The sequence below is a fragment of the Perognathus longimembris genome, chromosome 8 (assembly GCF_023159225.1).
Source record: "Perognathus longimembris pacificus isolate PPM17 chromosome 8, ASM2315922v1, whole genome shotgun sequence".
NCBI classification, from domain to species: Eukaryota; Metazoa; Chordata; class Mammalia; order Rodentia; family Heteromyidae; genus Perognathus; species Perognathus longimembris.
The window spans coordinates 40,838,378-40,910,466 of NC_063168.1; positions in this window are offsets into that span (position 1 = coordinate 40,838,378).

The window sequence follows — 72,089 nt, forward strand, 5'->3', positions numbered from 1 at the left end:
TAGCTAAGGAGCAGAAACTGGATTCTTTTAAGAGGCTGACTTAAAACCAGAACAGTAAAAGAAGATAATGCCTGGGTAAAGTTCTCCCCTCAACTTGTTAGTGTGTTAGACTTTACCAACAAACTAGCATGGAGAAATCAGCAATTAGGACAGAGGCACATGGTCAGGCTGTTTTGGGTAGTCTATATTAGTGAGTGTAGTGTGTGCCCCTTTACACACTTGGAATTATTTGTGTGCTCATTGTGTCCACCTTTTACTGTGTTCATTAATGTATTCTCAGTGAATCATTGTTTGTTCACCCATCTGTCCTACAAGCATTTATTTGAGCTGCTGGCAGGGCCAGGTGTTGAGGAGACAATACATAATGTAACAATTACAGTCTGCCTGACAGACTAGTGTGTGACTGACATTACTCATCTAATCAAACTAATAAACATACAACACTTATCACAATTGTGATAAGTGTCATGTTGAGAAAGTACATGATGTTAGGATCACAGTCTTGAGGGTTAGGAGAGATTAACTTAGCACGGTGGGCTATGGGACAACACCGAAGAATGAATAGGAATTAGCCAGGTGTCAAAGGAAAGCACTGTAAAATGGGCTGCAGGGGTAACATGATGTATTTAAGGAACTGAGACCCTAAAGCTAAGGAGTGGAGCAATAGAGACTTGGGAGTTGAGGTGCCAGCCTCGACAGAATCATATAGATGCATGAAGGAATTTGCTTTTGTTCTAAGAGCATTTGGCAAGTCAAAGGAATGTTTTTGATAAGAGGTTACATACCAGATTTGTATGTTGAAAACATTATTCTGCTCATATTGTGGGAAAGTTACTGAAGTGAGTACTTATAGATGTGGGTATGTGCACCTGAATATTTTGGGAATCTCCACTGGAGATGATGGTGTCTTGGAGTCGGTGGTAGCAGTGGAGGCAGAGACAAATAAGGAGCTATTTAGAAAGTAAACTTTCTGGACCTATGATACATTGTATATGTATTAGGAGATAGACAAAGTCTCCTAGATTATGTGTAATCATAAGTAATCTTCATAGGCTGTGTTGCAGTCCATGTAGAGAATATTGGATCCAATTTTAGAGAATTATGCAATTAGTGTAGGTCCAATGGTTGAAACTAAGACGAAGGTTCTGGACTGAGATATGATTCAGAATGATTGACAGTGATTGCTTGGGCATATATTGTACATCTTAGTCAATGAAGACAAAAGAAAATGAGAGCTAAGCCAAGCCTTGAGGTGGCCCAGGCAGAGGAGGCTGTGCCTGCAGAGGAGCTTGAGAGACTAGCCAGAGAAGAAAGGATTGGTCACATGGGGCATGGAAAACAAAGGAAGAGATTTCTAGAGAACAAATGCCACATTGGTGACTGCCATGAAAGCATCAACTCTGATGAGGAAGAAAATGAAAAGTGGATTTAGAAACAAGAAGGTGATCATTGACTTGTCCCTTTCCATATTTGTCTTGTTAGGCGGATGGAGGACGTTGGCTGAGTGGAATGCTTTTGGTGAAGTCAGTAGGAGGGACTCCTTCAGAAATGTAGGTTAGAGGCAAATGGGCTGAAGGGATTCAGCACCTGTGTGTAGTCACAGGCCTGATGGTCACGATAAGAGACCAGGGACCCATCCCTTATACACTAGTGTGGAAACAAGCTCCTCCCTGCAGGTGATATGTTACAGATAGATGCAGACATGCACTCAGATGGACATTTTAATATTCCCTAGGAGTAGTTCTTTCTACCTTTTGTGTATTTCATTTTTGAATATTGAGCATTCAAAATACAGTTTTTTATTAGTATACTTAATAGACTCTTAAAATATTAAAAAATCACAAACATTTTATTCTGTTTATGGATGGAAACAAAGGAATTATAAAAATTTATATTGTTCTTAAAAAGTCTTTTACTTTATATTCATCTCACAGAGAACCTGGGGGAAGAAATAGAAGTGCCCATTTTTACCCCCAGAAGGCTGTAGTTGATTAGCTTTGGTAGATATTGAATGACTTCAAAATTCCTGTTGCTAAGGTCGAACTTCTTGACTGTAATTTATTTTGTTTATCCTCTTGGGCAATGAGAGTAAGCATTTGTATCAAACTTATGTTATCTCCCACTTTATCGAACCACTCTGCAAAAACTGAGGCATGATTTACAGTAATGTTTCATAACCGCCAGTACTAATAAAATGGTTAAAGGTTTTGCAGGTTTTTCAAAGATGAGACTCTAAATTGTTGGGGAAGAAAGGATGTTGAGAATTGCATTTACAAAGCAGCTGTGTTAAGCTTGGTTCTCAAGTCAACAGAGTTGCTATTGTCTTCTATTTCTGCCAGTTGATAAAGATGATTATGTAAAAAATGTTGAATCCTCTGTACTTCCTTAAGATCATTTTAATCTTGTGCAGCCATTGGTTGCTGTGAAGAATACCATGTCTTTTAAAAGACGACTCTCATTCTCTAGCGCAATACTTCTCACATTCCTAGGACCCAAAGCAGTAATGCCACCTGGGAACTTACTGGGATCCAAATTCTGTGACTCCACTCAAACCTACAGAATTAGAAACTGTATTTTATCAATCCCTGTGATTGGCTCCTGAGAACTCAAACTCTTACAGGGAGAAGCAAAATCACAGTGTTTACCAGCTCTGCAAGAGCATGCTAGGCTTTTTCTTTGCCTTTGTACAGCTATCTGGCCTGTCCCTTAAATCTGGCCTTTTGGGAACCCATGCACAGATCTCAAGAAGAGTAATATTGATGGCTTACTCTCTGCTGCAAGTAGCCAAAGAGCACAGAAATTACCTTTTCTCTCTAAGATTCCATTGAAAGAATACTTTGCCACAGCTAGGTACTGTGTTAAGTACTTTGTTTTCTCCCTTACAAACGATTTGAACAACTTATGAGTAGGTATTTTAATCTCCATAACACACGAGGACACTGAAGCTTAGAAAAGTACAAATAATTAAGGCCCCTCTACTTTTTTTTTTTTTTAACCCCACTGGTTTGGTTTGTTCTTGTCTTCATGTCAGGCATGCTCTTAAAACGTCTGACTTCCTTTGCTCAACAATTCACATTTAAGCAAGGTGTCAATAGTAAAAAAAAAAAAAATAGTACTTTAAAACACTATTGAAACCTTTTTCCATGTGCATGGGCTATTTTTGGTGGTCTTCCATGTAGGTTAGTTGATGAGCACACCATTTCACTGGGGAATACCTAATACCAGTGTCTGTGCCTTTTTTTCCTCTTGATTACTGTCACTAGGGAGGCATCTTTCAATTTCCTGCATGCATTTAGCATTTTGGGTTCAAGGGAACAGGAAAGGTTTGGAGATTTAGGTGTTGGTCCTCTTTTTTTCCTGTCTGTAGGTTTTCCCTTAGGTTCCTGTCTTTCTAGTGTAGTACTTCCCAAGGTTTGTTTGGTTCCTCTAACACCAAATGCTAAGGCTGGCAACTCATACTGCTGTTTGACACCCCTGTTTCCAGAAAGCATATAGATTTCAGTTTTTTGTGGTCTTCTAGACCAATTACCTTTTCTCAGCTTGTTTTCCTAAAACCTGTCCTTTTAATGGAGAGTTATGATGAATATATATATATATATATACATATATGTGTATATATATGTATATATATTTGTCCTGGGGACTGGCTCCAGGGCTCCCTGCATGCACCCAAATCCTATGCTCAAGTAATAGTCATAGAAAATGACACGGTATCAAATGTCACCTCCACACAGCTTCTAATATACTTCAAATCATCTGTAGATTACTTAGATCTAGTACAATGTCAGTGATATGTAAATAGCTGGCATACTACACTATTGAGGGAATATTGGCAAGGAAAATGTCTACATATGTATTTTCTCAATAATTTTCATCCTTGAGTATGGAAACTGAGTATAAAGATGACTGAGACTGTACACGTCTTTTGTGCAAATAAATATATTCAGTCATGTTTTAACTTGACCTCAGTATAAGCTCTATCATAGCCTAGTTGCCTCTCAAAGCAGCAAAGATCATCAGTTCAAAACTTATTAGAAATGAAAAGGCATTAAACTTCATACCAGGTCTCCCGCATCAGAAAATCTGGGGCTGGGACCCTGCCATGTGGTATTAATGGCCTTCTAAGGGGTTCCGAAGCACATTAAAACCTGAAAATGATTGGTTTAGGCACAAAGCTTAAGTGACAAGATGTCTGCTTAACAAGGGTTAGGCCCCGAGTTCAAAACCCAGTATTGCAAAATCCCAAAACCAAACCAATAAAACCTGAGACTGCCATCACAGAAGAAAGTGACAAATTTCTAAAAATCAAGATATCTGCCTAAATCATCAATTACATGTTCTGATGGTCTGCTATTTCTTTTTCTTCTGCATTTCAGGAAAAAAAGCTCAGTGTTTCAGAGTTCTAGTTCCTATGAGTTTATTTCTAAGACATCTGGGAATGGAAAGGGCATTTTAATTTGAGATCTAATATTTAACTTCACACATTTACTATTTATTTTGTGATGTCTGCATATTTTTGGGCAAACATTTCAGTATTTCTTAAAAGACTGCCTATATTTTTAGAATCACTTTTATTTTCCTTTATACCCTATTTAACTCTGTTGCCCTCAGAGGCACCTTAACTTGAATTTAAATACATTTCAATTATTTCTGTGTCAACTTTTTTGAATACTTTTCATTTTTCAGTTATGTCCTCAATACATTATACAAGTCTAATTAAAATTCCTGCTTACTCTTGTTTCCTCTCAACTCATTTTTCTAAATGTCAGTGTTTTCAGATTTTCTTACCTTATTTTTAACTAATAACAAGAATAAATATTGAGAGTATTTTTTCCCTTTTCCAACTTAGAATACATGTCATTATTTTTAGAATAATGGAAATGGGGTGGCATAGAGAACATCTCTTTTGATACATAGTATTTATCTTTCTTCATCTTCAGGTGTCAAAAACAACCAACAAATGCAAATGAATCAGGGTCACTGAAATCCACAACTTCTAACAGCCAGACTCTTAATCACATGGCATTTAGGGGATTTGTCAGTGCCCCCTCATGTCATATCTGACTTAAGACACAAGTAAAATTACTTGCAATGGGCTACCAGCTATTAATTTGTATAACCCTCTGTAACTTTCAAATATAGTTTCCTTCACCAGTGCTATGTAGGGAGAGTCAGTTGTTTTTGTTTGTTTACAGATGAGAAAACAAGCTAATTAGGCAACTGGGAGAAGGTAATTGTGTTAGCTTGCTAGACTGCCAGAACAAAATACCACAGACTGTGTGCCTTAAACAGCAGTTTGTTTTTCTCATAGTCCTGGAGCTAGAAGGTCAAGACCGAGGTGTTAGCTAGTCTGATTTCTTCTGAGACCTTTCTACTTGGTGTGCTGAGGGTAGCCTTCTTTCTGTGTCTTATAATCATTCTATACCAAATGTACAACTTGGGGGGTTGGATTGGAGAGGAGGGAAGGTAGGAGAAAAATGAGGGAGGAGTAACAAGTTTGGCAAGAAATGTACTCACTATCTTACTGTAACCCCTTACTGTAAACTGTAACCCCTCTGTACCTCACCTTGACAATAAAATTAAATTTTAAAAAGTCTCTGTTCAAACCTTGGTCTCAGTGTTTTTCTAAGAATCTCAGTTGGATTGGTTGCAATCTACCCTAATGGCCACACTGTAATTGAATGTCTCCAAAAGCTCTCTTTTTTTTTTTTTTTTTTTTGGCCAGTCCTGGGACTTGGACTCAGGGCTTGAGCACTGTCCCTGGCTTCTTCTTGCTCAAGGCTAGCACTCTGCCACTTGAGCCACAGCGCCACTTCTGGCCATTTTCTGTATATGTGGTGCTGGGGAATCGAACCTAGGGCCTCATGTATACGAGGGCAAGCACTCTTGCCACTAGGCCATATCCCCAGCCCCTAAAAGCTCTCTCTTTACAGTAAGTCTGCTATATTGAGGGCTGGGCTGGCTGTACCATATGAATTTATTTTACGAGTGGGGGGATACAATTCAGCAGAAAACAGTAAATTCAGATAACAGTAGATTCAAGGGAGAGCTTGAAGCCTCCTTTTATTTCCTATACTTAAGTGCATGAATGGTCCCAGAAGCTTTTATACTTAGGGTTTCTATGAATAAGGGAAAGCCTAAACAAAGAAAGTACTTCACTGTTGAATCATTGGTCTGACCATTAAAGGAGCAATGAGAGATGAATCTAGTGTATGTGTGGAAACTGGTGGGTCTTGTGGAGGAAAACTTCCAAGAAGGTTTTCAATAGGCTAATAGGGCTGGAATCACTGACGGAGATATTTGGTCCTATGAGGCCCAAAGATAGGGAGAAGGTGCTCAACAGATGCTGACGTTGACTACTGTGTGAAACCCAGAGTCCTGTGGGAGCTGTGACTGGTTGCAGGAGATTTGAGTGGTGTGCTTGGAATATGAACCCTGGTTATATGGTTGTTTAATCCTAAATTGAAGACCTGGGATTCTGAGTGTCTGGCCTTCCTGCTGTAAGCTGGCCAAAAGACAGGAGGAGTCTCCATAGGCACGGCATTTTGTACTGAAACTGCTTATCTTGGTGCTTTCTGGTTTCTTGGTGTCTATTTCTTGAAATATGCTCTTTTACTTATTTCCTCATAGTTCCCTTAAGATAGCCTTGGGCCAGTATGAACCTATGAAAGTGGAGTTTGGGGGAGACATCTTCAGTTTTAACATATCTCTCATGCCTTGCCCCATGGTGGTATTATTAATTATTTAATAAAAATATTCTGAGATATTACTGCATGGGCATCTCTTTATCCGTCACCCTGGAATCTGTTGGCTGGAACTGGCAGATCACATAGTTGTCAGCCTGGATGTGGGCTTCACTTGCTTACAACACTTTAGTTTTAGAGAGCTGGAAATACAATATAACTATCATTCATGATACTCCATGGACAGACATATGAAATATAATTATCAAGATTGTTAGGTATTGCCAAACTGAAGCTACTAATCTGAGTCATCTAATTTTTACATTTTAAATCTACTGTGAATCCCAAGCCTGTTAGAATAACCAAAAAATGGAGATGAAGAAGCATTGTATGCATTTCATTCATTTTAGAAATCACAAATTGTTAGAGTAAATGGCTACATAAACACAAGTGAGTCAAACAATGAAATCGGAGAAGCAAACAGCAAAACAAAACCAGAATAGACTAAAGCTTTAGTATTTCTTAGTCCACTCAAAGATGCAAGATTTAAGAGGAAAGGGGCCAAATAGTAAGGGATACATACTTTTTCCTTTCCTTTCTAAGACAAAACAAATATTGACAGGTTTTTATCATCTAGAAATATCCAATTACTCTGAATTAACATAAGATATTCAGTCTTATATTATCTAGACCAGTGCTATTCAGAAAACTACAAGGCGATTTACAGGAACAATTTAAACTTTTCTACTAGCCTGATTTATTAAAAAAACAGGCAAAATTAATATCAGCTACATTATTTATTTATTCCCATATATTCCAACATTATCATTTGTAACATGCAGTAAGTATGAAAACATTGAGTTATATTGCATTCTTTTTTTTCTGTAGAAAGTCTTTGAAGCTGATACACATTTTATATGTACAGCATATCACAGGTTGAGCTTGCACTCTCCATGTATAATGAAATGAATACCCAGAGGTGGCTATTGGCTACTTGTAGTGGACCACTCAGATTTAGAAGAGTGAAGTAGTTTATATTACTCACAAAACAGAATGATGTATTTTTTGTATTTTTCTCTGATTTGAAAACATACTTTGACTTCCCCCCCCCCCCCCAAATCTCTTTGCAGTTTGCCTTTAGGACCATCAGTGTTTCAGTATTTTATCTTGAGGACTTTTAGAGATCTGATCTAAAACTATTTGCTAACTAAAATAGTATTATTCCTTTATGGAAGATGAGAATCATAAGTATTTGAACACTTGTTTATTTTCCTTTCTGTTTGACATTAGAGACAGTAAAAAATGAGTTTTAATTTCACACTTGCCTTATAGTTTTTCTCTGTGAAACAGAAAAAAGAATTGGTATCCTTTGAAGAACAGGAGAAGTAGAGCTAGAGTAACTGTTTCATGTTGGATACATTTAGATAATTACAACACTTGCTGTTGTATTTTGGGTGTGAATAACATCCTCTATTTCTGTCCAGATAGAAGTGGGTAGGTGATTTCCTTGCTCTCAAAACTGGCTATTAGCTGAGAAATCTGCTGGCAGTGGCGGAGGATTTGAAGAGGAACAAGGCACATTGAACTGAATGATTGACTAGTCAAGATCAAATAGGGCCTTGACCAATGCCACATGACTAGAAGATGTTTATTGATTATTAAATAATTATATGCTTAACAATAAAGGCTGCTCAAGTGCTTAGCAAGTATTAACTCATTTTCTGTGACAGGCTTATGGCATTGGTGCTATTGTCCCCAGTTCATAGATGAGAGTAAAGTACAGAAAGGGTTAAGAAACTGGGCTGTGACATCACAGGTTGTGTCTGGTAAAGCCGTGAAGCAAACCTGGGCAGGTGGCTAAACATGTCTGCTCTTTGCCTCTACTCCTGTCACTTGCTCTAACCAACTACTTCTGAGGGTCTCTCTCTGGGTCTCTGCAAAGATATACGCATCTCATTTTCCTGAAATCTCCTGAGTCACTTGGGAAAGAGGATAGGATTATATTTCTATGTTTCCCTCAATAGGAGATTAAAGTAATAATATTAAATTTTCAGTAAAGAAAATTTATTGGGAAATGGAGATAAGGAGGATCATAGTTTAATGTTAACTCAGGCACCAAGTTAGTAAGATCTATCTCAATCAATCAGCTGAGTGTGGTGGTATATGCCTTTTGTCCCAATTATATGAGGCTGAGGGTTGGAAGAACATGATTTGAGTGGGAAGCCCTTTCTGAAAATAACTGGAGCAAAAAAAAAAAAAAAAAAAAAAAAAAAAAAAAAAAAAAAAAAAGGACGAGGCATGACTGAGGTGGGAGCACACCTCCTAGCAAGTGTGAAACCCCGAATTCAGATCCAGTACCACATAAAAATTTTGTATTTTCTTTACATATATGACTTACAAATAGGAACTCGTTCCTGCTGTACAAATACAATTTACTACTACCAGTGACTAACCTCTGGGCTGTTTTCTTTATGCAATGGCTTCAGTTTGGGGGAATTGTGAAGAATTCAGAATTCAAATAGTATTGTGATAGCAAAACGTAGCAATGAATGAAGAGGCAAAGCCATCTGGGCTTTGGGCAGAGATGCAGCTCGTCTTCATCACCACAGTTGTTGTCCAGGACTGAGTGGCACCTGTCTTTTGCTGCTCCTGTCAAAGGCTAAAGAGATAAGCCAGGCAGGGTCTTAAGGGGAGATTGTTTCTTCGAATATATTTTTGTGAGAGCTAAGATTATCTGCAGGTCACTAGGAGTGTAAACATTGAAAAAGGGCTAGATCCAAAGAATGAGGATAAAAGGATTAGAAACTTCTACAATGAGGTAAAAAGAGGTGGGATCAATTAAAGGTATTTCCCTTTTGTGGGAACATACAGAAACCCATGCCAAATCAACTTGAGTATTATTTGTCCCTGAGGACATTGAGCTTCACACTTGTCCAATGCCGTTGTTGTCTCACCATACAACATCTCACATAAAGACTCACACAAGGAAATACTCGTCGCTGTTTTCATATCTGCTGATCTACAAGAGGGCTTGGCAAACTGTCTCTGAGAAAGGTCAGGAAACAATTATTTGTGGACTACAAATGGTCTTTGTTGATACATACCTTTTGCTTTTCTTTATTATTTTAGTTCTCTGATTTTACAGAGTCAAGTCACAGACTGGGTTTGGCCTGTGGGCTGTACTTTGTTTGTTGTTCTAAAGATTTATATTGATGCATATTAATAATGACTGTGATCTTAGAAAGGCAACAGATTCCTGTTTATGTATCTATGGCATCTCCTAGCTTCAAGTTTTATTAGTATGCCATTTTTTGGGTAATTTTAGAAAGTAGGAGCATTTAACTAAATGCCATACAGTGTAAATAACAGATGTCTATCACCATATCTTCATGTATTTAATATAGATGTGCACATATGTGTGTGCGTGTATATAGACATGAGGGATATATACAAACCAATTTCCTAACTGAATACCTCATCCATTCTACAGATTCTATACTGTAACAGACCAAAGTATGGAATAAAAAATGTAATGAGTATTACTGGGTCTTGGGGCAGAGGCTGTTGCTTAGCTTTTGTGCTCAAGGCTAGTGCTCTACCACTTGTGCCACTGCTCCACTTCTAGCTTTTTGGTGATTAATTGGAGATAAAGAGTCTCATGGATTGTCCTGCCTGGGTTAGCTTTGAACCATGGTCTTTAGATCTCTGCTACCTGAGTAGCAATGATTACAGGCATGAGATACTGTTACTCAGTATAGTTTATAAAAGGTTTATATCTCAAATTGTAAAGAATTTACAATTGACCAGTGGCTCTCACTTGTTATACAGTTCTGTGAAGCTGAGGAGGATTGTGGTTCTAGGTCAATCCAGGCAAAAAGTCTTCAAGACTCCATTGCAATGGAAGAAATTTGATTTTATAGCATGGTCTACCTGTGAGCTCTGGGGAAAAAATACAACCCCTATCTCAAAATATACAGACCTGTAAAGGTCAGGAGGCTCAGCAGGAGATTGACTTCCTAGCAAGTGCTGGATCCTGAGTTCAAGCCCCAGTACTGCAAGGGTTAGGGTTGGAGGAATGGGGAGAAATTTACAATTGCAAATAATTGGAAACAATAATCTCTAAGACAAAGGAAGATAGGCACCTGTGGTTAGGAAGGGATCTGTCTAATATTTCCTGAGGCAGAGGGAAAGCAAGGCCACCTGTTACTGTCACAGAAGGTTCTGAGTCTTCTCTCCTCAGCCACATCCTAATGGGGTGTCTTTCCCCACAGCTGCACAACTGTAAATGAATTTTTAAAAAAATGACCTTTATTATAAAGGTGATTCATGGGGGATTACAGTTATATAAATCATGTAATGAGTACATTTCTTTTTTTTCACAGTACAGACTATTTTATTTTTTTATTTTTCATTGTGATTATCAAGGTGATATACCAAGGGTTTACAGTTACACAGTCAGGTAATGTGTACATTTATCTTTTGGTAATATCACTTCCTCACTCTCCCCTAGCCCCCCGCTCCCATCCTGACCCACAAGTTGTATGGTGTTCATTTTCAACAGTGTCTAGTGAGTACCACTACTACATTTGTTCACCCGTTGTCTCTCCATTTCTGTGCACTTCCTTACCTCCTCCTAAGACAGACACACAATACCAAAAAAAAAAAAAAGCAACAAGAAAAAAAACACCTGGCTTCCATTTCCTAGAGTTCATCTTCATAAACATTTTGTGTGGTCAGAGGGACATAGGTATTGTGACTTTGTGTTCCTCCACTAAGAGTATCCTTTGATCAATGAGTACATTCCTTTTTGAGCAATGTCACCTCTTGTGAATGGATTTTTAAAAATTAGTAATGTACAGAGGAATTTCATTATGCTATCTCTATAGATGCATACAATGTACTTTGATCAAATTCTCCCCTGGTATAATCCCTAGCACCCCTACTTCCTTATCCCTTTTTCAAAACAGTATGTGGTAGGTTTCATTATGCTTTTTTCTTCTTTTTTTCACTTCTTTATTGTCAAAGTGATGTACAGAGGCATTACAGTTTCATACATAAGGCAGTGAGTATATTTCTTATCTAACTTGTTACCTCTTCCCTCATTTTCCCACTGCCTCCCCCTGCCTCATTTCCCTCTCCCCCCATGAGTTGTACAGTGGTTTATACCATATAGTTTTGTAAATATTGCTGTCGCATTGGTTCATTATGGTTTTTTTTTTTTGAGAGGGGGGTGTGCTGGTCCTGGGGCTTGAACTCAGGGCCTGGGCATTGTCCCAGAGCTTTTGTATTGCTCTACCATTTGAGTCACAACTCTACTTCTGGCTTATCTTGGTGTTTAATTGGAGATAAGAGTCTCATGGACTTTCCTACCCTGGCTGACTTGCAACCATGATCTTCAGACCTCAGTTGCCTGAATAGCACCAGGTGTGAGCCACCAGCACTCAACTTTGTATGCCACCTTTATAAACATGAAATATACTTCAATCATGTTCAACCTGCAATAACTCTCCTTTCTCTCTACCCCTTCATAGTCTTTCTTTTATGCTTATGTCCTATTAGTATTATTCTTTTTTATTATTTGCTGGTCCTGGGGCTTGAACTCAGGGCATGGGCACTGTACCTGAGCCTCTTTGTGCTCAAGGCTAGCACTCAACCACTTGAGCTATAGCACCACTTCCAGCTTTTTTGAGTTTTTTGGAGATAAGAATCTCCTGAGGACTTTTCTACCCAGGATGGCTTTGAACTGTGACCTTCAGATCTCAGCCTCCTGAGTTGCTAGGAATACAGGTATGAGCTGCCAGCACCTGGTTTATTATTATTTTTGAACTACTGGTCTTCATATAAGCAAAGCCATGTGAAATTTGGCTTTATGAGCTTAGGTCATCTTGTTTAACATGTGATCTTCAGTTCTGTAAATTTACTGTAAATTTCATTCTTTGTGGCTAAATAACCACCCATTGTGTTTATATACCATGCTTTATCCTTCAGAGATTGTTTAGTACCTAGCCTTATTCCATAGATTTGCATCTGTGAATAGTATTGAAATAAATATGGGTGTGGAGAAATCTCTCATATGTTGATTCATATTTCTTTGGTCTGAATAGTCAATGGCCAACAGACATCTTTCTGGTGGCAAATTTTTGCAATGTAATAAGCCATGGCATAAAGCACTTTCTCAAACTTGGTATCAATCTTCTTTATGGGAAGTGTATACTTCATACAATGCTTAGGGACCAAAAGTTAAGAAATGACATCTTTCAAGAAATGGACAAACCTACCATGCTCCTAGATTGGGAGGATTAACATTGTGAAAATGGCAATATCACCAAAAGCTATCTACAAATTCAATGCAAAACCCATCAATATCCCAACACCATTCTTCAAAGAAGTAGAGGAAGCAATCCAGAAATTCATTTGGAACAATAAAAGACCCCAGATAGCAAAAACAATCCTAAGTAGAAAGAACAGTGCAGGGCTTGGAATATGGCCTAGTGGCAAGAGTGCTTGCCTCGTATACATGAAGCCCTGGGTTCGATTCCCCAGCACCACATATATAGAAAGCAGCCAGAAGTGGTGCTGTGGCTCAAGTGGCAGAGTGCTAGCCTTGAGCAAAAAGAAGCCAGGGACAGTGCTCAGGCCCTGAGTTCAAGGCCCAGGACTGGCAAAAAAAAAAAAGAAAAGAAAAGAAAGAAAGAACAGTGCAGGAGGAATATCAATACCGAATTTTAAGCTGTATTACAAAGCTATTGTAATAAAAACAGCTTGGTACTGGCATAAGAACAGGCCTGAGGACCAATGGAACAGAACTGAAGACCCAGAAATGAACCTGCAGACCTACAGTTACCTAATCTTTGACAAAGAAGCTAAAAATATAGGTTGGAACAAAGGCAGCCTCTTCAACAAATGGTGTTGGCAGCACTGTGTCAACACCTGTGACAAACTAAAACTAGATCCCTATTTATCACTCTGCGCCAAAATCAATTCCAAATGGATCAAAGATCTGTAAATAAAATCAGATAACCTGAAAACACTGCAAGAAGGAATAGGAGACACTCTTGGACTCCTTGGCACTGGAAAAAACGTCAAGAAATGTCCAGAAACACAACAAATCAAAGAAAGGCTGGACAAGTGGGACTGTATCAAACTGCAGAGCTTCTTCCGGGCAAAGGATATAGCTTGCAAGATAAACAGAAAGCCCACAGATTGGGAGAAGATCTTTACCAGCCATGCAATGGACAGAAGCCTGATATCTAAAATATACACAGAACTCAAAAAGTTAAATTCCTCCAAAACAAAAAATCAAAGAACCAACAGCCCCCTCAACAAATGGGCTAAAGACCTAAAAAGAGATTTCTCTGAAGAGGAAATGAGAATGGCCAAGAGACACATGAAAAAGTGTTCAACATCACTGGCCATAAAAGAAATGCAAACCAAAACAACATTGAGATTCCACATCACCCCAATAAGAATGTCCATTATCAGGAAAACTAATAATAACAAATGCTGGAGGGAATGTGGCCAAAAGGGAACCCTACTACATTGCTGGTGGGAATGCAAACTTGTTCAGCCCCTCTGAAAAGCAGTGTGGTGGTTCCTCAGAAGGCTAAACATAGAGCTCCTCTGTGACCCAGCAGCCCCACTTTTGGGCATCTACCCAAAAGATTACAAGCAAGGCCACATTAAGGCCACCAGCACAATTATGTTCATTGCAGTACAATTTGTCATTGCTAAAACATGGAACCAATGCAGATGCCCCTTAGTAGACAAGTGGATCAGGAAAATGTGGTACATATACACAATGGAATTCTATGCCTCTATTGGAAGGAATGATAACGCCTCATTCATAAGGAAATGTAAAGACTTGGAAATAATCATACTAAGTGAAGTGACCCAGACCCAAAGAAACATAAACCCTATTGTGTCCCTCATAGGGAGTAACTAGTACATGACTAGGCTGGTTATAGCAAAAGATCAAAATAGCCCAATAGCTACACCCATATGATTACATAAGATGATGCTAAGTGAAATGAACTCCATGTTACGGAAACTAGTGTTATATCACTGTTGTAATTATTTGCAACATGCCATGTGAAACCATACCTTTTGGGTTTTTTTTTCCTGTATGTTTGATTGATTGTTTTATTTCTCTTGTGTTCCTTTCCTGTAGTTGTACCCCTGCTATCACTGTATCTTATCTACGTACCTTGGATACTGTTTATACGGGTATTAGAACTAGGGAAGGGAAAGGGAATATCAAATTTGAGAGACAAAGGATAAAAAGACAAACCATTCCAAAAGCAATAATTACAAAACTATTTGTTGTAAACCAACTGTACAACTCATGGGGGAGAGGGGAAGGGGAAAGGGGGAGGTGGGGAAAAATGAGGGAGGAGGTAACAAGTTGAACAAAAAATGTACTCACTGCCTTACATATGAATCTGTGACCCTTCTGTACTACACTTTGACAATAAAGAAAAAGAACTGACATCTTTTTATGGGATATCAGACTGCAAGTTTGATAGGCTATATTTTTCATTTTAGTGATTACTCTGTGGGTATCAATTGAAACTTTGTAAATAAATGGGTACCATCGTTTCCCCTACACCTCTAGGTCAGTAACACAAACTAAATATATCTCCTTAGAAGTGACTTTGCAACAAATTTTTATTATATATGAGCATAAAATATATGTCTTATTTGTTCTTTTATTCAATGGTTATAGGAACCTGTCAGGAAGCTAGTGGAATTTATTCAGTTGCTAGATTTTTGAGATGCTTTAAAAAATTCCATATAGATAGATATCTTTAGATCCCTTTGAGGAATTATGACCAGAATCATTAATTCTGTTTAGATCAAAATGCAGTAAAGAAACCTCTGCCCAGTTAGGATCTTGCTGTGTTATTTCTCTGCTTATCAAGTCAGGTTTTATCATGAATGTTCCGGAGCACCTTTATAAGGGACATGGTAAGTTGTTTGTTCTGTTCATCACTAGTGAGAAGTAACTTGACATTTCCATTGTTAATATCTCCCTTGCAGGATATATTGCCACTTCAGTCATTATGTTTTGAATCAAATCAACAAATAACAAGAACTTGCTTGGTGAAACCCACCCACACACTTCTTGCTTGCAAATGATGTGGGCTGGTGAGGAGCCAAGATACAGATACAAGCACAGTAAAATGATAAATGGCATAAGTAAAATTTCAAAATACCAACACAGATTTCATCTTGAGGTATGTGAGTAATCACAAAACGAACTCTGCAGACATTAATTACTGCAGGCAGTGAGAGGGTGGGAAGAATATATATAGAAAAACAGACCTCCAGTTTCTCCCTGCCACTCTTTTGTCATTCTTTTGACCTTTGTTGCTCAGAGGCTGATGCATTCTTAACAGTTCTTCCATGCCCATGCCTCTTTACCTTCTCTCTTTCCTATCCATATCAATGCTAAAGCTGGAGCTGCCCTTTCCTGTGAGGTGTGCAGAAATTGGGGGCAGGGACAGTACATATCTACCTAAATCAGTGACATGGACAGACTTGATTGGGACTTTAGACTTGCTGCTCACTGTCTGGTGTGCATTGACAGAACCCTGATTTTTGGAGGTTCCCAGAGAAGCCTTAGACATGCTTCAAAACCAGACTCTAAAACTCTTCTTTTGGGATTTTCCTGAATCTTAATGGGTCTCTCAACTTCATCAAGGACCAGCTGCTTAAAGGGGCTGTAGACAGAGCTCGAATATGCAAGTCCATCTACACCGTATGTATGGCAAGCCTTTGGCTAGGCAGCATATAGCTGAGGAAGGAAAGAAAAAGGCAGTGATCTATGGAGTGAAGCCTGCTTTCTCCTGTCTTGCTATTTCTAAATATGAACCTGCCTTCCAGTACTTTTGAAGTTATATTTATTGAGACTGCAGGCAAGAACAGAGTTAACTAATATATCTTGCTTTCTAGGATGTACATATTCAAATATATGGTATATAGATTCTTATATCCTTAACCAAGTTCTACCAATGTTAAGATAGTTGGTCCTGAATTCTTTTTTTAAATTTAAAAATTTAAAATTGTTATTGTTAAGGTGATGTACAGAGGGGTTACAGTTACATAAGTCAGGTAATGAGAATGTTTCTTTTTGAACAGTGTTTCCCTTTCTTCACTTTCTACCAGTTTCTCCCCCACCCCCCACAAGTTGTATGGTTCATTTTCAATCTAGTGTCTAGTATCACTGCTGCATTTGTTCACCCTTTGACCCACGCTTTCTGTGGCCCCACTTACTCTCCCAAAGATAGGTAAATTAACAAGTAAGACAAAAGGTAAAGAAAGCAAACACATCAGGCTGGGAATATGGCCTAGTGGCAAGAGTGCTTGCCTCGTAATCATGAAGCCCTAGGTTCGATTCCTCAGCACCACATATATAGAAAAAGTAAGCCAGAAGTGGCGCTGTGGCTCAAATTGGCAGAGTGCTACCCTTGAGCAAAAAGAAGCCAGGGACAGTGCTCAGGCCCTGAGTCCAAGCCCTGTACTAGCAAAAAAAAAAAAAAAAAAAAAAAAGAAAGCAAACACATCAACAAAGGAAAAAACTCTTATTTCCATTTCTTGGAGTTCATTTTGATAAGTATCATTTTATATGACCATATGTATATAGCTATTGTGCCTTTGTGATTTGCTCCTAAGAATATCCTCCTTCGGTCTCACTATGTGAATGTTTATAGAGTTCTGTATAATTTATCATGTCCAAGTGTATTTTTTTTGTCTTTTACTATCCAATGTGCCTACCTGTAGATTTACAGGCACATTCTAGTTACCACAAATAAGGGAAACCATGCAACCTATGTTAAAGTACTGAGTTCTTAATGTTGGTTTTTCTTCCTGTGTTTGGGTTTCTTTCTGCTGGGATGGGTATTCTCTAGAGGCAAGGTCTGGATCATATTTAACCTATGACTCAATGTCTTATGCAGTGCTTGGCATAAGTGACTTAGTAAATGCTGAATGGTTAATAATTGAATAGGTGCATTCATTGGAGCTGTCAAGAAAAATACTATGTGGGTCATATTGGCCCACATGGTGGTTTCTTGGGCAAAGGGAGAGGATAGTGTCTTTTGATTCGGCAATATTCTTTACTACTGCCACATAAATGATTGGAATTAGGAAAAAAAAATCAAGAGGGTATCACACAGCTATAGAATCGATTCCTCAGACCAAAGTAAACCAAGTAATCTTCATAGTCTGTACAAAATGGGTGTTATTGACTACATGTTTGTACTGCCCTAAAAGCCATATGTTGAAGTCCTAATCCCCAGCATGTCTACATTTTGAGATAGGTTCTCTAAGGAAAGTATTATGGTTAAGTGACAGCATAATGGTAGGGTTCTAATCGGGTAAGATTGGTGGCCTTAGATACTATAGTTTAATCTCCCCAGACCTGCATATATGAGCTCCATCTTAGCCCCTTGAAGTCCCTTTTCTGCCTGTTCCTCTCTGTCCCCACATTTCCTTCTGTATCATGCTTTTTTCATTCTCTGTGTATCCAAACACCATGTGAGGATGTAGTGGCCATTTGACACCAGGAGAAAGTCCTCAGAAACTCACTGTTCCTGGAAGTCCCTCATTTCTGTGATTTAAGCCATTGATACTTTGTTATGGCAGCCCAAGCTGACCAATACAGTGGGAAAGAGAACCGGATGTCCTAGATTTAATTAGATGTAATGAAAACAGCTGTCAAATCAATCTGAAACTGTGGCTTACTACAATTAAGTGTTCAATACAAAATAATTAAATTAGCAGATCCCAGGTGTTGGCTTTATAGACAGTATAAATTATGCATTGAGGCAGGAAGCTCTGTCCATACAAAGATTTTATTTTGGTGATTCTTGTTTTATGTGTGACATTTGGTTCTGTTTTAATTGTAATGCTTCATGTCAGATGTAGCATGGAGTACTAGAAAATTGAACAATTGCATGTGAATGTTGAATATTTAAATAGCTTTATGTTTTGATTTTCTCTTGTCTTTGAAATGCTTCTTTTACTAACAAAGGCCACATCCCATAGGTATTCTCTGATCTTTCTGGCTCAATATCAGGGAAAGCAGGAAAACAAAAGCTTTATAAACATAAGATGTATTATTAATGCTTGCGCCTGTGAAATGTTGATAATAAATAAGAGCTGATGGCATCCATTGTAGTTCCTCAGTCAGTTTTGATGGTTGAAGAAGAACATAGATTTCCCAGCAGAGGAAAAACAGGTTGTCTTGATTTCTTCTTGCCAATGCAGGCTTGTGGCTTCATTGTTTCTTGCTAGTGGTGACATATTGCATTTATTTGGACTGCCGTTCAATTGTCATTTCAAAGGGACATCTGGTATTTGGACTGTTCTTGAGTGGCCATTGATTTTTTTCCCCTTGAACATTTGATCTGAGTCTCAATAAAGTTAAGAGTTAGCCAACCAAACAATATTTTTAAAGAATATTCGTTGTGTGCTAGACCCTGAGTCAAGGTGGAAGGAAGTTGTGAAACAGTATGAAGTCTGTCCTGATCTACAGAGAACCTAATAGTCCAACTGAGAAATTAGGACACATGAAAAGAATCACAGTGAGCCACCATAGCTGTGTGTGCTAAGTACCCGTTGTACTATGTCAAAGAGGAAATGATTTTGGGATGGAGTTGCTTCTAGCTGAGGAGATAAAAGGATGTCCAGGACATATATCCAGCACCATTCCAATGTTTCTTTGAGCTGTATTTTTTTTTTAAATGTGCTGACCCTGGATTATAAATATGAAAAGTAGTTTATTTCCCAACTATAGACTAATATTGATGCGGATCAATGGAACTAAAGCTTTATAAAAATCATACTTAACCTTTCTCTGTGTTGCATACTTTGGACTATTCCATTTATTAAAAAATACTCATTAAGAGTCATGCTAATTGTGAACTCAGTGGGCTTTTAAATGGGTTAACAACCTGTACTAGTTTGTGTTCTCCAGAGAAACAAAACCAATAGGAGTGTGTATATGTATGCACGAATGCATAAATATGTGTATACACATATGCACATGTATCCTATATATAGTATACATATGTTATATACACACATATTGGAAGAAGATTAATGTCCTAGCTTGCTAATAGGCAGAGAATTTTTTTTTTCTCACTTGGTGTTTTATTCTGCTCAGACCTGCAGTGGATTGCATGAATCCCATCCATATGGGGCAGGACCATTTGCCTCATTCACTCTTTTGCCAATCTGAAACATCCTCATGGTTCTTCTTGCCAATGCAGGGTTGCATACACCCAGAAATAATGTTTTCCCATGTAGCTGGTAACATCTGGCCCAGTCAAGATAGCATATAAATGAACCGTCACGTATACACACAACGTGAAAAACTCTTACCTGGCTGAAAATTCTGCCAGTCCTTTCTGTTCTCCTCTCCATAGCCTCCTACATCCAGCAGTTCATGAAATCATCATTACCTCTACAGAGGAATATCCATGGGTAACACTTGACATCTGTGTAGTACAGTAGTCTTTCTATGGCAAATTGAAGACTTTTTCCATTTCTCTCCCCAGCAGGCCATGATGGTTGGTGCCTGTGTGTAGTATATAAGAAAAGGGTGGGGCCCTTTGCTAAGTGTCCTTCTATCCATAGTTTCTGGAATTTGCATCAGGTTGCACTGTGATTCACAGGGAAGTAGAAGGATATATGTAGAGAGGGGTTTGGGATACAGAATTTTAATATTTCCATACCCTTGAGGGACCACTTCTTTATCTCATAGAAGATTAAAGTGAATATTCTAAGAGACACTTGAATTTTAATATATCTTCAGGAACCTTTTATTTTTTCTGGATCATTTATGTGATGGTATCTTCTCTTTAGGCTAATACCAGGTAATTTGCTAGGAGAATGCTTCCTTAAATGTTATCATTTGTTCATTCACTTACACATTCACAGAGGATCTCCTACATTCCAGGCCTTCTGCTTTGTTCTGGGATTTTATTCTGGGATTTTATGTCTTGATGCTTAAAATCTTCAGAGTATTTGGTAGAAGATGAAAATATACAAGCATTCCAGAGAAGTGGTCTGAGGAGTTTATAAAGGAGGGAGGGCCCTCACAGATGCAGCCCCAGCTTCCTGTGCAAACGAGGACAGTGCTTTGTAGGTGAAATGCCATAATACCAGGCAAACAGGTTGAACTTTCCATTAGGAGAGGACAGGACAGGTAAAATACCAGAAATACAGAAGTATCTTGCCCAATTCAAGGAGGTGCAAGAAGCTTAGGGAAAGAGAAGAGGGATGAGGATGGAGAAATGTACAGAGTAAGATGGTTAAGGAATTTTCATGCTTTGCTGAGGCATTTGGGATTTATCCATGGCGAATATGGAGTCAATGTATTTTATTAGAAAGAGATACAGAGACATAGAACCAATAACAACATAGGTACATAGAGACTTTGCTCATATGATTATGATGGCTGGGGAGACTCATGATCTGCCACCTGCAAGCTGGAGCCCCAGGAAAGGTGATATTATGGCTACAGTCCAAGCCTGAAGACTAAAGACCAAGAATTGGAAGGGAACGTTAGTGTCTGAAGGCAAGGGTTGATGGGCATCCAGCTCAAGCTTGGATATCATGTGAGAGAGTTCATTATTGCTTTGCCTTTTTTTTCTTTCTAGTACTGGGAATTGAATCCAGGGCCTTGTGAAAGGTAAAGCAAGTAATGTACCACCTGAACTATGCCCTGAGTCTTGCCTTTTTGTTCTATTTGAGCATTCAGTGACTTGGATGGTGCCCACCCTGATGGATGAAGGCAATTTTCTTTCCTCAGTGTATTGATCCAATCACCTTTACAGATGCATTCAGAAATAATGCCTTACCACATCCCTTAGCCCAGTTTGTTTACATACAAAAGGATCCACCACTTGTGTTTAGATCCTTAGTAGAAAGTGATATGATTAGAATGTACATGTTGTGAGGTACATTTACACAATGGAACTTTACTTATCCATTAGAAAGAATAAGATTATGTCATTTGCAGGAAAATGGGTGGACTTAGAACAAATCATGTTAATGGAGGTAAGCCAAGCTCACAGAGACAAATGATGCATGTTTTCCCCTCCTATGTGGAAGCTAGATCTAAAATACAACTGGACCCAATAAGCCACACAGGCCTCTAGGCATTCACACACAAACAGACTAAAGGAAGATATCTTTAGGGGAGAAACCCAAAAGTGTAACTCCTCTGAACACTTAAAATACAATTTAGCAAAATGACTTCCAGGAAAAGGAAATACATTTTTCTTTTTCTTTTCTTCTTCCTTCTTTCCTTCCTTCCTTCCTTCCTTCCTTCCTTCCTTCCTTCCTTCCTTCCTTCCTTCCTTCCTTCCTTCCTTCCTTCCTTCCTTCCTTCCATCTTTCTTTCTTTCTTTCTTTCTTTCTTTCTTTCTTTCTTTCTTTCTTTCTTTCTTTCTTTCTTTCTTTCTTTCTTTCTTTCTTTCTTCTTTTTTTCTGTTCCTGGGGCTTGAATTCTAGGCCTGGGAGCTGTTCCTGATGCTCAAGGCTAGTGTTCTACCACTTGAGGCACAGCACCACTTCCAGCTTTTTCTGAGTAATTTATTGGAGATGAGAGTTTTATAGACTTTACTGCCTAGGCTGGCTTTGAACCTTGATCTTCAGATCTCACTCTCCTGATTAGTTAAGATCATAGGTGTGAGCCACTAGTGCCTGGGTAACATGGTATATTAATTTTTTTTTAAAGTAGTGGTGGTGGTGGTATTTGCTTTTGCTTTTCTTTGTTTTTAGGGAGGGCAAAAAGGTGGGGAAGGGAAGGAGGAAGAGCAAACAAATGCAATTATGCTATTCAGTATATTCAATATATACTAAGTGGAAAATGAACAATGTAATTGTGAGCAGGGCTGGGAGGGAGAAAATGAGGGAAAGCAAAGGGCAGTTTGATATTGTTCAGGAAAGAAATGTACTCATTTCCTGACTAACACCTATTTGCAACACCTTAATAATAACAATAAAATTACATCTAAAATAATAATAAAAAGAATTTACATTTTGGAAAGATTGCCCTATAGTTGAGTCTATAAAATAGTGTGATTTTAGCATTACACTAATAAAAGAATTTAGGTGTTGTGGCTCTTAAAGTTCTGTGCACATATTAACTACTTTTAGAGTTGGAAAATTGGATGTGGAGTGTAGATCATGTCTGAAACTTGAGTATATCAAAATTACTTGGAGGACAACTACAGAGTTTGTGGATCAATATGAGTGGGATGGGTCCTCAGAATTTGCATTTCTAAGATAATCCTAGATGATAGTGTTGGTCTAGAGACTGTGCTTTGCTTATTGATAGTTGTCATAGAATGAACAATGACCCTCAGGGACATCCATGGTCTAGTTCCTGGAGCCTGTGAGCAAGTTATCTAGCTGATCAAATGAATTAAAGTTTCAGATGGAATTATTTTATAATTATTCATTAGTAACACAAAACTAAGGAAGTTAAAGAGATGAAAATAGAGAGTTTTTTCCTCCTGGATTATCCACATAGGTTTGAGGTAATCAAAACAATCTTAAAATTAGAAGAGGGAGGTGGCAGAATAATACAAAATTACTGGTGTGGAAGATGGAGAGAGGAGACTGGGAACTCTGCATACAAGCAGATTCCAAAAGCTGGAAAAAGAAAGAACATGGCTTCTCTTCTGGGGATAGGAACACAAGACTCCTGGCCATTTGTAGCTAATTGGACAACTATTAGAATCCTAGTAGACTTGTAAGATAATGCCTTAATTTGTTATAGCACCAAAAGAAAACAGATTCAAATACCTCCAGGTAGTATAGTAGGTGCTGGAGCAAAGAGGTGAAAATGAACTTGATTAATGATGGCAAGCTTTCATATTATTTTGGATCTGCTTTCAGTCAAGGATCAACCAGAGAAAGCCAAATATTCTCCCTAAACCAGCCATGACCACAACTCTCAAATCAACCATTTTTAAAGGTTCTTTTTGAAAATTAGTTTATTTGTTGTCAAAGTGATGTACAGAGGGGTTACAGTTTCATACATAAGACAGTAAGTACAGGGCTGGGGATATGGCCTAGTGGCAAGAGAGCTTGCCTTGTATACATGAGGCCCTGGGTTCGATTCCCCAGCACCACATATACAGAAAACGGCCAGAAGTGGCGCTGTGGCTCAAGTGGCAGAGTGCTAGCCTTGAGCAAAAGGAAGCCAGGGACAGTGCTCAGGCCCTGAGTCCAAGGCCCAGGACTGGCCAAAAAAAACAAAACAAAACAAAAGACAGTAAGTACAGTTCTTATCAAACTTGTTACCTCCTCCCTCATTTTTCTCCAACCTTCTCCTCTCCCCAGTTCCCTCATTCCCCCAGTTGTATAGCTGGCTCACAGAATATTGTCTTGTACATATTCCTGTTGTATTAGTTTGCCTTTTACCCTTTGTTTCTCCATTTTGATGTTCCCCTTCTCTTCCCTAGTTCCAGTAAATGTATATACAATACCCAGGGTACCCAAACCAGAGAATGGTTGGACAAATGGGATTTCATCAAACTGAATGGCAAAGGGCATAGCTTGCAAGAGAAATAGAAAGCCTACAGATTGGGAGAAGGTCATCACTGGCCATACATCAGACAAGGTCCTCATATCTAAAATATATGTAGAACTCAAAAATTAAGTTTCCCCAAAACAAATCCTTAAAGAAACACCTGCCCCCTTAATAAATGGGCTAAAGACTTCTCTCTCAGAGAGACTTCTCTGAAGAAGAAATGAGAATGGCCAAGAGACACATGAAAAAGTGTTCTACATCACTGGCCATAAAAGAAATGCAAAATCAAAACAACATTGAGATCATCACCCCAGTAAGAATGGCCATTATCAAGAAAACTAATAACAACAGATGCTGGCAGGGATGTGGCCAAAAGGGAACCCTACTACACTGTTGGTGGGATTGTAAACTTGTTCAGCCACTCTGAAAAGCAGTATGGAGGTTCCTCAAAAGGCTAAATATAGAGCTCCCCTAAGACCCAGCAACCCCATTTTGGGGCGTTTACTCAAAAGATCACAAGCAAGACCATACTAAATCTACCAGTACAATCATGTTCATTGCAGCACAATTTACCATAGCTAAAATATGGAACCAACCCAGATGCCCCTCAGTAGATGAATGGATCCAGAAATTGTGATACATATACACAATGGAATTCTATCCTTCTATCAGAAAGAATGACATTGCAGCATTCCTAAGGAAGTGGAAGGACTTGGAAAAAATCATATTAAGTGAAGTGAGCCACACCCAAAGAAACATAAAATCTGTGGTTTCCCTCATTGCTAATAATTAGTATATGTCTAGGATAGTCCTATCAGAAGATCACAATAGTTTAATAGCTATCTCCATATGAACACATAAGATGATGCTAATCAAAATGAACTCCAAGTTATGGAAACAAGTGGTATATCATTGTTGTTAGTTTTAACGTACCATGTGAAAATATGCCTTTTTCTTTTGTTTTTCTTCCCCCTGATGTCACTGTAAGATATTTTGGTACCCTGGGTACTGTATATACATTCATCAACCAGTTTATACTCCCCTACCTGCTTTTGAATCTCTGCCACTCACAAGTAATGGCTTACTCCATTGCTATTTTAGCAAGTGCTAAATAAATAGCTTCTGTTCTCACTTGAGTAACGTGTTTATTTCCACAAGATATAGTAGTCTCCATTTCCCTTCTTTTTTTCTTACTGATTATTGTAATACCTTGATATTTGGCAAAATCTAGAGACCATTTTAGTTGTTAAGGTAGGAGATGCTACTGACATCTACTGAGTACAGTCGAGGCTTGCTGTCAAAATATCCTAAAATGTACAGTAAGGTCTCCATCAAAAACAACTATCTGGACTAAAATACTGCTATTGCTGGTGTTGAACAGCCTTTTCCTAGTGATAGGAATTTCTGTCCTCTTTGTAGTGGAGAGGTGTGTGTGTTTTGCGTACTGGGGGTTATTTTTATTTGGTTAGAATAGAAATCCCAAAACAAGGTAGGAGTAGACAGAGACAGCTTACAGTCTATCTTTTTCTTGTTCAGACCCAACAGCAAAGCCTTGCAGTTTTCTTTATGTCTCTGCCTAGTAACTCTTAGACATTTACAGCATATGTAAAAATATGCCAATATATGTGCATCTATTTATCTTTAAGTATGCATATGATAACAACTACATAAAAATGTTTTAAGTGTTGTGAAAAGGGTTTCTTCATAGCTAGCTCTCTCTCTTCCCTGCCTTCCTTTCCACAAACTGGCTTTTAGCTGGTTCAAGGTCCAAAACAACTCCTATTCCCTCCTTCCATGCTCATCACAGTTAAACAGGGTTGTTGTGTTTAGTTTGAGTTTTGTGTATCTGAGACACTCGCATCTGACTCTTCCAGGCTGATTTGGAATGCAAGCTGTCCCAGCTTCCACGTGCATTTACAACAAAGCTGTAGTGTGAGGTTTCTTCCATAGATGACCTCTAGTGCTTCTGACTGACAAGCTCAGGAAGAAAGAGGAGACATTAGGCATTCGCAGAGGAAAGCAGCAGTCTCCAGCCTTTTCTGACATTTTGCAAGCTCAGAGGCTAATTAATCAATTTCATTAAAAAAAAGAGAGAGAACGTTGCTATGGTATCTTCAGGCATGTGTATGTAGGCTGCCATGTTAGGATTTCAGGGTATTCTTAATCTTTAAATACCTTTTTCCTTTTTTTTTTGAATTAGCAAAGCTAATTTATTTTGCATTCTTTTTTCCCCCCTAAATCTTGATTTCCAGGTTTTGAATGTGATTTTCTGCTGCGCTTTCTAAAATGGAGGTGCTAATTGAAACAGAAATTCTCATCCTGGAGGAGAAATAAGATCACTTATGGGTCTGTGGTGTGCTGAAATTTTATTAAGTGGTCCATGGAGGTCATTTTGCCAGCATGATTTCAATGTATACGCTGATATGCAACAGCTACTAAGTTGTCACCAGAGACACGACTCAGAAGGTATTTTATTTATGATATATGGAGCATATGCATACCGAAGACCCAAATTATTCCAGAATGATATTGATACTAACATTTGTCCTTCACTACAGTATCACAGAAATATTTAGTGTTTATGATTAAATAGGTGACATTTTGCTCTAGATGATAGTTTTCTAAAAGTGTCAATAGAGTGAAAAATACCTGTGAACTACTTAAAATAACAAGGAACACTATGATTATTTAAAGGTCCCTTTTCTGGTATGTTTTCTGACTCCTAGTCATTAAACATGAAGAAGAACAGGTGCGATGTAGTTTTGAAATTAGATCAGAATGTAATCTTATTAAAGTAGACTAGAAATTGCAGTAGTAAAAAGAAGGTCAGAAATACTGCTGTGTATCTTAGGGAAGATGTGTAAATTATGAAGATATGTTTTCTTTCTCCCTCCCTCCCTCCCTCCCTCCCTCCCTCCCTCCCTCCCTCCCTCCCTCCCTCCCTCCCTCCCTCCCTCCCTTCCTCCCTTCTTTCTTTCCTCCCTTTCTTCTCTCTCTCTCTCTCTCTCTTTTGATTTGCTATAAAATGTCTATGCTTAGGAGGATCTGCAATGTTATTAAAAAAGAAAAGAATGAATACATAGACATATAAATGTGTGCCTTCCTTTTATAAGGGGCAGAACTAGCTAACATGTCCTCTGGGTCTCATCTATGCATTGCTATTAATGTTTAATCTCTGGCTTGAATTGTGGTGTTCATTTATAAGATGCCCATTGATAAGATGTATATTAGTGAATCTGACACCTTAGGCTTTTTGTGTAGCTCAGCACTGTTAAATTGCTCCTGGAACAGCTCATAGTTTCAAGGACAAAGGTAGTGTCCCAGTAATGCTACTATAAAGAGTTGCTCAGAAATTGACTGCCTTTCACAGTAGAAAGCATATACAGGACCAATAGAAATTCTCACTTCCATTTCCAAACTGGCCATGGAGCTGCTTTTTTTTTTTTTTTTTCAATCCTATCTGGCCACTCAATATCAAGATGTCTCTTTTCCATACAGGTTCCATGTAAGAATAAACACTAGAATTGCCTGATATGTGGCTGTGGAAAGCCAGTCTAGGCCAATGAAAATCCAGCTCTGTAGTATAAAAAAGGCTCTGTTTCAGAACTATCTCCTGTATTCAAATATTATACACTGCAGAAAGTACTTAATGTATATCTTGGTGGAATAATGTTAAGTTTGCTGTGGCTTTTGAGTTGGAATGAAAATATTGGCATAAACTGAAAATTTGGCTAGAATGACTGATCTAGGCAAACTGTACGATGGCTAGCATCATTGTATTTTCATCATACAACATTTCATCTTCACTGCAGAATACAAAATCCAGACTCTGCAAATTTAACAATATCCATTTAGCTAGTAGTGAGACCTCTTAAGTGTTAATGCTCTAGCTAGATGCTGGCAATACTACTAAAGATAAAACATAGTCCTTGTGTTTGGGACTTTAGATCTTGGAAACTTAATAGATGGAAGGACACAGATAAAAGTAGCAATGAAACTGTAGTGCTCATACTGTTAGCCTATTTTGATTTTGGTTTGGAGTGAAGGCTTACTACAAATAGATTCTACTTTGTAATAGAACTTCTAGGAAATGAATATATAGTTCCATTTCCCACTTCATTTAGGCTGTCATAACAAGATATCATAAATGGAGCAGCCTATAGGCTAATCAGTTATTTATTTATTTATTTATTTATTTATTTATTTATTTTTGCCAGTCCTGGGCTTGGACTCAGGGCCTGAGCACTGTCCCTGGCTTCTTTTTTTGCTCCAGGCTAGCACTCTACCACATGAGCCACAGCGCCACTTCTGGCCATTTTCTATATATGTGGTACTGGGGAATCAAACCCAGGGCTTCATGTATATGACACAAGCACTCTTGCCACTAGGCCATATTCCCAGCCAGTAATTTATTTCTTATAGTGGGTTAGGGAGTATAAGTTCCAGAGGCTGGCAGATTCAGTCTCCTTCATAGTTGGTCTTCTTTCTAAAATCTTACCTGGTAGAAGGAGAAACATATTTCTTTCTTTCTTTTTTTTTTCTTGGCCAGTCCTAGGCCGTGAACTCAGGGCCTGAGCACTGTCCCTGGCTTCTTTTTTGCTCAAGGCTAGCACTCTGCCACTTGAGCCACAGCGCCACTTCTGGCCATTTTCTGTATATGTGGTGCTGAGGAATTGAACCCAGGGCCTCATGTATACGAGGCAAGCACTCTTGCCACTAGGCCATATTCCTAGCCCCAGATATTTCTTTCTTTAAAAAAAAAAAGTAAATTTTATTATAAAGATGATGTACAAAAGCAAGTGGTTTATTGTTGTTGTTATTTTCAACATATCATGTACAATTATGCCCTTTTTCTTTTGTCTTTCTTTCCCATGGTTTTACCCCTGATATCACTGTAACTGATTTTAGTACCCTGGATATTGTATATATGTGTATTGGAACTAGGGAAGGAAAGGTAATACCAAAATGGAGATGTAAAGAATAAAAAGACAAACCAATGCAATAGCAATACTTACAAAACTATATGGTGTAAACCAACTGTACAACTCATGGCAGGGAGGAGAACTGGGGAGGGGGGTGGGGGGGCAGAGGAATGAGGGAGAAGGTAACAAGTTGAATAAGAAATGTACTCGCTGCTTTGCTATGAAACTGTAACCCCTCTGTAATCACTTTAACAATAAAGAAATGAAAAAAATAATAATTAAATCAAAGGTTTTTAAATATAAAATTATACAAATCTTTGTTTAAAAAGGTGATATACAGAGGAGTTACAATTATCTAAGTAAGGTAATGAATATATTTCTTTTTGAGCATTGTTACCCTCTTCCTTGTTTTCTCCAACTTTCCCCTCCCTACTCCTGCCCCCCCACCAAGTTGTAAAATTAATTTCCAACTTAGTGTCTTGTGACTATTGCTGTTGCTTTGGTTTACCCATTGTCCTTTGTCTTACCATTTTGTGATCCCCTTCAGGGAGAGGAATGTCTTTCTAGTCTTATTTTAAAGGCACTAGTTCCATTCAGGAAGGCTCTCCCCTTATGATCTGATTACTTTCTAAAGTCTCTATCTCCAGATGCTGTCTCATTGGGGATTAGGTTTAAGCATATGAATCTCAAAGGCTGGGAAACATTGAGTTTATAATTATAGTAGTTCCTCTTCTAGTTGTTTTAGAAACATATAGAAGGGATGAAGTAGCACAGGCCTGGGGGAGTCCATTCTATGGGTAAGTGTATAGCTCTGCTATACAAAGCAATGAAAACTATAGGGAGAAGAAGATGTGTAGGTAAAGTTGGAGGGAGACCATTTGGTAGATGTGTGGTTGGCTTGTGGGAGCTATACTTAGATTGTGTACCTGCCATCATAGAAAGGTGACATAGGATTGAGACATGTGTATTGGTTTACAGAGAGTCTCCCTGGAGTGTCACAAATGCATGAGACATGCCTGAATGCTGAATTTTGATCAGTGAACTGAAAGATGCAGATATCACACCTGACCCGTTAAGTCCTTGTTTACTGTGGGGTGAAGAGGGGTAGAAGGTGTGTGTGGGGGTGGGAAACACCTTCAAACAATAGCAAAACCAAAAATCAAATAAAAAGAAAACATGAGTGCTATTTATTCCAGAAGATAGGAGGCCGGGTGTGTGTTCACAAATCTGACTGGCTCTGAAGCCAGATTTAGCTGTGGCTAAATGACCTTCCATAGAAGTCATACACCACAGTCACTTCCCCGCCCTGCCTCATCAACCAACAGGAGATCTATGTCTGTTAAAAATAGCCACACAATTCCAGTCCTGCTGCTCACTTTCAAAGCAATTAGGGGTCTTTACCGAAGTTACACTAGATAACCCATAAATGCTCCAGAATGTTGCCTTTCTCCCTCTTTTAGAAGCTATACACGAGAATGTGTGATGGGGATTCAGAGCCAAGAAAATTGACAAAACAATTTGCCATCATTTTCATAGTGCTATGCTGAGGAAGCAATGATCTTTATTTCCCTGACAATTAAGTTTTGCTTTCCTATAAAGGAAGATGATGCTGAATCTAGGTGTCTTAATATCTCCAACCTGACATTTTATGTATCTCATTTGCCACCTTTACCAGTCCCTGGGCACTGTATCAGAAATCCACAGGCTTGTCTCTGCTTATAGCTCAAGGTATCCTGTCTTTTAGTGGGAGTGTTGATGGGACAAGGCATCCATATTTCCATAGGGGCTAGACACTACCTGGGAGAGGCAGCAAAGCCAGATGAGACAGCATCAGCATTCTAGAGTAAGAAATAGGGTTTAGTGAGCAGTCTAGCTGCATTACTTGAAAAGTTTCATTTAATCTTCATGCCTCAGTTCTCTTCTCTTACTAAAATCAAGCCCCCCTCCTACTATAAGTTCCAATGGGATAATGATTTTAAAATACTGCAAAAGAAAGGAATTAGCCTAACTATATTGAAGTCCAGGTCTTTTGGGGATGCAATAATAAAAATAACAAAAATGCCAGCTTGGGTAGCATACGAACAACAGAAATTCATTCCTCACAGTTATGGTGGCTGGGAAGTCTAAGACCAAAGTTTTCTGTAGGTTGCCTGTATGGCAAGAGCCTGTCTCCTTGAAGCTGGCTGTCTTCTCACTGTTGTATCGCATGCAGAAGTGGTATGGAAACTCTCTGGATTTTGTTTTTAAATAAGGGAGCTAATCTCATATGTGAGTTTTAATCTCACGTATAAGTTCTTTTGGCTAACCAGCTCTCAAAGACAGCCCTCCCCTCCCCACTAACTCCTGATACCATGGAGAATTAGGGATTCAACATACGAATTTTGGAAGAAGCAAATTATTTGCACCTTTGTAGCCTCATTTTATTGTGGCAACAAGGAACACAATTTATTTGCATAATCTACCAATTATTTTTATAGGTTATTGAGTATAAAATGATGAAACCTTTAAAGCCAGCCTTTAAAAGTGACCATCCTCTAAGAAAAAGCCTTTTAGAATGCAAAGATATTTTCACGGCCATTAAAACTCAGGTGGCAACTGATCATGGTAGTCTGAACAGTTCCTTTTTGAAAAACCAAGAGCCAGGCAATACTTTCATAGCTTGTGGGAAGTGCAGTCTCTGTCACCACTACTCATCTCTGCTGTTCAATCATGAAAGGAACTACAGACCATTTGTTAACTAATGAGTGGCTGAGTTCCCAGAAAGATCAGGAGACTCTGAATATCTGCTGCTCTTGGATTTCATGTGAGCAAGGAAGACTTTTCTTTAGTGTGAAGTCACTAGCTTTACTTTCTCTAATGCACGTACCTAATTGTAGGCTCTCACTGTGGTACTTGTGTGAGAAAAAGAAAATGAGAAGATACCACATCTAAATCAAATCATAGGAAGGTTGCAAACGAATGGTATTATCAGGAGACAGATAATAGGAGACTGATCATTAAGCTATTAAAACTAACGACAGCAATAGCAGTGGTAGTGACAATAATGCCACCTGTTGGCCCTCTGCAGACCATAGAGTTTGAGACTCCATCTTGGATAGTAGGAGCAGTTAGAGACCATTATGACTTTTTGAGGTGGCCATGTTGTGGCACTGCAGTTAATGATCTCCTTGCCTGTGAAAACCCAAGCATTTTCCACATGGATTCTTTTCCATGATCTCTTTCATCTTCCACTTGTTCAGCTCTGATTTTCAGATCCCCCGCACATAGTCATACATTACCTATCTCCACCCCCAGTTTGCTCAGAGATGTAGGATTTAGCAGTCTGGTTGGCTAGACTCCTCATAATTCTTTTTAAGTCTTAATTTACATATTATGAATAATAATGAGCCTCACCTCAAAAGATTGGTGTGAGGATTAAATTGGGATTTATATGAGTAAATCATTCTTGCCTTGCCTCACCTTGCCTTTCCTGCCTTTTGTTTTTCTTGATGCCAGGGTTTGAACTCAGGGCCTCATACTTGCTCAGTTGCTGTTCTACTGATGAGCAATATCTTCAGATAGCTTTCTGATTATTTTTGAAACTGAGTCTTATACATTCATCTGCCTAGGCTGCCTTTAAATCTCACTATTCCAGATCTCAGCCATCTGAATATCTAAGATGACAGGTGTGAGCCACTAGTACTTGACTACTATAGAAATTTTTGATCTCCCCACCCCCTTCGCCCCAGTGCTATTGGAGGCGGGATTCAGCAACTTGTGTTTTAAAAAGCCGCAGGTGATTTTGAGGCACCAAAGACTGACAACCACTGCATCATTTACCCATTTAAAAATGCTTAGTCTTTTCATCCTAATAAAATTCCTAAGAGAGACAATTTAACTTCCTTAAAAAGTAAGAATAAGGCAAAGAAAATCTCCAAGTATTTCACATTGTCATCTTCTACTGGCATCAGGAAAGTGGCAGTGTTTCACAGAGTATGTGACCCCAGGACCTGACCCCAGGTACTTCCACTGGGCTCTGACCCCTGTGGGTTGCCTTGTTTACATGGGACTACAGGATGTGGATGTATTTAACAGGCCAAGGACCTTGCAGTCTAAATGCCTGCAGTGACAAGGTGATGGCAGGTTAAAACTATATCTTCTCACGACAAAGAACAGTGAGATGGAATCTTTTATGCTGTTTAAATGGAGGTGTTGGTTTGAAAAACAGCTTTGGGCTCTTGAGCTACCTAGCTGGAGCCTGCTGTTTCCCTTACTGGTGTACTTTCTGTCTCTATTAAACTCTACTTTGCCCCTTTATTTTGTTTGGCCATCTTCATTCAGTTCTTCACTAGAGACTGGTAATGTACTTGGGGGACCCACCAGCCAGGGGATGACATGGGGTGATAGATCCAGTTTCATTCCTGCAGAACCTCCTTTTGGTAGAATTCTAAGGCACTGAGCCCACTGGGAGGAAGCCACTTTCTTTGTTTTTATTGGTCCTGGGGCTTGAACTTGGCCTGGCTGGTGTCGCTGAGCTCTCTCTTTTCTTTTTTTTTTAATTGTCAAACTGATATACAGAGTGGTTACAGTTTCATACTTTAAGCATTGGATACATTTCTTTTTTTTTTTTTTGACTTCCAGTATTTTTATTTGTGCTAAATTATAAAACATATTGAGGAAAACCTTTATTATGAGAGAATGGAAAAATGGAATTTTTGTTTTCTATTGTTCTATTCTTTTTTTTTTTTCCAAATTTTTATTATCAAACTGATGTACAGAGAGGTTACAGTTTCATACGTTAGGCATTGGATACATTTCTTGTACTGCTTGTTACCTCCTCCCTCATTCCCCCCTCCACCACCCCCTTTTCCTTTACCCCCATGAGTTGTTCAGTAGATTTACACTAAACAGTTTTGCAAGTATTGCTTTTGTAATCGTTTGTCTTTTTTACCCGGTGTCTCTTGATTTTGGTATTCCCTTTCTATTTCCTAGTTCTAATACCTGTATACACGGTTTCCAATGTACTCAGATAGGATACAGAGATAGTGAAGGTACGACCAGAGGAAGAGGATACAAGAGGATCATCAATAATAGAAGCTATAGTTTCACATGGCATGTTGAAAGTAATTACAACAGTGATATAACAGTCGTTTCCATAACATGGAGCTCATTTCACTTAGCATCATCTTTTGTGTTCATAAGGGTATAGCTATTGGGCTCTTGTGATCCTCTGTTGTGACTTGCCTAAACCTGTGCTAATTATTCCCTATGAGGAAGACCATAGAGTCTATGTTTCTTTGGGTCTGGGTCACTTCACTTGGTATAATTTTTTCCAAGTCCTTCCATTTCCTTACAAATGGGGCAATTCCATTCTTTCTGATAGAGGCATAAAATTCCATTGTGTATATGTATCACATTTTCCTGATCCATTCATCTACTGAAGGGCATCTGGGTTGGTTCCATATTCTAGCTATGACAAATTGTGCTGCAATGAACATTGTTGTGCTGGTGGCTTTAGTGTGTTCTTGTTTGTGGTCTTTTGGGTAGATGCCCAAAAGTGGGACTGCTGGGTCATGTTTAGCCTTCTAAGGAATCTCCATACCGCTTGCCAGAGTGGCTAAACCAGTTTACATTCCCACCAACAATGAAGTAGGGTTCCCTTTTGGCTACATGCCCTCCAACACTTATTATTGTTAGTTTTCTTGATATATGACATTCTTACTAGGATGAGATGGAATCTCAATGTTGTTTTGATTTGCATTTCTTTTATGGCCAGTGATGTAGAGCACTTTGTAATATGTCTCTTGGCCATTCTCATTTCCTCATCAGAGAAATCTCTTTTTAAGCCTTTAGCCCACATGTTGAGGGGGCTAATGGTTCTTTGCGGTTTTGTTTTGGAGGAATTTAATTTTTATACTTCTGCATATATTTTAGATATGAGGCCTTTGTCCGTTGTAAGGCCCCCAATCTGTGGGCTTTCTGTTTATCTTGCGAGCTATGTCCTTTGCCCTGCAGAAGCTCTGCAGTTTGATGTAGTCCCATTTGTCCATACTTTCTTTGATTTGTCACATTTCTGGGTCTTTGTTAAGGAAGTTTCGTCCTGTGCCAAGGAGCCCGAGTGTTTCTCCCACTCCTTCCTTTAGTGTTTTCAGGGTATCTGTCTTTATTTCAAGGTCTCTGATCCATTTGGAATTGATTTTGGTGCAGGGTGATTTATAAGGATCTAGTTTTAGTTTGTTGCATGTGTTGAACCAGTTTTGCCAGCACTATTTGTTAAAGAGGCTATCTTTCTTCCATCCTATTTTTTTAGCTCCTTTATCAAAGATTGAGTAGGCATAGTTCTGTGGGTTCATTTATGGGTCTTCAATTCTGTTCCCTTGGTCTTCAGGCCTGTTCTGGTGCCAATACCAAGCTGTTTTTATTACTATAGCTTTATAATACAGCTTGAAGTTGGGTATTGTAATTCCTCCAGCACTGTTCTTTCTGCTTAGGATTGTTTTTGCGATTTGTAGTCTTGTATTGTTCCATATAAGTTTCTGGATTGCTTCCTCTATTTCATTAAAAAATGGTGTTGGGATATTAATAGGTATTGCATTGAATTTGTAGATAGCCTTTGGCAATATTGCCATTTTGATTATATTAATCCTCCCAATCCAGGAGCATGGCGGGGGACTTCCATTTCCTTAGTTCTGCCTTAACTTTGTTTTTCATGTTTTTAAAGTTCTCATCATAGAGGTTTTTCACTTCTTTCGTTAAGGTTATTCCAATGTATTTTATGTTTTTTTTTAAGGCTATTGCAAAAGGAGTTGCTTTCCTGATTTCTTACTGAACTCTTTTGCTCAAAGCTAGCACTCTTTCACTTTGAGCCACAGTGCCACTTTCCATCTTTTGGTGGTGAATTGGAGATAACTGTCTCATGGACTTTCCTGCCAGGGCTGGTTTTAAACCGTGATTCTTAGATCTCAGTTTCCTGAGTAGCTAGGATTATAGGTGTGAGATGCCAGTGCCTGGCTACTCCTAATTTATTTGTAAACTGGCCTCAATATCATCTGGGGATGCAGAAAAGTGGTCCAGAAAATGAGAGCCTACATTTTCATACCATCTTGCAATTGTATCTCTTTTGTAAGAAAAAGTAAGTGACCCAAGAGGCCTTTCGAGCACTGCACCCCTCTGAAAGGGGACCTAGAGGTAAGGAAAGGGAAAATTAAAAGGGAAACAGATATCTGGGGTGTCTAGGAGAATAATCTCTCTCTCAGGAAGGGTTCTAGCCCCCTCTTGTACTCTCTATTCCTTCTGTACCAGGAATGGAACCCATGTTCCCCTCCATCCTATTGCCACTCTGAGCAGTAATAGGGTGGGAGGAGGGTCCTGTTAGAGCACAGACCCCCTTCTCCACAGACTTGCATTACTGCTTCTCTCTGGTAGTTTTGATGTTCATTGTGATTTAGGTTTAGGTTTCATAATTAACATTTTCTTCAGAGTTGCGTTACTTTCCTTCTCAAAAGTTATAATCAATATGAGAGAGGTGAGTTTACTGATGGAGAACTGATAACCCTAACATATTTATGGACACTCAGTGGCATTTTGTGGAGGTACTAGCGCCCTTGCCCAGCAAGTTGTAGAGCATTTTCAGTTAACAGCTTTGAATGCCAGCACTGGCTTTCAAAGATAGCTTCTAGACCCAGCGCTGGAACTTGTGTTGGCAGCAATTCTTGAACTCTCTTTAGCTGAGTCCTTTTGTCTCTTACCTGTGTTCTCTTCCAATTGTCTTTCCATGATTGCCTCATTCAATTCCAGCTGACTGGTGGAAAGTTTCAGCACAGAGTGTTTTCAGAATCTAATTGTACTCATGGTGATGAGCTCTTCTAATACCCCAAAGCATGAACACAAATGGTAAAAAGTCAGGCACTAGGGCTGGGAATATAGCCTAGTGGCAAGAGTGCTTGCCTCCTATATATGAAGCCCTGGGTTTGATTCCTCAGCACCACATATATAGAAATCGGCCAGAAGTGGCGCTGTGGCTCAAGTGGCAGAGCGCTAGCCTTGAGCAAAAAAAAAAAAAAGTCAGGCACTGGAAGTGGTGCTGTGGCTCAAAGTGGTAGAGCTTTAGCCTTGAATGAAAATCTCAGGGATAGCACCCTGAATTCAAGCCCCATGACCAACAACAACAAAAAAGTCAGGCATGTTGTTTAAGGCACCTTGTTTAAACATTTTTCAAGATGGATTCCATGTGTTAAGTAAATGTTTTCTAGTATCTATGGTCTATCCCTATTAGTTATCTCCTGTGACCACACCTACTCTGTTAATATGATCAGGGACTGAGACTGTGATCCCTGTGTGAGGAGGGGACTTCAGAAGTGGGAACAGGTAAGATACTTAGCTTTGTCTTTACTGGACATCCTCAACTACTATAATACGCGGTCTGTGTAAGATTTTGGTGTATGTGAATGTGTTAAAATACCTTTAATGTTGGCTGGTGGATATTATAATTTGAAATTATTTAAAGGTAAAAAAAAAAAAAGAAGAGACAGATGGGAAGATGGGGCAAGTGAGAATCAACATGAGAAGTTGATTTAAGAAGCCAAGTCATGCACTGCTTAACAACGGAGTATACTGTGAAAAATGAGTCCTTTGGCAGTTTAGCATGTGTGAACACAGTGGACTTATGTAAACTAAGATAGCTACAATGTCACTAAGTGATACAATTGTAGGGCCCACTGTTGTATATGTTGTCTACTGTTGATCAAAACACCATTATGTGGCACCTGACAGCCTGACAAAATCAAATAGTTATAATATAATTCCATTCATATAAAAATGTAAATTAATCTGTTAACCAGAAACAGGTCAAATTTACAAGGAAAGGGGACAAGAAGAGAAAAGAGCATTATAGTGAAGCCTGAGGGCATCTTGGGAGCTGATAGGTTCTTCTTGTATTGATGGTTTCAGGATGTATACATATTTCAAAACTCATCAAGTTGTGCATTTTTTATAGAGTGTCAGCTGTATGTCACCAAAGCTGTAACAAACAAAAGAGGTATCTTCATTTTGGGAGGGTTCTGGCAAGGAAATTTTGTTTAAATGATACTACTTCCCTATGTGCAAGCCAGATCTTTTCTTCTCAGGGCACCTCTAGATGGGTAATAGAGACAGATGAAAGAAAAGTGAGACACAAATAATAGGATTTATATCTTTGCTCCAGATTTGTTCTCCAACAACCCTGTCTTTCCTTCTCTCCTTTTCAGTCCCTTCTCTTTTCTCTGGTTCCCATTCCTCCCCCAAATCACTTGTATGTGAAAGGCTACATCTGCTCTTGCAAAAGCTCTTTTGCAATGCAATTAAGCATTCCTCACCTCAGCTCCCCAGGAAGTTGGATACTTGTGCCATCTCTGGCATAATGAAAGGTGCCGAACATCCTGGCCCAGGTGTGTGTAGGCTGTGTGCAGATCCACGTGGGTGGGAAAATGCTGCTTTTGGCACACAACATGAGGCTGCCCTTCCCTCCTTGGGCCTCTTCAGAACTCTGAGCAGCTGCTACCCTCTAGGTGACCGACAAGTCCTGCCATAGTTCACCTGCTCAGGCCAGCTGACAAGTGGAGCTGGCACATTGCAACCTGAATAAATAGCTCTACGATACTGCCATCTCTGGCTTCAGGCTGGGGGAAGAGAAGCACAAGCTTGGTGACCTGACGGGATCCTTTGAGGCTGGAGAGAAATACTGTTTAGGATTCATATCCACATTCCTTCTAGCTTCTTTCAGAAAGATTGAATGGCTCCTCAGACATTTTTTTCCTAATTTACAGCATCCATTTCCCAGTATAAATATAGAAGTTAATCAGAGCATCTAAATCTTTTGCAAATAGTCATTTAGTTTGTCCTTGTAGTTATTAAAATGCATTTGTTTATAGTCCATAGGAATGCCTAAATGCTATTCATATAATATCTAGTAATTAATTAGTACTACAGGAAGTATGTTAGACTGACCACTTTGCATGCTCTTTTTTTTTTTTTTAGAATGAATCATTAATAAAACAGGGATAAAATTAAAAATTTGGACACTGGCTCTATATAGAGCTGGACACAATGAAGCCACTGTGCTCTCCTCTGATTGGTTTGTCTGAACATTGTTCCACCAGAGACCTCAATTTGTTCTCTAATGAATACCTATATAAAGGGAAAATTATATAGACTAAGTTTCTTTGTTCTCTTTCAGCTTAATTGTACAACTATATTGTTACAAATTGACTGAAACAGCCTATTTCATTTTTTTTCTCCCTCTCCATACCAGCTCTGAATAGATGAACAGAAATAGCTGTCTTCATGTCAGCAAGTTTAATTAAACCATTTTGAAAATAAGCATGTGGCAGTACTGGCAGGACCTTGATTTAATCACATTTGCTGATTAACTGTTCTTGGTGCTTCCTTGATAATTTGGGGGTTAGGATGAGCCCTTCCCCCACTGATGGACATGTGGACAGGGTTATCCATGTGGATTCAAAAGATTGTGACCTTTGGTCTTTTGAACTGCCAGAAAAGGCATCTAGCTTATGGAATGTCTTGAGTTATTCATGTGAATAGCCATATGAAGTTAAGGATCCCTATTTACATATGTAGCTCATAACTTTTTAATTTCATTGTATTGTTATTTTTACAATTGTAATTACTTTGTGTCTGTTTCACTACTGGGTCTGCTCAGCTTTTTTATTCACAGTGAGTGCCCTCCCACTTGAGCCACAGTTCCAGTTTTGGCTTTTGGGGTGGCTTTTAACCTTGATCCTCAGGTCTCAGCCTCTTGAGTAACTACCATCACAGGCATGAGCCACTGGCACCTAGCATACTGACAATTTTTTCCAGTGCTGAGGATGGGAAAACAGGGCCTTAACCATGGTAAACAAGTTCTACACTCACAGTACCTTTATCTTATTAGTTAATAAAAAAATTATAGAGCTTCTACTTGAGATGCTAAGAACAGGAGGATGGATTGGAAACTAACCTGGGTAGAAAATTTGTGAGACCCACTTCTTAGCTATAGTTGGTTACAGAGTCCTATGTCTGTCCTCATCCTAAGCTTCAAGGGAGGCTGAGATTAGGAGGGCTGTGGTGCTAGGCTAGCCTGAGCAAAAAAGTCTGCAAGACTCTGTATCCCCAGAAGGGAAGCTAGGCATGGTAGTCCATGACTAGAATCCCAACAATGATAAGAAGCCTAGGTGGGTCACAGCTCAGACAAGTGTCTGGTAGAAGCGAGACACTATTCTAAAGCAAGTGAAAAACAGGGATGGAGGCATTGCTTAGGGGCACAGTACCAGCCAAGCAAGTGTATGGCCTTGTGTTCAAATTCCCAGTACTGGGGGCAGGGTTGGGTGGTGGCCCAAGAAGGAAAGAGAAGAAAATTTCAGAGCACTGTATTTGTCAAAAATGCTCTAAGCACTCATGGATATTTAGTTTTTTAAACTTACAAAACAATCTTAAAAGTGGATCTCAATCATCTTGTTTTACCTAGGAGAAGGATAAGTAAGCTGTGTCTGGCTGGGTTGGACCCTAAATGTCAGATTTCAGAGTTTGGTTTATCAAAAGTTTCTTTCATTAGCATTAAGAGTGCTACTGTGAATTGCTTTCGACAGTATTACCATTTTCATGATATTAATTCTTCTAATCCAGGAGCATGAAAGACCTTTCTAATTTCCTTAAATCTTCTTCAATTTACTTCTTCATATTTTTAAAGTTTCACTATAGAGGCTCTTCACATCTTTAGCTAATTCCTAAGGATTTTTTTTTTAATTTAGTATTTCATTTTCTTAAAATTAAAATTTATTGTAAAGGTGATATACAGAGGGGTTATAGTTATATAAGTCAGGTAATAGTATATTTCTTTTTGAACAGTGTTATCCCTCCCTCATTTTCTTCTGCTTCCCCCCCAACCCTGCCATACTGCCCTCCTCCCCAAGTTGTAAAGTTCATTTCCAACATAGTGCCTAGTGAGTATCATTGTTGCATTGGTTCATCCTTTGTCCTTCTGTTTCTGTGATACCCCTTCCCTTTCCCAAATCAGATGAACTTATATATAAGACAAAGGATACTAAAATCAGAAACAGTGTCAGCAGGGAATAAACCAGAGGAGAATAAAAAGAAAGAAGAACTAACTAAGGAAGGGGAAACACAATTTGTATAGTTCATTTTCAGCATAGTGTCCAGTGAGTGCCAGTGCTGCATTTTTTCACCTTTAGTCCCTGCAAATGGTTACAAAGGTATTAACTGAAATATAGTAGACTTTATGGATATCTTAAACACTGTAATTCGTTAGAAAGACAAAGTCAAAACCCAACAAAGTAAGTACCAGGAAATGGGTACCTGCAAGACGGTAGGTTGAGGTCAATGGGAGAGGGGGAAATGGAGGAAAAATGCAAGAATCCATTGTGTATACTACAAAATTAAGAAAAATAAGGGAAGGTCAGTGTTGAAGGAGGGGGGTTTAAACTGTTGAAAGAGATGACACTGGTCAAGATGCATTGTATTCAGAAACTGCTTTTTAAAATGTAACTCCTTTGCACTATTTAAATAATAATAACAATAATAATAATAATAATAATAGAGTACAAGTGTGGAAGGAACCAGATTCTTCTTCATGTCTCTTCATATGCATGCTCTTACCTCAGTATCTAGCCTTCCAGGTAAATCTCTAATAATAAAATAATCTCAAACATCCCTGCAGTGTTTAGTGTTGATGTACATGCTATCCATAATTTTCAGGTGATTCTGCTGGCCTGGCTGTGTTTTTCTTCCCCTTGACTATTCTTAGGCTTTTCTGCCCCTTTTGAATTCATCAGCAATCAAGTCTTTTTTCACAAGTCATTGGCATGAGTTAAAATAGAAATGGATTTTTATTAAAACTCTATTAAAATATTATTTTATTTTTAATCTGTGAGTTTTTCCAGATAGTCATTCTGAGACATCCTCTACCAATCACATCACAGTTCCCTCTCTCTCTCCTTTCTAAAGAGAGATATTATATTGCATTTCTGTCTGCATGTACGTTGGATGCTAGAGGATGTGCAGCTGTGAGATTTTGCATTTTTCAGTTGGTGAAAATGATGCCATCTACAAGATAGAATCAATGCTCCCATTAAAAAGAATCAATATTAAAGAATTTGTAATATGATGTTAACATCAAATGCATTGAAAAGCAAGGAAGAAAAACATTTTCAATAGAACAGTATTTAATTAGCATGTAAGCTTTCCTGCTGGCATGAGAAAACTTGTTTACATGGCAATTCTACAATAAAATAATTTTTGTTATCCGATATATATTTGCACAGATTTCTGTGTTCTCTTTGTTAAATTACAGATGTCTCTAATCTTCTATTACCTATGCAAATGTGCAGTTACTTCTCATTAGATTTGGGTTATGAAACTGTAAAATTCTACTCTTTGTTATGGCACTGGAATTTCAACTTGACGTCTTGTGGTTGCTAGGCTAGTGGTCTACCAGTTAAGCCACACCTCCAGACCTTTTGCTTTTTTTTTTTTTTTTTTTTTTTTTTTTCTGGTCCTAGGGTTTGCACTCTGGGCTTGGGTGCTGCCCCTGAACTTATTTGGCTCAAGGCTTAATGTTCTACCACTTGAGACACAGTGCCACTTTTGGCTTTTACTGTGTAGTTTATTAGAGATAAGGGGTCTCATGGACTTTCCTGCCCAGGCTGGCTTCGAAACACCATCCTCAGATCACTGCTTCCTGAATAGCTAGGATTACAGGTGTGAGCCACCAGTACCTGGCTCCCTTTTGCATGGGCATGTGTGTGTGTGTGTGTGTGTGTGTGTGTGTGTGTGTGTGTGTGTGTATCCCGGTCTTGAATTCAGGGCCTGGGCACTGTCCTTGAGCTTTGTTTGCTCAAGCCTAGCATTCTACCACTGAAACACAGATCCACTTTTGGCTTTCTTTGGTACTTCATTGGAGATAAGAGTCTCACAGACTTTCCTGCCTGGCTACCTTTGAAGTAAGGTCCTCAGATCTCAGCCTCCTGTATAGCTAGGATTACAGGCTTGAGCCACAGATACCAAGATATATTTATAATTTTTTAGATAAGGTTTTATGCTTCTGCCTAGAGCTAGGCTCAGATTGTTATTTTCCTGTACCAACCCCAGCATACCTAGGATTATAGGAATGATGTACCTAGTCCAACCTCAAATTCACTTTTTGTTAGCAGTGATTCACTTCTGATTCACTTCAGAAAGGCGGGATCTTGGCCATTCATTTTCTTCTTTGCCTCTCCCCCCTGCCCTGCACCCCATCTGTGGTTATGGTTACGCCACTTCCTTAAACTTCTTTAAAACAAATGGTGAGATGGGTTGAGGAAATGTAAATTTCTGTAAGAGAAAACTCCTATTAAAACTCCTATCTTTAAATAACTGTTGATCAATATGTCTTTTAAAGAAGGTTAGACAACATTGAATTCATTTTCTTAGTAAGAAAAACAGGGGAGGGGAAGAACTCAAACCAGAGATGGCGTCAGCTTGTGGATTGTGGTTGGGTTTTGAGTGTATAACCTTACACAATCTGTTTAACAAGAAGTATGCAAGTCAGCTGAGTGACTTCAAATATATTCTCTTTGTTTCTAAGGACTCTAGGCCTAACAGAAATCATTACCTTCTCCACTTTCCCCAGAACTACAAACTTCCTTCTGATTTCTTTATGGTTTCCACGGCTGTGCCTTGCTTTCTGCAGTGTGCATGGGCTTCAGTCTGTAGTTTGTTTCCCAAGAAGTTTGCTTTTACTTAGAGATTTCAAGACTCCCATGGTTTTGTTTTTATGGCTGTCTTTTTACAATGTGAATTTAAAGCAGGAATTTTAAAACAGAAATCTGGTATCGTTCTGATTTTTTATATATTTAGGGTACAACTTTGGAAGGTATCATTAGTTTGGCTTTACTGATCAAGCATTCAAAATACATCTAAGCTTGTTGTCAAATAGCTTTTGTCTTGCCACTGCCCACTGCTTACTGGTAAGCTTCCTACCATGATCTTAACTAGCACCCTGCCAGGACCTCCTCCTCTCTGCCTACCTTCCCAGAGCTAACCAACAGCACCTGCTCCCCATCCCAGCTCAGGTCCTGGTATTAATACCCAGCAGGGTGCCGCCCTGTGCTGTTCTGGGGATGAACTGTTTTGAACATGAATCCTACATGAAAGGAACCTAACTTCAATTGCCAAATCAGTTATGTATGCTGAAAGACACAGATTTTTTAAGACCACACCATCACAGAAGTAATATAACCTAGATTTATGCTACAAAGGAGTGTGACAATAGTAACAAACTTCATAGCAATCTGCACAGAGGTCTTTATTATGAGACAACAGACTAGATGGCACCAAATAGACAGATAATACCTCAGCTACAGGGTATTATCTTTACATATGAATAAACTACAAATATTACAAGTGTTTCATAGACAACTATGTTTCATTTTTTAAAAATGTACTCTGATCCAGGCTCCTAGTAAATGTAGCCAACTGCCTTGACTCAGATAAGCAGCTGCCTTTTGCAAACTACTTATTTTAATAGGATCTCTCCAGCAGTGCTAACTCAGAGGTCAGTGACTGCAGGGTGTTCATTAGCCCCTTAATCATACAGATGTGGCCAAAGTCACACTCCTTGGTCCACATAATGGATATGAGAAACAAGTTCTGCATGTACCACTGTAGCTGACCTCTTAGAGAAATCTATCCTTGTGAGGCAAGTCTCCTTTTCTCATTTTCTCTGGGCTATCGATCACTCCCTCAGATAACAACTCAGCTAAATACTCATTTTTAATGCAGTTACTTAAGGTTTAATTATAAGCATTGGAAACCACCACCTCAGTCTTACAAATTATTTAAATGAGACTTGAAAAAGAGACTCAATCTGCAGAATTGACATGGGCTTTGCCCATTTCTACTTACTCTATTCTCAGTCAAACACCTTTTTCATTGGTCAGGAGACAGCACATTATAGTCTCTCTCTCTCTCTCTTTCTCTCCCATTCTCTCCCCACTCCTCCCTTCTCCTCCTCATCTATCCTTCCTCCTTCCCAAATTAAAACCATGCTTATATATAGTTTTTATTTGGTAAGGCCACTCGGTATATCTACCTTATTAATAGATTTTCAAGTGTAAAATACAATATTGTTGCTTATAATGCAATGTTATCCAGATTTCTAGAACTTATCTTTTATAGTTAAACTTTTGTAATCACTGATGACCAATTCTCTACTCCCCGCACCCTCATATTCCCCAGAAACAAGTATTCTATGCCTTGCCTCTGTGAGTGAGCTGACTACGTTAGTCCCCTTGCATAAGTGCAAGTGTGCAGAACTTTACTGGATTATTTTACTTAGGAAAATCCAAATTAACAACCATTCAAAGTGGGCTAAGAGCTTGAGTCAATATTTCTCCCAATATTAGTCACCAGGACAACAGGAAGGGAATACCAATTAAAGACAATATATATATATATATATATATATATATATATATATATATAACCTTCCTGCCTGCTCATGTGGCTGTTATAAAAATGAAAAACAAACAAACAATAAGTGTGAGGATGTGGGACAAAGGAAATAATTTTATGCTGTTGGTGGGAATGCAGAATGGTTCAGCAGCTACGGAAATGCAGTAGAAAGGCTCCTCAAAAAGTGAAAATTACCAGGTGATCCAGAATTCCTACTTTTTGGGTTATTTATCCAAAAGATTGAGATTAGCACCTAGGGAAGATGGTAGCCCTCCTACTCTTTAATAGTTCTATTTTCAGTAAACAAAAATGAGGCGCTAAACAAAATGTTCATTGACACCAACAGAGAATATGTAGTACTTAAATACAATGGAATATTATATCAGAGATGCTATAAAATGCAATAACATAGATGGACCAGAAAGAAATATGCTAAATGATTAATACACTTTCTCTTTTAAAAGGATTATACCTTAAGTATGAGAAAGGTTCATGAATGTGCTGCATGGCCACTGAGATGTGTCCATAACATGTATGTGGGGGAGAAAGAAAAGAAAGAAAAAGCTCATTCCTTATTTGACTTATCCAAAGGTAATGCCTCTCTCCCTAAAATACTTGAAATTCAGGAGTTGTTAACATTTCTACAGAGTATTCTCCCAGTTATTTTGTGCACCAATAGCATCTATCTATTTCTATTTCGTTGCATTTTTCGCTGTGCGTTTTCTTTACTTTCACTTGTCGAATACAGAATTGGTGAGAAGAGCTGGAAAGATGCCACAGCATCAGGGTTAAGAAAAATTGAGAGTGGTGGGTCTGCTATTTCAACAGGTCTGCTATCTTATGAGTTAAGTGTAAAATTGTGGTTAGCAAATAGAATAACCTGAGGATTGTAGAGAGTGCATTAGCCTACTTAGCAATGTATGATGGGATGCAATACAAGAGGCTTGAGGATAAAGGTTATATGATGCTTTCTCCCACAAAAGACATCAGTTACCATTTGGACTCTGCATAAAACAAAACAAGAAAGGCCACATCTTTTCTACTTCTATGAGTTCTGATAACAGATTTTAATAACTAAGTAGGCCAAGTGTTGTGTGCAAGCATGGAGCTTAAATTTGAAGACAATATCTAGAAAAAAAAGAGTTCTAAAGCCCAGTATATTTACTTTTGCATGAAGCAAGTGGACAAACTTGTTTTCATGGAAAAAACCAAGGGCGTAAACACAGAAGTATGTTTTGCTTAGGATTATCTTTGATGATTTAATGAGTCTTCATGAAATTTCAGGTGTATTCCCAATTCTCAGCTCGGCCCATAACTGCATATTTTAATTACTCTGGAGCATAGAAGGAGATTTTGTTAATCCTTAGCCATAAAATGCTCTAGCAATTTGCATACTTCAGACCCTCACCAGTAGTTTGGGCATTTTGTATGGAGGCTACATTAACAATTCAAGGGGCCAAATGAGGACCTGAGAGAATGGTTTCTAAAATGTGGTCTAAGCATCAGAGTATTATTAACTCAAAACAATTCCAGAATGTTCAACCAAGCCTAAAACCTTCTCTAACCTTGAAACCAATATTCATGGAAAGGTGTCTCACAATGTAGCCAGCAGTACTAATAAGTTTGCAGGTATAGTTTTTATTAAGTTTATCTTGTTAAAAAAATACAAGACTAAATAAAAGCTTGCTCTAAGGTAGAGAAGCCCTTCACTGCAGTATTTTAATTTGTGAAAGATCAGTTTCCATCCTGGATCCAGACAAAAGCTCTTCCTTGGGACATCAAATTCTTGAATTTATTTTTGGTGACTTTCTGTAGTCCCAAGTCTAATTTTTGCTTGTGTTTGAAAGGTAGTTCATATTAAAACTACTTTGAAACATAAGCATCGGCAGGAAAAAACCAAAAAGACATGTAAAATTTTGTTATGTCTAGTCTGTATGTGAAAAAATAGGTCATTAAGAGCAAAAAAAAAGTACTTTGATTAACTAGTGTTAAACAAGATAGGTAACCAATACAATAGTGATACTCACAAGACAATATGTTGGAAATTAACTGTATGAAAGACGGGAAGGTGGGAGAAAAATGAGGGAGGGGGCAACAAGTGTGACAAGAAATGTATTTACTATCTTATGTAGGTTACTGTAACCCCTCTGTACATTACCTTGACCATAAAACTAAATTAAAAGAAAATAGGTAACTAAATATGTTAATCCATTCTTTTAACACAAGCTGTACCTTTCTCTTACTTTTCTCCTTTTTTTTTTTGGTCAGTTGTGGGGCTTGAATGTAGGGCCTGGGAAATGTCCCTGCTTTTCTGCTCAAGGCTAGTGCTCTACCACTTGAACTACAGCTCTACTTCTGGTTTTCTGGTGGTTAATTGGAGATAAGAGTCTGGTAGACTTTTCTGCCTGAACTGGCTTCGAATCACAATCCTCATCTCTCATCCTCCTGAATAGCTAGGCATACAGACATGAGTCACTGGCACCTGGCCTAGAATTTAGTTATTTCATCTGTAAGCCATATGGTAGGATTTTTTGTTTTGTTGTTGTTTGTTTGTTTTTCTCTTGCGAACATGTGTAAAAAAGGAAGCCAGTTTCAAGTAAAAATAATGTGCTATTCTTCTGTAAGTTGTCTTGAAATGTTCATATTAGGTAGGAGGGGATGAAGGTGAGAATGACTACAAAGGCTGTGTGGAAACTTGTGTGCTAAGTTTCACAGCTCTGGCACATCCACATGCGGCACATGCTGTCCTCCAACATGGTCAGCCTGGGAACCAGCTCTCCCATGGGGTGCTGCTGCTGGACTGAAAAGAATTTTGGAAATTTCCTTTTAGAAATGGTGACAAAGGTATTTTTATAAACCACAAAATTTCCTTATTGTGCTGCATACTGGTGGCTCACATTTGTAATTTTAGCTATTCAGAAGACTGAGATCTGAGGATAGAAGTGTCACATTCAATTGTGTATATGTACCACAATTTCTGGATCCTTCATCTACAGAGGGGCATCTGGGTTGGTTCCATACTTCAGCTATGGTAAATTGTGCTGCAGTGACCATGATTGTGCTGGTAGATTTAGTATGGTCTTTCTTGTGATCCTTTGGGTAAATGCCCAAAGTGGGGTTGCTGCGTCTCAGGGGAGTTCTATGTTTAGCCTTTTGAGGAACCTCCATACTGCTTTCCAGAGTGGTTGAACAAGTTTACATTCCTACCAACAGTGTAGCAGGGTTCCCTTTTGGCCATATCCCTGCCAGTATCTGTTGTTACTAGTTTTCTTTATAATGGCCATTCTTACTTTTTTTGTTGTTTTTTCTTAGTGCTGATTGTTGAACCTAGGGCCTTGCCACTTAAGCCACACATTCAGTACTTGTTTCCAACTTGCTTTTCAGATATAATCTCAAACTTTTACTCAAGCTAACCTTAGACTGTAATCTTCCTACCTCCACCTCCCAAGAAGGTAGGATTATAGGTATGACTTACCACACTCAACCTTCTGCTTGTTTCCATATTTCTAATTTTACCAGACTTACAAAGGCTTTAATGCTGCTAACGAATTGTGTATATAGTATTCTTTTAATCATTTTGATGGTACAGTGAATCTCTAACCTCTTTAAAATAAGCTCAAACTTCTTCCACTGTTTAGTAACAATGACAACAAAAAGGGTCCTATAGATTCTAAAATTTCAAACTAAAATAATCTGAAAAATTTATTGGTAGCAGAATCTTTTCCTTTTAATGGGATCTAAAATTATTTACTCAAGATTCCAATGTAACAGTGAACAATGTATTTATTTGAATTAAGTCTCCTGTGAGTGCTTTTCATTTGGTGGCATAAATCCATATTCTAGGTCTGAATATCATGGACTATTTGACTTTTTCAATGCAGTTTTAGAGAAATTGTATCTTTTTACAAATAGCTGACTTATCATGGGAAGAGCTTGAAACAAATGATTAATGAGGCATGAACCATGAATCCTTTGGTTCTCCTCAAATAGTGTTCTCAATTATGGAGGTAGGACAGCATTCCAGTTGTGCTGATTCTGGCCCACTGAGCTCTCCACTGTGGCTTGTGTGGTGGTCTTTCAGGTCAGTGATTAACTGAGGGCCTTTCACTTGAGCTTTCTGCAAACCTTTCTCATGTACATCTTCCCTGCAGGTCTCTAAATGAGAATTGCATGCATTAGCTTTGAAATCTTGGCTTTCCTGAATATAATAATGGCTACTAATGTTAACAAGGTACTTTACTATTTATAATTATCTTTCACAAATTGTAATTATTTCTGCTCCTCAAAACCTTGGGAGGTAAGTAAGACAAGCAGTTAACCATTTAACTTCAGTTGACAGAGACAAGAAAATGGCCAACAAGGCAACTGTTTTGACAAAGAATAGTATAGAGGCTCCTCAAAAAACTAAAAACAGTAATATATGATCTAGCCACCTAATTTCTAGGTATTTATGCAGACACAAGGTTTACAAATGAAGAATAGAATCAGTTTGTATTTTTTCAGTGTTATCTTTTAAAATCTTTAAATAGTTGTACAAAGATTTTTCCATTTAACAAAGTAGTTTATGAACAAAATGCATTTTCATCAGTGCCATTCCTTTCAACATTCTCACCTGCCTCTGACCCACCCTTCCCCTACTTTTCTGAATTTTGTAGTGTATATGCTGGTAATGGGTGACCTGGCAAGCAGATTTGTCTGCAGGCAGCCCTTTCATTGACTGCTTGGGCAGTTTGACATGATGTGTAAGTGGGAGAAGAGGTTCAAAAAGATACTTTTCAGGAGAATTCATAATTTTTTGCAACATAGATTTTGACCCTATGGTAAAGGGATTATCTTAGTTTCTCTAGTTTCCAGGGGTACTGTGGTTCATTAAATGTGAATTTTTCAAGGTAAGGAGACTGTGTTCTTATTTGTAAGTCATGTGCAACATGCCAAGAATATGGTCAAATTATCCACTAAGCTACCCTAGTGACTCTTGTACGAAAGTTCCTCTGAATTATTTGGGTATCTAAGTGGTGTGTGTGTGTGTGTGTGTGTGTGTGTGTGTGTGTGTGTGTGTGTGTGTATGTCTATCTATTCTATCTGTAATTTGTGTGGGGAGAGTGGTGAGAATAGAACTCAGGCCTCATGCATGCTAAGCACGCACTCTACCACTGATCTACACCCGCAGCATAATTCATTATCTTTTGAGATACTATGTCGAATGCCTAACCTCAAATGCTAATATGTATTCCTATACCTTCATTTGGAATTCTCTCCTAGTACAAAAGCAATCAATTTTTTTCCTGGCATGATGGCTCTTTATAAAAGCTTGAAGTTTATTGCGTCTGCTTCCATTATTCTCTCTCCTTACACATTTAATTCACTCTTATATTTTATTTTCCTTTTGTTAGCTTCTATTGGTAAATCACAAAGTATAGGCAGAATGCAAGTAGAACATTTTCCTTTTGTTTTAGACATATGCTCTTCAACCAAAATACTTTAAATGTGACACTGAGTCTATCTACAGGACCCCAAGAAAAGCTGGTGATAGGGCAGAGTTTCTGTCCTTCTCTATGTAGGTCTCTTCTAGATTCGCACTGGGCTCTAGGTTCACATTCAGATGAAGGAGTCAAGTGATGTTATCTAGTTCACATTTGGTGATACTTTTGGATGCAGGAATCAGGGAGCTGGCTGCACTGATTCTTCCATTGGACTGGTCTGGTTGACAATCCTGTGGGAATTTTCAGGGTGGAGGGAATGAGTGCTGACTCTGTCATGTTTCTTATTGTTCATGTTAGTACATCCCATTATTTTCAAAGATCAAAGGTGCCCTGTGTTTTGGATGAGTTCAGTTCAGGAAAGATTATTTTTTGGTGTATAATTTTTAAAAAATTTATTTCTTATTGTCAAAGTGATGTACAGAGGGGATACAGTTTTATAAATAAGGCAGTGCATACATTTTTTTAAGCCAAACTTGTTATTTCCTCCCTCATTTTTCCCCACCTTCCCCCCTCCCCATTTTCCTCTCCTGGCCCTGAGTTGTACAGTTGGTTTACACCATATAGTTTTGTAAGTGTTGGCTGTTGCATTGGCTTGTCTTTTATCCTTTGTCTCTCCATTTTGATACTCTCCTTCTCTTCCCTAGTTCCAATACATATATGTACAATATCCAGGGTACCAAAATCAGTTACAGTGATATCAGGGGTAAAACCATGGGGAAGAAAGACAAAAAAAAAGGCATAATTTCACGTAAGTGAAGTGAGCCAGACTCAAAGAAACATAGACTTTATGGTTTCCCTCATCAGGAATAATTAGCATATGTCTAAGATAGTCCTAGCAGAAGATCACAATAGCTCAATAGCTATTACATATGAACACACAGATGATGCTAAGCAAAATGAACTCCAAGTTATGGAAGCAAGTGGTTTATCATTGTTGTTATTTTCAAGATGCCATGGTATATAATTTTTGAATATTTAAAAAGAAATATCTCCTTTCCATTCCTTTTAAAGTCTAAGGGATTACTGACTTGGTTATAAGTATGGCATCATTATTTGCTCCTCCTCTTTTTTGGATGACATTTTCAGAATATCCTTTTCTGAGAAATACAAGCTTACAAGAAGTTCTTGTTGCAGAGTTGGTAGAGTGGTTTGCAGATGTGGTTTGTAGATGTTGAGAATGCAGTATTTCAAAATAGAAATGAGTAGACAAGTCAAACTCAAATTGCTAAGGGGACTGATTGTACATGGGTTTCATTTAACATCAGACAGATTTTTGACTACTTGTGTCATATGCAAATGTGTACAACAATGCTTGAAATTGGATTTCCATTTCACTTAATTAGATTAGTGCAAGACCTGAATAATAATCAACAGTTAGTAGTCTGGTTACTACCAAGGTTCAGGATTTCAAAATGATTGCTGGTTTGGAAGTTTGGGCTGTCCCAGAAAAATGAGGTCATTTGGTTAATTTGGGGGTAGTGCTATGGTTAGTTTTACTTATATTTGCATGGCTCAACTGAAAAACTTTAGCTTACTTGGATGCTGATGGGTAGACATACAAATAGGACTGTTTAAAATATTCTGAATACACAAGAGTAACAAAGGCTTACTGTAATAAAGTAAGTTCAAGTACTATTTTTTTCCTCTTTGAGTTTCAGAGAAAATGGGTAATGAAATCTCACTGCATGTTTTCTCTCCAATATGAATAATAGGAATTTGAAATACATTATAATTACAATTAGGGTGTTTTCTCTCCAGGTTTTGGATATCTACAGTGTGTGGCCTGCAAAGCGAATAGCTTTACATAATTACAAAAGACAAGGAAGATTGGTTTCAGAAAAGCCAATCATGGAACAGACGATTACACATGAAATTCTGGGCAAAAGACAATGACAATACGGAGAGGGAGAGAGAACACAGGGGTATGAGCTCAAGAGAGCGATGCTAAGAACTCATTCAGAAATCAAGAAAACCTAAATAGCATTTATCCAACCAGTCAGCAGCTCTGCAGTGTTCTATTAGGCAAAAGGAAGGCAGATGTTGCACCTTGTCCCTGTTGGGAAGGTTTGCACTTATAGATAACTGGGTGATGTTTTTAAATACGATTTTCCTAAGTACTATTTTGTAAGAGGAAATCAAGTGTCATGATAGGCTAGAAAAGTCTTAGGTCCCTCTGGTCATGATCAAAAGTGCAGTTTCAACTTGGACCTAAATGCAACATGTAGAAATGGAAAAAAAATAACAACCACACAGTTCAGTGAAAATAGATGAAGTTCAAGACTTGAGGACTCGATGTCTGCCTCTGACATTACTGTTTACTTCTTGCCTCAACTTCTTCATTTGGTAAACAGGATTATAGTAGCACAGTGTGTTAACCTCTAGATCTCAGGATTTGGGAAAAAAAGAGTCTTCAGTGGCTCTAGAGAATATCTAAGTAAAAGAACTTCATTTGTATGTGTGTCTATATGTGTGTAAAATAATCCCCAATTACCTTTGCATTTTCATATTCTGGCCCTACCTACAATTTGTCTTTCATTTTCATTGGGTGTTTATGATTGAATAAAGTCATATGTAAGTAATTGCTTTAAAAGGTAGAAAAGGAATATCTGGAAACAAGGATAGGACTTTAATTGTTAATTCAAACAGATTGCAACTTTCAGTCAGAATATCCATAAACCATACATCTAATTTGAAGTCCTAGGGGAGATTCTGTTACTGCACAGTAAGTAAGCAATGGAGATAGAGTTTGGATTGAGTTCACTCTGGTTGGGATTCCTACTAATAATGACCATTAACATACTGTCCTGTGTAAGTTATGAGAATGCCCACTATTCAAGCTGGAGGCTGGGGAGTGATGACATTGTAAAGAGTTTGACTTCTTTTTCTCTTTCCTTTTGGCTTCTTTCCAACAACAGAGAAAAGTCTATACCTCCTTCCTTCTGTGTCACTGTGGTGTCTGTAACATAAATGGAGAGGTGGTCTCAGTGAAGTATTGCTTTTGAGGAGGTGTCATTTGATTTATAGCTCCTCTCTCTCTCTCTCTCTCTCTCTCTCTCTCTCTCTCTCTTTCTCTTTCTTCTATGTATCTGGAATATTGATTTAATATCAACAGTATCAAAAGTCTAAAACCTCTGAATTGTCCTTAAATTTTGTAGTCTAAGCTATTAGCAATATATCCCATAAAATCTCTAGAAGATTATAGAAATTAACTTGATAATTAAAAACAAAATATAGTGGACTATGAGTTATAAGATAGTGGTGATGGAGGTATGTTTGTTTGTGTTTGACTGGAGATAGATAGATGTAATGATACAGGTATTGGACTGATAACATTTCTGTGGTACCATCTTTTCTGGGGTCAGACTGACAGCAGAGTGTAACATTCTCTTATGGAAGTGACAGGTATAATAAGGTCAATGACACTGCTAAGACCCTGTGTGTTAGTCATGCCTGTGCTCAGGATCTTTCTGTGCCCATAAAAGGATGGATGTTTTGATGCTGTCTTACAGATGGGATAAAAATTATGAGAAAGGGAAAGCCTTGATAATGATGAAGTCCTAGGAGGTCCCTGAATTGAGACCTCTTCTTCCTATTTCTAGATTCTTATCATCACAGAACAAATTTGGAGATGAGGCAAAATAAGCAATTGGAGGAGGATTTAGATTAAAATTGTATCAGTCTATAGCAAAACAGAGTCATCACCTGGGATTTGGATAGCTTATCTCATCAGCAAACATAATGGAGGGGAGGATTATGTATGAATTAAAGCTGGGGAAATGGTGGAAAATTCCAGGAATGGGTCAGGATTTTCCTAGAGTAAGGCGTATTCTCCGTTCCTGTACTTACACAGGTTTTTAAAAAATTTCATGTGTCATGATGTTGGATGCATGTTAGGAACAGTCAGTTTCACAAGGATAACTATAATGAGGGGCAATGATAACCAAGCCAAGGACAGTGAGCAGTTGTCTCCACTGTCCAAATGAACTCAGCTGATTTGGGGTGGTCTTTCTTTTTTTATTGTTTGGGTGGTCACATAATGTCTGACTATCAGTGTGTCTCCTTTTTCTGGCCCTAGGCCTATCTTGCGTACCACAAAAGGGGCCTTAGCTGTATTACCGGGCTTCATGATGGTGGGGCTAGGAAGAGAAGCAAGTTTAGTAAGATAGATGATTTTTCAGTTTGAATTATATTGTTTGTGAGGTGGTTGTGAACTCTCTAACTAGAGATGGCCCTAGACTCTTGGAACTATAGATGGACACATACATACACAAGGTGGGTATATGTACTTGATATGTGGAGGTATGAGTAATTAGCTCTGTGCGGATGGGGACACTCATGAGAAGAGATGGACATTGGATATACAATGAAAATGTTTTTCTTTTTTCTTTTTTTCGCCAGTCCTGGGGCTTGAACTCAGGACCTGAGCATTATCTCTGGCTTCTTTTTGCTCAAGGCTAGCATTCTACCACGTGGGCCACAGTGCCACTTCTGGCCTTTTCTATATATGTGGTGCTGAGGAATCGAACCCATGGCTTCATGTATGTGAGGCAAGCACTTTACCACCAGGCCATATTCCCAGCCCTGCAATGAGATTCTTTTGAGAGTTGGTTTTAAACAGAGACCAATACAAAATTAAGAGGAGAAAGTTGGCACTAAAAAATAAACTGGTGCATATTCCTGGTCAACACAATTTTGTGTTCCAACTTCAAGGCTTTAGCATAAATCCTGCTCTCTATAGAAATAATTCTTTCTCCATGAAGCTGTGTGACTGGATCATTGCATCACCCTTTTCAGAACTCGGCTGAATGGTCATCTTTTCAATGGAGTCTTCAGTGGTTGCCTATGACAACTACAGTCTTTCCCATATCAGCATTCTCTTTCTCCATTCTCTGCTTTAGTATTATTATTTTTTTTTATGACGCACCCAGCACCATCTAATATTCTCTAGGTTTAATTTCTAGATTTGTTTCAGGTCTGTTTCCATTTGCCAGAATTATAAGCTACATAGGAATCTTTGAGATTGCCTGGCACACAGTAGGAGCAAAGGAATAGGCTCATGGAGGCAGAGATTTTATTTGATTATTAGACTAGAAATTGCAGGAAGACCTGCTTAAAATTGATAACAGGGAACTTGAGGCCATGTTTTGTGACTAGAAAATGTTTAAGGAAGACAAATGGTAAGGCAATTTGTCTTCCAGAGAGGATAATTTAGAATATTAATGGAGCTGCTGATAAGTTAGTCAAGAAAATGAAGGATGCTCTCGCAGTGTTTGTGCAGGTGGAGATTGATGATGAGGGAGCTGGCTTGGAAGGGCGGTAGAATGTCTGAAAGCCAGGCAGCCCATGACTTGGTGCAGCTGGGCCTGGTGATCTCTCTTGTATACTTAAGATGGTTATAATGGGTAGGTCAAGCTGGGCTTCTTAAAATATGTTGAAGAAATGCCTCTTTAGATTAGAGGATCAGATTTTAAAAATTACCTGAGTTGAGAAAACAAAAATAATTGAAAATTTTAGGTTTAGAAAGTTTGAGTTTAGTGTTAGGAGAGAAGAAAAGAATAATATCACCAAAAATAGAAAAATATAACTAAAATGAAAAAAATTAAAGATATGTGCCAATGCATGGGAGATCAGTTTAACTTAAATATTATTTTTGTAGAATTAAAAAAAGGCAGGAAGCTTCAGGTGGATGAATGTAGGATTTGGAGTAGTACACGTTAATTCAAAAGTTATCAAATGATCACCTAGCACTACCACTTGCAATAGTTTTGATGTTATTGTTGGAAAATCATTTTTCTTCTCAGAATCTGGGTTCCACTTGACCCATATTCAGAGAGGATCTTCAGCCATGAAATTTTGCTTTTCCAAGATTTTGCTTTAGGACTGCTTGGTTGAGTTTATCTGGGACTGGCTGATCTTTGTTCTAGGTTGCAGGCTTGGTTTAAGTGTGGTCTAAAAGTGTCTGTATTGGGGAACCAGTGTCTCCTTCTCATGGTGAATACTAGAAGTGGTAATGATTCAGCATGGGATTGGCAAGTGCCATTTGTGCAAAGCAAACTGGGTGACCGATCCCATTGTCAAGGAAGCCATGGTAAAGGTAGAGAGGCAAGGACACATTTGTCTTTCTCTGACAAATATTGCTTTGTACAATATCCTCCAGGGTCATTCATGTCATTGCAAATGGTAGGACATCCTTTTCATTACTGAATGACTTTCCACTGTGTGTCTAAAGAACATATTGTTAATCAGGTTATCAATCAGTAGATATTAGGTTATTTCCATATCATTACTATTGGGGAAAATGCTGCAGTGAACAGGGGAGCCCAAGGATATATATCCATATATCCTTAGATATATGCCCATATATCTGAAGAAGACAGTTGTTCTATTTTCAAATTTCTGGAGGATCCTCCACATTATTTTCCATAATGTCTGTGACTTCATTTATATAAGGAATTAAAAAAAGTTGGGCTGGGAATATGGCCTAGTGGCAAGAGTGCTTGCCTCCTACACATGAAGCTCTCGGTTTGATTCCCCAGCACCACATACATGGAAAACGGCCAGAAGGGGCACTGTGGCTCAGGTGGCAGAGTGCTAGCCTTGAGCTGAAAGAAGCCAGGGAACTGTGCTCAGGCCCTGAGTCCAAGGCCCAGGACTGGCCAAAAAAAAAAAAGTTGAATTCATAGAAGAAGGTAATATGATGGTTAAAACAGAATAAGAATAGGCAGAAATAAAGTTCAATTTGCTGAGCAAAGTATGTAATTTTTAAGTGAGTGAGTTCTGGGGATCTAATGTACAGTTTTCTAAGAGAGTAGATCTTAAGGATCCCTCTACACACAAACACACACACACATGCTCACGCACACACACATACACAATGGTGTGATGACTGTGTTAATATGATTGTGATTATCATCCCATATACACATTTAAATGCATGCACACATAATTATGTACACATGCATATGCATATATACATATATAAATGCATCATGTTGAATACTTTAAAATGTACAAATTTTATTTGTTGACTGTGCCTCAATAAAATTGGAAAAAAATAAATCTAAAACAGTGGGTGTAAGATATGTGTTTGTTCATATTTTAACTATTTCATGCCTGCCTGTGTAGAGTGAACCTGTTTTTCTCTGATCTAAAATACTCTTAGTAATTGGACTCTCCAGAAATTTCATGAACCCCTTTGCTGAAATAAAGATGGCTTTCAGAAATATGCCCTGGGATATCAATTATATTTTGTCATTTCCTTCTGTGATGAAATTCAAATGACCAAAGAGGTTGAAAGTAGACTAGCTATTGAAATTTTCTTTTAAGGAAAATAAAATTCTATGTGTGACTTCTAAAATATTGATTTTTTTTTTTTTTTTTTTTTTGCCAGTCCTGGGCCTTGGACTCAGGGCCTGAGCACTGTCCCTGGCTTCTTCCCGCTCAAGGCTAGCACTCTGCCACTTGAGCCACAGTGCCGCTTCTGGCCGTTTTCTGTATATGTGGTGCTGGGGAATTGAACCTAGGGCCTCATGTATCCGAGGCAGGCACTCTTGCCGCTAGGCTATATCCCCAGCCCTAAAATATTGATTTTTGTTCATATTAAAAAAGTAATATTTGCATAAGAATGCTACTGAACTTCTTAGAAGCACGAGTTCAAAATTTGAAGGTAAAACTGAGGAGTGGCTTTGGAAAATGTTTCTAGCTATGTTATTCCAAATTGATGGTGTTAACATTCTAAAATAATACCGTCATGGTCTTCTTATTCTTAAAGTATACTTTGACCACTGGAGATGTGCCACTTAGGAGTTAGATAGTGCTGTAACAGAAAGAATGTGAGGAACAAAGGACAAAAATCTAAGAGCTGCTGGATTTCACTCTTGTTTCCAAGTCTATGCATAATAGTTTTAATTCTTTATTCTCTTTCTTCCCACTTTACAGTTAATATCTACTTGGTGCTTTTATGAATTTTGTTTCTTTAGAGAAACTCCTTTTTATGGATTTTTTTATTGTCAAAGTGAAGTACAGAGGGGTTACAGTTTCATATGTAAGACAGTGAATATATTTCTTATTTCTTACCCAACTTGTTACCTCCTCCCTCATTCCTCCCCCTGCCCCCCGCTTCTCCCTTCTTCATTTTCCTCCTCCCCCCATGAGTTGTACAGTTGTTTACACCAAATGGTTTTGTAATGGTTGCTTTTGGAATGGTTTGTCTTTTTATCCTTTGTTTCTCAATTTTGGTATTCCTTTCCTTTTCCTAGTTCCAATACATGTATATACAGTATCCAGGATACTAAGATCAGATACAGTGATAGCAGGGGTAGAGCCACGGGAAGGGAATATGAGAGAAAAAAAAAAAGAAGACAAAAGAAAAAAAAAGTACTGTTTTACATGGCATGTTGAAAATAATTACAACAATGATATAATACTTGTTTCCATAACGTGGAAATACGTTTCACTTAGCATCATCTTATGTGTTCATACGGCCATAGGTATTGGGCTATTGTGATCTTCTGCTATTATTCCCTAGGAGGGAAACCATAGCGTCCATGTTTCTTTGGGTCTGGCTCACTTCACTTAGTATGATTTGGGAAACTCCTTTTTGAAAGCATGTCTTATTTGCATTACTCAAACTTCCTTCAAAGCTTTCTTGGCCTTTATTTCTAGATGCATAATTCCATTTTTATTTTTTACCGCCATATGTCATGGTAAAAATCTTATACATGTTTTTTTTTTTCCCAGTTCATTTTTACCCACCAACTTACTCTTTTCACAAATACATATCCACCCTTGGGTGCTCTACAGAAACAACACGTGATTCCTCCATTACCTCAAAACAGATTTAGCCTCTTCTCTCAGATAGCATTATACTAGTTGTCTATTGCTGTGAAATAAGTGACCACACACTTAGTGGCTTAAAACAATTCACAAATTTCTGTCATACTATTTCTGCAAGTCACAAATGTGGGTCCCACTAAGCAGGGGTCCTTTCTTCAGAGTCTCTCACAAAGCCTGCAATGAAATCATCTTCTAGGGATGGGAACTTTGTTGAGTAGGATTTGCTTTTCAGTTCACATGGTTACTGGCAAGATTCACCTAATTTAGACTTCTTAGCAAGAACCTCACAGCTCCTTAGCTGTCAGTGAAAGGTCACTTTCAGATAATTGCCAGTGAGGGCCTCTCTAGTGTCCACTCAAAAGGCAACAGCTTGCTTCGAGAACAAGTAAGAAGCTTCTGTTTGTAAGTTAGAGGTTGCTGTCTCTTGTGATGTATTGTGAAAGTGTGGCTGCATTCTATTACGAATTCGAAAGCAGCCTTTCCTCAATGGAAAGGGAGTATAGAAAGGTACAATCTCAGGAGATTATGATCACTGGGGCCATTATAGAGTCTGTTTTCAGAAGGATGTTTTGAGTACATTTTGTCTGATGTCAATACCACTAAGAAAAAGTAATTCTTGCTTATAAGTTGGGTGCTGTTTTTGATTCAATCTTTTTTGTTTGTCTTATGTTTTTCACCTTTTTTTATATATGTGTCAAAGTGAAATGAGTAGTCGAAAATCTAAATTACAGTGCTACCAATTCACTGTAATATTAGATGTTTATATGTGAAAATTGAACTAGGAAGATTGAAGGGATGGAGAAATTTGGGAGAGATGGGCAAAATGATGAAGTAGGTGGGACATCGACCAAGATGCATTGCATTTATAAACTGACATTTATAAATTGAAACCCCTCTATACAGCTTATTAAAGACAATAAAATAAGTCCTTTACATTGTTTGGGATGCAATTTTCTCATCTATAAATGAGGACTGCTTTTAAGTTAGCTTTACATTCAAGTCATAACATTCTTTGTTATTTTTCCTACATGCATCAGTTTCTTTCTTGTCTTTATCTCCTCTGATAGGACTACCATTTGCATTTTGTCATTTGCCAATTTAAAAATCCCCTAGTAAATTCCACCTTCTATATGGTAAAAGTCAAACATACCTTAGCTACTAGTGACTTAATAGTCTGACCCAAATTCTGTCTTTACTGGTCCATATCTATGGCATCTATTACTATATGGACCCTCTAGCTATGGCCAGACTGAGCTGTTCATCTTAACTTTCTTCTATGGTCTGTTTATCTATACTCTGTGCCTTATTATCATTCTCTTGACCTATATAATCTCTGATGTCTTCTAAAAATCTTTTATTTCTACCAATCTACATTTTCCCCATTCTATTGGTCTCAGCCATAAGAAGTTTTAAATGATTTATCCAACAGTTATTTATCAAGAATCCACAATATGCTAGATGTAATGCTCTGCTCTGAGGATACATTGATAAACTATAACCAATGTATTTTCTGGCTTGTAGAACTTAGTCTAGTAGAGGAAAACCGGTATTTGTCAGATATTCACAGAAACAAATAGAGATGATTCTGTGAGAGAACAGATATGTTATCAAATAATCATACAATGTTATGTGACATGATGAGCTACTGTAAGAGAGAACTTTGACAGAGATATTTAATACCTGAAAAATGAAAACTGAGTAGTTTGGGTTTAAGCTTCTCTTGTAGGACAGTGCTGAAACTGGCAAGAAGAAACCAACAACCACCTGCATTGTAACCATTTTCTGCCCTTTCCCTTAATGTTATCATCTTCTTGGGCACATGAGGATGTTCCAGTTTAGTTAGTACAGGAAACTAATTGCTAGAAAGATGAACAGGTTTCTGTTCAAGAATTTTGATTGATCAAATCTACGCCATTATGAAATGGGGGTTAATGGATCTCTACCATGCAATAACTAAGTAACTAATGCTCACCTACTTACCATACATCAATAAATCATTGGTATTGTCTTTGAAAGTACTATCATTTGCAGTATACACTTCTAAATATCTTCAATATTGCTTTGGATTGGATTCAGCTATTATTAACAGATAAGTTAAAATCTCCATGTTTTATACAAGTTAGAAGTCTATCTATATCTATAGATATATTTATATTTGTCTTTCTCTATGTAATCCCTATCTGTCATCTAGTATCTATCAATCATCTATGTCTGTCTACCATCTCTATCGGTTATCTATATCTATCTCTCTGTCTATCTAATGTAACATGAAGTCTCTGGAAAAGGTAATCCAGGATTTTTTCATTATTTAGTTCCTTTGATTTTGTTGCTCAGAAGGCAGCAGCTTGAACTCTAGTTATTATTAGCCAGTATTAAGTAAAAGAAAAGTACAGAAGTATGTGCCAATTGCTTTTAAGGATGTGATTAGAAGTTCTACATATCACTTCCATTTATGTCCCATTTTCCAGCAGTTAAGTTACCTTGATGAACTATACTTGGAGGACATTGGAAACAGCTTTATTTTCGGTGGCCCTGTGCCCAGAGGGGCCATTATTTTCATCCTACTTAAAATCATTTAGTTATACTTTGTATTTTGATATACTTTGCTCATGAATTTAAACTCTTAAATGAATGGTGTTTTGTGAAGGAAGCATTCCTGGGACTTAATCAGAAAAAAGGCTTCTGGGGAGAAAACTCTGAGGAAACCCTGCCTTGCATTGGCCTTGGGATCTGTACTCTCAGGACCTCAATTATCCCTGGTAGCTCAATTCCCCACACCAGTTCTTATTAACCCACTCTCACAGCCAGTACTGATCCTCCCACCAGGATTCATTATTTTACATTTTGGGGAGGCAATTAGAAGTTTATAGTAAGACTTAAATTTGACAAGAACCCCAGTGCATGTCATCTCAAAAATTTGACCAAAGGATTATGCTCTCATCCCCAGTTTAACAAACTTGATCAAACCTTATTCTAGAAGAGTAAGTTCTGTTACTTCAAATGAAAACTTGTTTTCAAAAACAAATTGTGAAGAGCTCAAGACTTGTCTCATTGCCTCTGAGAGAAAGATTAATAAGGAATGCAAATGATAAAAGCTCATTAAATTCATCCATTCATTCTTTCAAAACGTTGACTTAGTATCTAGCATGTGACATACAGCAGTAGCTGTTGAGGATATTGTTAAGGCCACACTACTGTCTTGACTATGATAGGCTGAATAATGACTTAAAAAGACATCCAAATTTGGATCCGTGGAACCTATGATTTTTTTTTGCTTTGTATGGTAAAAAGGAGTTTGCAAATGTCATGGAGCTTAGATCTTGAGTTTGGGAAATTATTTTAGATTATCAGTGACTGTTCTAACTGTACTCACATGTCCTAAGAGAGAGAGCAAAAGGTGGGCAGAGAGAAGAGGAACTGGAGGAGAGAAGATACACATAGAGCCAAGCATAAAAGACATGCTAGCCATAAAGCAATGAAAAGGACTCTCTCCAAGAGCCCTCTGAGAATGGAGGCAGGGCACAATCCCACCTTGGTTTTGGTTTCAGCCCAGTGGAATGATGGTCCACTTCTGGCCTCCAGAGTAATGAGAAAATAAATTTCTGTTGGTGAAAGCCACTATATTTGTGGTGAGTTGTTACAGCAGGGAGATAAGTGTATTAGTTATTATGTAGTTCATAATCCAGTGGTTAAAAGGCAATTCGAATGAAATATAAAATGATGCTTACAGGATGTTGTAACAAGTGACAAGATAGATGAGCCCTGAGCAGGTGCTACAGGCACAAGTCATGATAAGGAGGTGAACCTTTCTTAGTGTGAGAAAAACAATCAAAGTAGATTGTTTAAAAGTTCCTTCTTTGGCCTGGTGGATTGACTCTGCTAAGATCATGTCAACAAATACAGAAAGGAAGAGCTGCTTTGAGATAATGAAGAAATTTTGAAATTTAAGATTTTGTCTTAACTAGTTTTTCCAAAATGGAATTAAAACACACCTCAGGTTGTTCAAGAAACACCAAAAGGGTATGGGCATGTTTTGAGATGATTTGTGTGATCTTATTTCAAAGTCTTTTAATGGTCACCTTATGTAAATGCCTCTTAACCCAATTCAAACTAGCCAGTCAGCAGAGTGCTGTGAACCTGAGCTCAACCAATCTGAGCGGAGGGGCAGGGCCTGCTATATTATGGATTAATAGCAGAGCAGCCTGCCTGTTCTGTGTGGTTGCCTGCCAAATTTCTGGTTGACAGCACATCCTTCTGCAGAAGTAAATTTGCTTTGCTGAGAAAATCCTTAATTTTTGTGTCTATTGTGTGGCACCAGTAGCTCTTGGAGAGCACTTTAGTGGCTGGGAGTATTACAAGGGGTTTGAGCAGAGGGGTATCATAATTAGGTTTGTATTTTATAAAAATAACTGTCTTAGACTATAAGAGTAAATATTGGAAAGCTCTAAAATGCCACATCTCTCTTTTCAAGACTCACTTTTGGGCCTTTGGGATTTAGATGTTTGGTTTTATTCTGATTATTTCTTTTCATAAGCATGGACTTTCAGTGGCACCATTCTCTTCCCTTTCCCTATTAGTGCTCTTGCAGGTCTCTCCTTTTGCCTTCTCTTCCTTGGCCTCTAGCCACATACATCTCTACGCCTACTCAGTTTCTGCACTTTGGTGCTAACAAGTATCGCATTTATCATTTTAAGTCTTACCTCTAAACATTCTCTTACTTTAAATCTGTTCTGTATCTCAATAGAAGACAACTTTTTCAACTCATACACCTTGGAGTTGCCCTCACTTCCTATTTTGGGTCTCAATCTGTATGTAATCCAAGGAGAAATATGGAATGGAAAACAAATCCAAGAATGTGACCACTTCCTGCCATTGCATCTACACTGCCACACCTTGCCATCACGTCTTACCTACATTACTGTGCCCATCTCTCAGTTAGCAAATTCTATGACTCTACCTACCCTTCCTCATGGTTATTTACAACATGACAAACAGAACAATCCTGTTAACATGTAACTCATGGCCCCTCTTTTGCTTAATCCCTCTGTGGTTCCCCCTTTTGTGTCAAGGTCAAGCAGGCATTCTGTCAGATTTGAAGATGCAGCTTTATCCTCCACTGCCTTGCCCTTGGTTCACTCAGCTCAGCTCAGCTCAGCTCAGTCATGCTGGCGTTTACCTGGTCCTAGAAAATGTCAGGCATACTATTGTCCCAGAGTCCTAAAGTTTTGCTCTGTAATTATCCTCTCCCAGTTGCTCATATGTCTGTTTTCCTTATCTTCTTCAAGTCTTAGCTCAAGTATCACCTACTTAGTAAGGCCTTTCCTGACCACTGTATTTGAAATTGAACTCTCAGAAGGATGTTGGTGGCTCATACTTGTAATCCTAGCTGCTCAGGAGGCTGAGATGAGAGGGCTGTATTTGAAAGCCAGCCTGGGTGGAAAAGCCCAAGGGACTCTTACCTTCAATTAATTGGAGCTGAGCTCAAATCGTACAGTGCCAGACTTGAGCAGAAAATGTAAGAGACAGTGCCCAGTTCCTGAGTTCAAGCCCAATCATGTGCATAAAAAGGCAAAAAAAAAAAAAAAAAGAACTCTTACAACAATCTTCCAGTCCAGCACCTTTGCTACTCTTTGTTTTATTGTTTCCTCTATAACGCATATTGTACCTCATCTATTTTTAATGTTGAAATGTATTTTTAATAAATTTTAATCTTGTAACAAGTTGCATTTGTTAAGAAGCAAAGAAACAATGTTGGTATGCAGAGTAGAAATCCCTGAAAAATTATATTGTATCTGCTGTGTAATTTATATTTCCTGTATGTCATTCACAAGCAAAATGCCCAGCTATGTAAAATTCATATTATATAGCACACAGAAAAAGATATCTGAGTTTCCTTTCTAGGCCTTCGTCTACTGAGTATTTTCTCCAATCTGTTCATAAACTTTACAATACCTGCAAACAATTTCTCTTAAGTAATTATTATTTGTTGTCCTGGGGCCTGAACCAAGTGTGTTTTGCATGCTAGACAAGCACTCAACCACTGAGACATATCCTCAGTCTTCTTAAAATTACTTACAAAGGAAACTTTTCTCAAATTAATAGGTGTTTTTGAAAGTACTCCTGCTGAGGCCCCAATCCATATGCTTTAATACTATGTTATTTCTTTTATTTGCATTATTTAAGAACAAATCTCTTTCTACCTCTTGGGAAATTAAAATCTACATAGGAATATATTTTTAAAAATTGATTTTGTTCCTTAAAATTATTTCTGGTACACAAAAAGTACCTAGGCAGTAATGCTTGTGAGAATGAGTGAGTGAATGTTATATTATTTTACTTAGAAAGCTTTCTGTGTTTCTAAATCAGATTGAGAAGTTCATTTTACATTCACAACATGTTCAGAGCCATTAGAATTGAATGCATTTCAGACAGGAGAGGCAAGATGGAGATGCTTATCTATAAGCCGCAACTGTCTCCATCTGTGAACATCTCCTGGAAGTATGTCATACTTATTCATGATGACTAGATATTAATCCTCTAAGCCCTGAAGACTGGGGTAACTGGGAACACCCAGGCCGCTGTCCATGTAGGGAGCAGTCTCCCTTGGGACTTCTCAGAAGGTGCCTAGTACCACATTGCCCATGGTACCAGGGTTAGTAGGAGTTCTGATACTGTGATAGGTCTACCTCCTCACCATCTCCTCTAGCAGAGTGTTCTGCTTCCTATTGGGCATAGGCAGTCTAGGCATCATTCTCATGTATCTTGAGAAGATTGGCCAAGGTGCAGTTTAAGGAGATGCCAGTGAGGACTGGGTGCTACCAGACCACAGATGGAGGTCCCTGTGACGCCACCACCAAATAGGAATCAAGAAATCCTTTCTTGTCAGGAAATAAATACTGTCCGTTCTCTGTATATTGCCCTTTTTACTTATACTAAAAATGGCTGAAAGGTTTTGTTTTAATAATAAAATAATATATGATATAATGTAGTTTTAAATATATGTTGTGCAAATCAGAATTCCATATTACGTTGCAATACTTTATATGAAAAGTTCAGTTGTATTTAAAATCTCTTCAAGTTATTGTAAGAAATTGCACAGTGACAATTTGTCAGTGGAAGAGATCTCAAATTGCTTAAATATAATTTCAGCTGTTGTAAATTTTTGAATGGTGGCATAAAAGGGTTTAATTTCTTCTTACCTACTAGTAAGAACAAAGCTTTTCATGGATGTTATCTATCAAAAATTTGTAGAGGTCATCATTAAAATGTCTTGAGCAAGAACTGAATAAAACCATTTTAATTCTAACAAGGCATTTAACTTTTAATTTTGTGCTACTGAAGTTTTTGTATCAATTTTTTTTTCCACTAGTGGCTCTTGGTTTTAATCCTGTCTACTCAGGTGGTAACATTCTCAGATCTAATATTATAGGTCAGTTTAAAGTAGAAAAACCTGAAAGGCATTTATATCAAATATCTACCAAAAAGCTCGAGTGAGTCTGTGGTTCAAGTGGTAGAGTACTAACTTTCAACAAAAGAAGTCCAAAGATATTGCCCAGACCCTGAATTCAAGCCTCAAAAAATCTTAAATATATTTCTAAATGTTGATTTAGAATGTTATCATAAAAATAAATTACATTTTATTAATAGGTTTCTATACTGTCATAAATAACCTGAAAAAATTATTTTATGTGTTTCAAAGATTTATTTTGCTCTCCTCTGTGGCAGTTCCATTAGATGGTCAGTTTGCCTCCCACTTGAGGAATTTTTTTTTTCTTATTTATTGTCAAAGTGATGTGCAGAAGGTCAGGCTTTGGGTACATTTCTTGTACTGTTTGTTACCTCCTCCCTCATTCCTCTCTCCCACCTCCCCCTTTCCCTTTTGCCCCATGAGTTGTTCAGTTGGTTTATACCAAATGGTTTTGCAAGTATTGCTTTTGGAGTCATTTGTCTTTTTATCCTTTGTCCCTTGATTTTGATATTCCCTTTCACTTTCCTAGTTCTAATACCAAGATATACAGTATCCAATGTCCTCAGATGAGATACAGTGATAGAGCGGGGACAACCACAGCAAGGGGACACAAGAGGATCATAAACAATCGAAGCTAAGGTTTTACATGCCATGTTGAAAGTAACTACAACAGTGATATAACAGTCACTTCCATAACATGGAGCTCATTTCACTTAGCATCATCTTAGGTGTTCATAAGGGCATAGCTATTAGGCTCTTGTGATACTCTGCTGTGACTAGCCCTAAACCTGTGCTAATTATTCCTATGAGGGAAACCATAGAGTCCATGTTTCTTTGGGTCTGGCTCACTTAGTATAATTTTTTCCAAGTCCTTCCATTTCCTTACAAATAGGACAATGCCATTCTTTCTGATAGAGGCATAAAATTCCATTGTGTATATGTACCACATTTCCTGATCTATTTGTCTACTGAGGGGCATCTGGGTTGGTTCCATATTTTAGCTATGACAAATTGTGCTGCGATGAACATTGTTGTGCTGGTGGCTTTAGTGTGTTCTTGTTTGTGGTCTTTTGGATAGATGCCCAAAAGTGGGACTGCTGGGTCATAGGGGAACTCTATGTTTAGCCTACTGAGGAATCTCCACACTGCTTTCCACAGTGGCTGAACCAGTTTACATCCACACCAACAATGAAGTAGGGGTCCCTTTTTGCCACATCCCCTCCAACATTTGTTATTGTTAGTTTTCTTGTTAAATTACATTCTTACTGGGGTGATATGGAATCTCAATGTTGTTTGGATTTGCATTTCTTTTATGGCCAGTGATGTAGAGCACTTTGTAATATGTCTCTTGGCCATTCTCATTTCCTCATCAGAGAAGTCTTTCTTTAAGCCTTTAGCCCACTAGATGAGGGGGCTATTGGTTCTTTGAGGTTTTGTTTTGGAGGAATTTAATTTTTATAATTCTGCATATATTTTAGATATGAGGACTTTGTCCATTGTAAGGCCGGTAAAGATCTTTTCCCAATCTGTGGGCTTTCTGTTTATCTTTTTTTTTTTTTTTCAAATTTTTATTATCAAACTCATGTACAGAGAGGTTACAGTTTCATACGTTAGGCATTGGATACATTTCTTGTACTTTTTGTTACCTTGTCCCTCATTCCCCTCTCCCCCTACCCCTTACCCTTTTCCCCCTGAGGTGTTCAGTTCACTTACACCAAACAGTTTTGCAAGTTTTGCTTTTGTAGTTGTTTGTCTTTTTTTTTACCCTGTGTCTCTCAATTTTGGTATTCCCTTTCAATTTCCTAGTTCCAATACCAGTATACACGGTTTCCAATATACTCAGATAAGATTACAAAGATAGTGTAGGTATAACAACAGGAAGGTGATACAAGAACATCATGAATAATAGAAGCTACAGATACACATGGGACGTTGAAAGTAGATACAACTGTGGTATAACAATTGTTTCCATAACATGGAGTTCATTTCACTTAGCATCATCTTAGGTGTTCATAAGGGTATAGCTATTGGGCCTTGTGATGCTCTGCTATGACTTGCCTAAACCTGTACTAATTATTCCCAATAACGGAGACCATAGAGTCCATGTTTCTTTGGGTCTGGCTCACTTCACTTAGTATAACTTTTTCCAAGTCCTTCCATTTCCTTACAAATGGGACAATGTCAATCTTTCTGATAGAGGCATAAAATTCCATTGTGTATATGTACCACATTTTCCTGATCCATTCGTCTACTGAGGGGCATCTGGGTTGGTTCCAGATTTTCGCTATGCCAGATTGTGCTGCGATGAACATTGTTGTGCTGGTGGCATTACTGTGATTTTGTTTGTGGTCTTTTGGATAGATACCCAAAAGTGGGGCTGCTGGGTCACATGGGTGTTCTATATTTAGCATTCTGAGGAATCTGCATACTGCTTGCCAGAGTGGCTGAACCAGATTACATTCCCACCAACAATGAAGTAGGGTTCCCTTTCGGCCACATCCCCTCCAACAATTGTTATTGTTAGTTTTCTTGATATATGACATTCTTACTGGGGTGAGATGGAATCTCAATGTTGTTTTGATTTGCATTTCTTTTATGGCCAGTGATGTAGAGCATTTTTTCATATGTCTCCTGGCCATTCTCATTTCCTCATCAGAGAAGTCTCTTTGTAAGTCTTTAGCCCACTTGATAAGGAGGCTATTGGATCTTTGCGGTTTTGTTTTGGAAGAGGGTAATTGTTTTATTTCTGCATATATGAGGCCTTTGTCCGTTGAATGGCCAGTAAAGATCTTCTCCCAGTCTGTGGGCTTTCTGTTTATCTTGCGAGCTATGTCCTTTGCCGTGCAGAAGCTCTGCAGTTTGATGCAGTCCCATTTGTCCAACATTTCTTTGATTTGTAGCCTTTCTGAGTCTTTGTTAAGGAAGTTCCGTCCTGTGCCAAGGAGCCTAAGTGTTTCTCCTACTCCTTCCTTTAGTGTTTTCAGGGTGTCTGTTTTGATTTCGAGGTCTTTAATCCATTTGGAATTGATTTTGGTGCAGGGTGATATATAAGGATCTAGTTTTAGTTTGTTGCATGTGTTGAGCCAGTTTTGCCAGCACCATTTGTTAAAGAGGCTATCTTTCAACTAGGAAATTGAAAAGGAATACCAAAATTGAGAGACACAGGGGAAAAAAAAAGACAAACAACTACAAAATATATACTTGGAAAACTGTTTGGTGTAACTGAACTGAACACCTCGGGGGGGGGAAAGGGTAAGGGGGGTAAGGGTATGAAGGACAAGGTAACAAACAGTACAAGAAATGTATCCAATGCCTAACATATAAAACTATAACCTCTCTGTACATCAGTTTGATAATAAATTTGGGGAAAAAAAGAGGCTATCTTTCTTCCATACTATTGTTTTAGCTCCTTTATCAAAGATTAAGTAGGCGTAGTTCTGTGGGTTCATTTCTGGGTCTTCAATTCTGTTCCATTGGTATTCAGGCCTGTTCCGGTGCCAATACCAAGCTGTTTTTATTACTACAGCTTTATAATACAGCTTGAAGTTGGGTATTGTAATTCCTCCAGCACTGTTCTTTCTGCTTAGGATTGTTTTTGCTATTCTAGGTCTTTTATTGTTCCATATGAATTTCTGGATTGCTTCCTCTATTTCATTAAAGAATGGTGTTGGGATTTTAATGGGTATTGCATTGAATTTGTAGCTAGCCTTTGGCAATATTGCCATTTTGATTATATTAATCCTCCCAATCCAGGAGCATAAGAGGTTTTTCCATTTCCTTAGTTCTGACTTAATTTTGTTTTTCAAGCTTTTAAAGTTCTCATCGTACAGGTCTTTCACTTCTTTGGTTAAGGTTATTCCTAGGTATTTTATGTTTTAGGGGCTATTGCAAAAGAAGTTGCTTTCCTGATTTCAGCCTCGGTCTTCTGGTCGTTAGCATAGAGAAAGGCTGTTGATTTTTGAAGGTTTATTTTATATCCTGCAACTTTGCCAAAGTTTTGGATCAGCTCTAGCTTGGGGGTAGAGTCTATGGGATTCTTTAGGTATAGGATCATGTCATCTGCGAAGAGAGAAAGTTTAACTTCATCTTTTCCTATTTGGATCCCCTTTATATTTCCTTCTTGCCTAATTGCTCTGGCTAGGAATTCTAGTACTATGTTGAAGAGCAGGGGAGAGAGTGGACATCCCTGCCTTGTTCCTGATTTTAAAGGGAATGGTTTTAGTTTTTCCCCATTTAGAGTTATGCTTGCTGTTGGTTTGTCATAAACTGCCTTGATTATATTCAGGAATGTTCCCTGGAATCCCAGTTTTTCCAGGGCTTTAAGCATAAGTGGGTGCTGATTTTATCGAACACTTTTTCCGCATCCAGAGATAAATCCATGTGGTTCTTTACCTTGCTCCAGTTGATGTGGTGGATTACATTAATTGACTTGCGTATATTAAACCAACTTTGCATCCCTGGAATGAAACCAGTTTGATCATGGTGTATGATTTTTTTGATAACCTGTTGAAATCGATTGGCCAGAATTTTGTTGAGAATTTTTGCGTCTATGTTCATCAGGGAAATCAGTCTGTAGTCCTCTTTCTGTCAGGAATCCCTTCCTGGTTTTGGGATGAAGGTTATACTGGCTTCATAGAATGAGTCTGGTAGTGAATGTTCTCTTTCCATTTCATTGAATAGTTTGAGAAA